This window comes from Oncorhynchus masou, chromosome 16 (genome assembly GCF_036934945.1).
Source record: "Oncorhynchus masou masou isolate Uvic2021 chromosome 16, UVic_Omas_1.1, whole genome shotgun sequence".
NCBI classification, from domain to species: domain Eukaryota; kingdom Metazoa; phylum Chordata; class Actinopteri; order Salmoniformes; family Salmonidae; genus Oncorhynchus; species Oncorhynchus masou.
This window is the reverse complement of record NC_088227.1, coordinates 1,366,011-1,438,099: the sequence shown is the minus strand read 5'-3', so window position 1 is coordinate 1,438,099 and position 72,089 is coordinate 1,366,011. Positions and strand designations below refer to the sequence as shown.

Genomic DNA, 72,089 nt, shown 5'->3' with positions numbered 1-72,089 from the left:
AAAGTTTGAGACCAAAAGGAGCAAGTGCGACACTCACGTGTCAACAATCAGTCCTCTAAGCGCTCAAGTGGACTCTGTAATGCAGCAGAATACTACCCTTAGGTACCATCTGGAGGAAGTCCAGAATGGTCATGCTCTACAGCGTGACTACCCATCCAAGCAACCCGAGCCTAGTACTCAAAGGAGTCAAGACGATACGTTTCGACATTGCCTCCATCATGTGTCCCTCAGTCTTCTCCTCTTGGCCATTCGGCACTGAGTAATATGGCGCCTCTTGGCCAACAAAGCCAAAGCTTGGCTTCTCCTCCAGGCCTTTCGGCCCCACTTACCCCACAGGATGAAACCAACCCTCTAAGCCCGCTTGACGTGGAATACCTTAACAAACATGTCAAGAATTTCCCCACCTTTGACCCCATTCCAGGTCAGCCAAATGATACTGAGACGTTCCTAGCTGACATAGAGGACGCGTTGGATGGCTACCTGAACCCAGCTCTCACTCGAGACCCTATCCAGGGCCCGCTTGATCAAGAAAGAAACCCATGGGCTTTGTCTATAGACTCATACAAAGGTTGCGAAGAAACAGGTCAACCGCTCCTTTAAAACCTCTTGAAACTCTAGGGGCGCTATATCATTTTTGGATAAAAAGACGAGCCCGTTTTAAGCGCAATATTTTGTCACAAAAAGATGCTCGACTATGCATATAATTGGTAGCTTTGGAAAGAAAACACTCTGACGTGTCCAGAACTGCAAATATATTCTCTGTGCGTGCCCTAGAACGTGAGCTACAGGCAAAACCAAGATGAGACGGCATCCAGGAAATAAGCAGGATTTTTGAGGCTCCTTTTTCCATTGTCTCCTTATATGGCTGTGAATGCGAGAGGAATGAGTCTGCCCTTTCTGTCGTTTCCCCAAGGTGTCTGCAGCATTGTGACGTATTTGTAGGCATATCATTGGAAGATTGACCATAAGAGACCACATTTACCAGGTGTCCGCCCGGTGTCCTGCGCCGAAATTGGTGCGCAAAACTCAGCTGCAAGTATTTTTTCATGGAATTCAGAGAAGAAAGCAGGCTTCCACGAACGATATATCAATGAAGAGATATGTGAAAAAACACCTTGAGGATTGATTCCAAACAACGTTTGCCATGTTTCGGTCAATATTATGGAGTTAATTCGGAAAAAGTTAATTCGGAAAAAGTTTGACGTTGTTGGTGACTGAATTTTCGGTTCGTTTCGGTAGCCAAATGTGATGTACAAAACGGAGCGATTTCTCCTACACAAAGATGCTTTCAGGAAAAAATGAACATTTGCTATGTAACAGAGTCTCCTCATTGAAAACATCCAAAGCTCTTCAAAGGTAAATGATTTTATTTATTTGGTTATCTGGTTTTTGTGAAAATGTTGCGTGCTAAATGCTACTCAAAATGCTAAGCTAGCTTAGCATACTCTTACACAAATTAGTGAATAGCGATGGTTCAAAAGCATATTTTGAAAATCTGAGATGACAGTGTTGTTAAGAAAAGGCTAAGCTTTAGAGCAGGCCCATTATTTTCATTTTATTTGCGATTTTCAGAAATCGTTAACGTTACATTATGCTAATGAGCTTGAGGCTATAACTGTATACAGGTTTTTTTCATAGCCAAACGTGAACAAAACGGAGCGATTTGTCCTACACAAATAATATTTTTTGAAAAACTGAACATTTGCTATCTAACTGAGAGTCTCCTCATTGAAAACATCCGAAGCTCTTCAAAGGTAAATGATTTTATTTATTTGGTTATCTGGTTTTTGTGAAAATGTTGCGTGCTAAATGCTACTCAAAATGCTAAGCTAGCTTAGCATACTCTTACACAAATTAGTGAATTGCTATGGTTCAAAAGCATATTTTGAAAATCTGAGATGACAGTGTTGTTAAGAAAAGGCTAAGCTTGAGAGTAGGCGCATTATTTTCATTTTATTTGCGATTTTCAGAAATCGTTAACGTTGCGTTATGCTAATGAGCCTGAGGCTTTATTCACGATCCCGGATCCGGGATGGGGAGTTTTAATTAAAGCCAAGTACACTCAAAATCAGAAAAGTCGATTTGCTTCCACCTTGAACAGAATTGACACATCACGTCGTTGCGAACGACCACTCCATATGTCCACTAAACACGAATCGAAAACGACCATACCTGAATACAGTCCTGGAGGACTGCTTAACTTGTCATGCGCTAATTGATTCGGGTGCGACAATATCACTCATCTCTCAAACATTGTTTGATGATCTTAAAAGGGCTTTGAAGCTAACTAAACGTTGGTTAAAAATGGAACGATGCGACACTCCACTTTGAGGGGTCACTCAGACTACCTCGCCTCTCACATTGAGAGTCATGCTGAAACTACACTTCAAGGACGTATGGCTCGTTCACCCTGTGTATGTTACCAGCCTCGAAACTGTACCCTTGCTACTTGGAGCAGACTTGATGGATCGGTTACTCCCATTGATGGATTGGAAAACCAACCAGGTATGGTCACAGGCTACAGTGCCTTCTCCACTGACCACACTGTCTTCCCCTAACGCTAGCTGCAACGCAGTCATTCACGAGGGGTTTCTGTTGAAAGAACCCCTTGGGAAAAAGACGTTTAGAAAACCCTTGGTGCAGAATCCGATCCAAGGAGATATTACGATATTTCGACACAATCCATCAGCCAATCTGATTGAAAATTATTTTCGTGATTTCGAGCCAGCTGTCTCTATGAATGAGCAACTTCCCTCCTCCTTGCAGTCGTGCAATACGGTAGTCGAGATGAACAAAACATTGATGCGCAGAGTATACTCTGCTTCCGATGACACACCTTCTGCTTTGTGGGGAACTGTCAACCCTTACAATGACACTAATGGTGTCAGTCCAGCAACTGACCCGATGACTCCCATTGGTGAAACACTTTGCGATATCACAGACAGTAATCCTCGTCTCAGTTCGCAGGTACTGAAGAGGTTGCCACACGCTGACACGGTGGTGACTGACAGACCTCGACAGCCACTGAGGGTGTTGAAGCACAAACACCAGGAGATTTGGTTGAAAGGTTACAGCCCCTCTCACAATAATGAGACAACTGACAACTCGTACATAGGGTCCAAACTTTTTGTTTGCTCCTTGGATACCAACACCACCAGCTGGTGGGGGGTCCCGAGACACAAAGGGGGGGAATAGTAGCCCAGACTCATGATGAGCCTTATCGAGGCCAGTGGGGAGGGGTCGAGACTACGGACAACACCGTACGAGGCCGCCAGAGCATAAATCAAATCTAGTTGTAAACTCCCCTTTGAGAACAGTGAGGAGCAGACAGGCCCCTAGGCGGGGATTATCTTAGAACACATCTAAGATAGTACCACACTGGTCGTAAAGGAAGTCCAGTGGACTTGTCCACCTCCAAAACAAATAGCAAAAATAATCATTCCTTGCCATGTGTAGTAGTCACTACAAGACAACTAGTAAAATGCTCTAATCATGTATTCCTGTAGGATAACGGTTCAGAATAAATCGGTAGGACAACTGGACCGCTTGAGTACCAGTACCAATACCACAGTCAGCCCAGCAACACTCAGAAAGAGGATTAGTAACCTTACAAGATAAATTGATATTGATAATAGCGACATAGGAGTCACTCAGAGTGCAACACGGGGTAGGGAATCTCCCATTGCACACATTACTCACGCCACTAATAAATAGAACCCTCCGTTCAGGAGAAAAGTTATTAGAAGTCATGAACCGCGATCACACCACGTACGACTGGTCTAATACTTAAATAGTACTTCTGTCATGAGGTTAGCTCCTCTGTGAATAACATAGCTATGAAGTATACTTCTTCATACCTACCGCCACTACAATAGTGGAAGACAGTGACTGGTAGTAAATCCACTACAGACTCCCTCGACACCAATTCTGACTGACCTCCAGGCATTGACCTGAAAATACCTGACTACGTCAGACTCCTTCTGAACAAGTTGTAATCTGCCAGGATACTGGTTTCCTTCCAATAAATGAAGGAAACATTTTGACATTTGCCATGTGGTTAGTGAGAAAGTCCATATTGCAAATGTACGGTCCCTTACTAGACGTCCGCGAACGTTTCTAAAATTTGCGGACGGCGGCGGGTCGTGCACGGGTGCCGGGGCTTCCGGGAAGTAATCGAACGAGGTCTCTCGGACATTCGGTTTCCATTTCATTCTATTCTTTTAAATAGGCATGCCCCATTAAAAAAAATGTAGAACCAGGAATAGATATAGCCCTTAGTTCACTCCAGACCTGTCTGCCCTTGACCAGCACAAACACATCCTGTGGTGTTCTGCATTAGCATCGAACAGCCCCCGTGATATGTAACTTTTCAGGGAAGTTAGGAAGTAATATACACAGGCAGTTAGGAAAGCTAAGGCGAGCTTTTTTAAACAGAAATTTGCATCCTGCAACACAAACTCAAAACGTTCTGTGACACTGTAAAGTCCATTGAGAATAAGAGCACCTCCTCCCAGCTACCCAGTGCTCTGAGGCTAGGAAACACTGTTACAACCGACAAAAATCCACTATAATTGAGAATTTCAATAAGCATTTCTCTACGGCTGGCCATACTTTCCACCTGGCTAACCCTACCCCGGTCAACTGCCCGGCACCCTCCACAGCAACCCGCCCAAGCCCCCACCATTTCTCCTTCACCCATATCCAGATAGCTGATGTTCTGAAAGAGCTGCAAAATCTGGACCCCTACAAATCAGCCGGGCGAGACAGTCTGGACCCTCTCTTTCTAAAATGATTTGCCAAAATTTTTGCAATCGTACCTTCTCCGCTATGCAATCTGTTTTCCGAGCCGGTCATGGGTGCATCTCAGTCACGCTCAAGGTCCTTAACGATATCATAACCGCCATCGATAAGAGACATTACTGTGCAGCTGCATTCATCAACTTGTCCAAGGCTTTCGACTCTGTCAATCAACACATTCTTATTGGCAGACTCAACAGCCTTGGTTTCTCAAATGATTGCCTTGCCTGGTTCACCAACTACTTCTCTGATAGAGCTCAGTGTGTCAAATTGGAGGGCCTGATGTCCGGACCTCTGACAGTCTCTATGGGGGTGCCACAGGGTTCAATTCTCGGGCCGACTGTGATGTCGCTCTTGCTGCTGGTGATTCTCTGATCCACCTCTACGCAGACGACACCATTCTGTATACTTCTGGCCCTTCTTTGGACACTGTGTTAAAATCTAACTGCACTGTCCAATTACAGTAGCTATTACAGTGAAAAAATACCATGCTATTGTTCGAGGAGAGTGCTGTGACAGAAAAAGTACATATTTACGTAATTTGTTGGATATTTAACAATTATTTACAGTACTTAACATACTGTAAGATATTTCTGTCCTACTAATGATGTGTTTTAGTGTCTCCACTCTAGAACCTTGCAGCTCATTTGGGTGTATGGTTTTACTAGAGATAGCGTGAACTGACAATTCTTTGATATCTTGGTGATAAAAATGAACAGCAGACATGATACAACATTTTGCGCAGCAATGCAATACTTCACTGGATCAGTCTGAAACTTACACATCCAAGTATACCTGACTAAATTATGAAAGACAAGAACTGTAATTTTGAATTCTGTAAAGTGAGTGTGGAAGAGGTGAAAAAATGATTGTCTATCAACAATGACAAGCCTCCCGGATCTGACAACTTGTTTGGAAAATTACTGAGAATTATAGCGGACGATATTGCCACTCCTATTTGTCATATCTTCAATCTAAGTCTACTAGAAAGTATGTGCCCTCAGGCCTGGAGGGAAGCAAAACTCATTCCGCTACCAAATAATAGTAAAGACCCATTTACTGGCTGCAATAGCCGACCAATTACCGTCAGTAAACTTTTGGAAAGAATTGGTGTTTTACCAGATAAATGTAACCTTTATTTAACTAGGCATTTTACAGTAAACAAACTGACAGGCTTTCAGCACGCTAATAGGAAAGGACATTCAACAAGCACAGCAATTACTCAAATGATTGGCCGAGAGAAATTTATGATAAAAAGATTGTGGGGGCTCTGTTAGACTTCAGTGCGGCTTTTGACATTGATCATAGTCTGCTGCTGGAAAAACGTACAGGATGTGTTATGGCTTTACACCCCCTGCTATAGTATGGATAAAGACTTACCTGTCTACCAGAACACAGAGGGTGTTCTTTAATGGTAGCCTCTCCAACATAATCCAGGTAGAAACACCTGTGTAGGCCACTTACTTGTTTCAATCTTTACAAATGACATGGCACTGGCTTTGATTAAAACCAGTATGTCTCTATGTATGCAGATGACAACACTATACAAGTCAGCTACTACAGCGACTGAAATGACTCCAACACTTATCAAAGAGCTGCAGTTAGTTTCAGAATGGGTAGCAAGGAATACATTAGTCCTGAATATTTCAAAACTAAAAGCATTGTATTTGGGACACATCATTCACTAAACCCTAAACCTCAACTAAATATTGTAATAAAATATGTGGAAATTGAGCAAGTTGAGCAAGAGGTGACTAAACCACTTGGAGTAACCCTGGACTGTAAACTGTCATGTTAAAAACATGTTGACACAACAATACCTAAGATAGGAGAATATGTCTGTCCATTATAAAGCGTCAACAAGGCAGGTCCTACAGGCAATAGTTTTGTCACACCTGGACTACTGTTCAGTCGTGTGGTCAGGTGACAGAAAGAGAAACCTCTGAAAATTACAATTGGCTCAGAACAGTTTAACACGGCTGGCCCTAAAATGTACACATAGAGCTAACATTAATAGTATGCGTGTAAATCACTCATGGCTCAAAGTGGAGGAGAGCTTGACTTCATACGAAGTGTTGACATGCTGAATGCTGAATCTGTTTAAACTACTAGCACACAGCTCGGACACCCATGAATACACCACAAGACATGCCACCAAAGGTCTCTTCAAAATCCCCAAGTCAAGAACACACTATGGGAGGCAAACAGTACTACATAGAGCCATGGCTACGTGGTACTCTATTCCACATCAGTTAACTGATGCAAGCAGAAGAATTATATACATATAAAAAATATATGAAAAATACACCTTATGGAACAGCAGGTACTGTGAAGAGACACACACACAGGCACACGCATACACACACGAATGCTAGCACATGCACTCTACACACATGTACATTGTAATATTGTTGTATGGTGGTATTGTAGATATGTAGCGGTGTAATAATGTTATATGATGTACTGTTTTATATTTTGTTTTATGTACAGTATGATGTAAGTGCCTTAATGTGTTTGGATCCCAAGAAGAATGGGGATCCCTAATAAATACAAATACAAACAAAATGTAATTACTGACTTTAAATGAATTAGTGTCCATGCTGCGAAGTGATCGGAAGCCAGACTGGAATTTTTTAAATAAGTTGTTCATACTTAAATGAGCCATCAATTGCTTAAAAAAATGACATTTTCTAAAATCTTGGCTATAAAGGAAGCTTAGATTTGGGTCTTATGGAACAGCGGGGAATGTGAAGAGACAGGCACAGACACACATTCACATGATAAGACAAGCATTCTACATACACGTACACATGGATTTTGTATTGTAGATATGTCGTAGTAGAGTAGTGGCCTGAGGGAACACAATGTGTTGTGAAAAGGGTTATGAAATGTCATGTAATATTTTAAATTGTATATAACTGCCTTAATGTTGCTGGACCCCAGGAAGAGTAACTGGTGCCTTGGCACCAGCTAACGGGGAACCTTAATAAATACAAATACAAACTGGACAGTTTTATTTCCCTCTCTACATTCAAAGACTCAATCATGGATACTCTTACTGACATTTGTGGCTGCTTCGTGTGATATATTGTTGTCTCTAACTTTTTGTCCTTTGTGCTGTTGTCTGTGCCTAACAATGTTGGCAACATATTTGTGCTGCTACCATGTGCTGCTGCTGCCATGTTGTGTTGCTACTATGTTGTTGTCATGATACCATGCTGTGTTGTCATGTGTTGCAGCCATGCTGTCTTAGGTCTCTCTTTATCATCATCATCATCATCATCATGGGCGGTTGTGATACAGCCTGGAATTGAACCAGGGTAGTGACATCTCTAGCACTGAGTTGCAGTGCCTTAGACTGCTGTGCCACTTGGGAGCCCATCTAGATAGCCAATATATCTCTGTTGCTAGGCAGGAATTAAATGGTTCCTCTCACTGGTGTAGTCATAGCCCTGCCTGATACTATAATCTTTGTGGGCATGGATGGGTATGTGTGAGATAGGACTGTAGTAGGAGAGTTGTTGTGGTGGCACTCTCTGGCCCCCCTCACATAGGTTTCTTCTAACTTCATCTGTTGACTTGACCTCGAGACGCATTCCTCGCTCCTCCCTATTTCCGCAGCTGGCCTGCCTTATCAGAGACTAACTATTGCCCTTCGCCTCCCTCGTTAGAAACATGGAACAGAGTATGAACTTTCTGCACTTAGGGACTGGGTGTATGGAAAGTTACTATCTCCCTTTCATTGACCCCATCATGTAAAGTAATCAATAAGTTCTAGTATGGTAACATGACTAAGTATTTTTCAAGCTAGATTCCAACTAAATGTATTCATTTTCCATCCTGTGGCCTCCACAAAGTGAGTTCCTAGGCATATTTTATAATTAAACTCTTTATGATGTTTTTTCTACCTTACATATCTCATCAGGCCTTATTTTGATGCCTAGATTTACACAATTCCAGTGGCCTGAAACTCATGGTTGGCCTGAAACTCATCAGGCCTGCAAGTAGGGCACAATTCCAGTTTTACCTAAATTCATTGGTAAAAAAAAAAAACATTTTTGGAGGATTTCCAGGAATCTTCCATCCGGGATTTCTAGAAAACTTGGAAAATGCACCAGAATTTTACAATACTGCTTGCAAAGTGATATATATATTCCTATTGGAATCCAGCCAGAGTCAGGATATCCAATAATTGGAATTGTTATTCACCCATAACCTGCATCCATAATGCGGCCAGGGTTTGGAACAGCGTGAGGAGACTGCCTAAGACATTTAAACTGGTACAACCATTTCAGTAACTGGTGCAAAATATCTAACTAAATGGTTGGATTCGTTCAGAAAATTATGATTTATCTTTGTGTAGCATAATATCAATCAATCAATCACTCAATGTATATGCAAAAGCACATATATTAAAAACTACCTGCTGTAGAGCATGTTGGGTTAAAAAGTAAATTTGTTATCATAACTTTAAAAAATAGAGTTAATGTGACTTCTCATTTCGTTTTGAGTCAGTACCATAAACATTTTAAGTAATTAATACTTTTCGTTGACTTTGAGTTCAACTAGAAGTATTTCAGTTAAAAATACTTTGGAGTTTACGGTGTAGTTGCCTCAAGTGCCTGCTGACCAGAAATGCTGGTATGGGGCAGGCTACTGTCAATTTGGGATCTAACATTTTTGATATTTTCTGTAAAGAATCGTAAAAACTGTTCACAGAGATCAGGGAATGGCAGCATGTCATTGTAATTTGTCATCAGATCATCAGTTTACATGCCTTCAATTTACATTCAACCTTTCTAAGTTTACTTTTTAAAGCACAAGTGTGGTGATTTAACCAGAGTGATACACTAGCAATCTATTATTGGTTTTAACTGGTGCCACTGAATCTAAAGTAGCCTGACATATGTCATTGGAACTGTTCAACAAATCATTGTTGTGAAGACAAAGAACAGGATCAGTGGTAGGGGATAGAAAAGCATTCATAAATTTACTAGCAGTTGTCAAGTTAATGATGCGAGAGTGAGTGGGGACAGACACATTTTTAGCAGGTAGAGGAAGGAGAAAGCATGTTAAAAACAATACTGAGATGGTCAGAGACACACGCGTCAATGATTTCCAAGTTATCAATATTCAGACTATAGGACAGCATGAGATCAAGAGTATGGCCTTTGTTGTGTGTAAGCCCTGTGGCATGTAGCACAAAGTTAAAGGATTCTAACAGGTTAATAAACTCCCCAGCTGGTAGCATTGTTTGGGCAACACATTGTTTAGATCTCCAAGAATAACAACCCTGTTATATTCAGGAGTAACCAAAGAAATCAGGTCAGAAAATTCTGCAAATAACAAAATATTAGGTTTAGGAGGGTAGAACACAACAATATACAGTGTGGGCTGTTTCTTGTTCAAGCTAATCATAAGGCTCTCAAATTAGGAAAATTCACAACATGACACATGGCCACATATAAACTTGTCTCTATGAATGATGGCTACCCCACCACCATGGCCAGACGGTCTGGATTCCTGTAGATAAGAAAAGGCTGGAGGGATAGTTTAATTTAGAGAACTAAAATCCTCGGTTTTAAGGCAAGTCTCATTTAGCATGAAAATATCAATGTCACTGGAAATAATAAAATCACTGCATATGAACAACTTATTTTTTATAGATCTTACATTCAATAAATCGAACTTGACATGGATAGCTGCTGTATTTACAGAGGTATTCAGGGGAGGTAAAGGAACCTAAATTAACCGCACCACGGAACAAAATATGCATTCCATGTCCTCTGTTGCTAATTATGACAGGGAGGACTGGAACACTACCAGACCCAGGCTGTTTATGTCTTTCATTTCCTCCCAAAAACACCCTGCTTTGCTTTTTACTTTCAGATATTGATGAATGCAAGAACAGCCAAATCTGTGGACCCTTTTCACGTTGCCACAATACAAATGGTTCTTTCTTTTGCAGCTGCCAAATATATTTTTATCTCTACTTGAGGCACTAAGAATGGAATGGAAGAATGGAATAATATGTAAAAGTAAGCATCTGGATGCAAATCTGCATGAAGTATCGGTGAATTGATAGTTTTGAGGGAAATGGGAGGATACAATATGCTAATTATTTGGGGTTACCATATAATATAAAATATTTTCTGAGAGTTAATAAAAAATTGTGAGGAGTGTTATCATAATTATCTTTTAAAACTTAAATATGTAACAATTTTAGTATGTCCTGGTGATATAGTAAAAAAAACTGCAGTTTTGAGGTTACTCTGGTCAACTGTCAAATTAGTATGTTGATTCATATGTTTTCCAGAGCATCCCCAGAAAAATTACCATGACAATATTGTGTGCACAACACAGTGTCAACAAACCTCTTGAATATGTAGGTACTCCAAAACATGAACTAGGGAAGTAGGACCACTCATACAATTATTTATAGGAGGACACTGCCCTCTGTTGGTCACTGTCAAGGCATAGATGTATTTTCTTTATAGATATGGTATTCAATTGGTACATAGGTTTGTCAATCAGGATTTCCAGGCATTGACCTGAGCATTTCATGTGGGAAAATCTTTAATAAGCGTAATGCGCTTATTAAATTGTCAGCTTTGCCTTTAGAACACAATTTTAAATGGACCATCCTATTTCTCCTCTGAGGAGCTTACTAAAACTTGTGTCTTCCAATTGTATATCAGCAACCTTACGGATCCTCAGAGCCTGCTGGTGGAGAATGACAGACAGATGTCAGGGGAGCTTTCCTCAGTTGATGTGATCTCCTATGTGAAGGCCCTCTCTTGATCAGCCTCACTGTTGAGCTGTAGGGAGAATAATCAAACCGCCAAACTGGCCATGATCAAAACAAGTCTCAGAGTAATCTTTATTTCCACTAGCATTGCTATTACTCTTTTTTAAACTTAATTACATTTGTTATTAAAAAAAAGGTCAAAAACGGGGAGCCGAACCTGCGATCCATCAGCCACCGGCCCAAGCTCCCAACCTCCAGGCCACCAGCCCTCCAAGATCCCCCCCACAGTTCCCCAAAAGCTGCCCCTCAACTATCCAAGACACCTCCACAGTGACCCCCCAGAAAAGATAAATAACTAAAATAATAATAATTCTCCACACCCAAAACCCCCCCAACCCAATGCACCAACAACCACCAAAAAACAATAATGCAAAAAACATCAAGGACAACAAAAATCATAACAGCAAGTCAAACTGAGTATGTTTGAGTGCATGTATTGCACTATTTACACGTGTGTGTGTCCGTGTATGTGCACACCAAAATCAAATCAAAATTAATTTTGTCACATGAACCGAATACAACAAGTGTAGACTTTACCGTGAAATGCTTACTTATACAAGCCCTTAACGAACAGTGCAGTTCAAGAAGAAGAAAATATTTACAGAGTAGACTCAAATAAAAAGTAATAATGAAAAGTTACACAATAAGAATAACAATAACGAGACCATATAGGGGGGCACCGGTAGCATGTCAGTGTGCGGGGGTACATGTTAGTTGAGGTCATCTGTACATGTAGGTGCAGCAGTGTACAAAAGGAAGCGGGGAGTCAATGTAAATTGTCCGGTTGCGAATGAATTGTTCAGCCGTCTTATGGCTTGGGGGTAGAAGCTGTTGAGAAGCCTTTTGGTCCTGGATTTGGCACTCCAGTACCGCTTGCAGTGCAGTAGCAGGTCTTTAACTTGGATGACTGGAGAATCTGACAATTTTTTGGGCTTTCCTCTGACACCGCCTATTATATAGGTCCTGCACCGTTCGCACTACACTCTGTAGCGCCTTACGTTCAGATGCCGAGCAGTTGCCATACCAGACGGTGATGCAACCAATGCTCTCGATGGTGCAGCTGTAGAACCTTTTGAGGATCTGGTGACCCAAATCTTTTCAGTCTCCTGAGGGGGGAAAGGTTTTGTCGTGCCCTCTTCACGACTGCCTTGGTGTGTTTGGACCATGATAGTTCATTGGTGATGTGGACACCAAGGAACTTGAAACTCTCTACCCGCTCCACTACATCCCCGTCGATGTTAATGGGGGCCTGTTCGGCCCGCCTTTTCCTGTAGTCCATGATCAGCTCCTTCGTCTTGCTCACATTGAGGAAGAGGTTGTTGTCCTGGCACCACACTGCCAGTGCTCTGACCTCCTCCCTATAGGCCGTCTCATCATTGTCGGTGATCAGGCCTACCACTGTTCTGTTGTCAGCCTAATGTTTACAAACACCTGCATGGCCGCATCAGCCTCAGGCAAACCGGCAGTAGCTGTAACAACAGTGCCCCTTAGTGTCATTCAAACGTAGATTCTATTATGTTTTATTTTTTATACTTGTATCTTTTACCATCTTTCTATCCCCCTCCCACCAACTCTACTCTCCAATTCCACATCCCAACTCTCAGCTTCACTTCCCTCAGCTATGACAATTTTTAGGAGTAGGATACTAAATGTTCTAGGCCTAGGAGTATGTACAGTATATGTCATCATTGTCATCATCACAATATGCATTGTCTTGTTCCCTCATAAATTATGTTGTTCTGCCTTCCTTTAGTTTCCACAGTCATTTTTAAATGTGGCAAACAAGTTGATTGAGAAGGATGAGTTTGTGTCATTAAACATAATAAAAGTGGAGCACTGGGGCTACACCATCACGAAACTCTTATACACATTGGAGGAAAGTAATCTGACCTTTGCCAGGAATTATAAAATGACTGAGATTGAGATCAGATAGAGTGAAATTGGTAAGAAGACCGCAATATTGTCTCTAACATCTGACTCCAATACCCAAAGCTATTCAATTAGCCATTTTGATTGTATACAATATGTACAATACTTCCTGTACACTGAATTGTTAGACAAGGTCAATTATTGATTTTGTAAAGTATGACACTATATAGATGTATATTTTGTATTTTATTCTTCATTATAAAATTGCTCTGTCCACACTCTAAACTGCCCCAGGGACACAAAGGCATCTATGTGTACTGTTTTTTTGGTGATTATTCCAAAGATATGGAGCAGAAAAACAAACATTTGATTTAACTAACTCTGAAGACACCAAAGGAGTTAACAAACCCTGTGAACTGGTTTTGATAACTTGTCATTTCAAATCTTAATAGTGAAGTTAGGTAAGTCGGAAGTTTGTGGAGCAGAGCTTTGTAAAAAAAAGAGTGTAATCATGTGATCTACGTGACTTCAAAGAGGTTCAGCAACCTTTTGGTAAATAATACAGTGATGAGTAATAAAACTCCTGTCATAAAACAGAGGCCACTGTATTCTAAGGGATCTTCAATGCTGCAGAAATCTTTTGATACCCTTCCCCAGATTTGTGCCTCGACACAATCCTGTCTCGGAGCTCTACGGACAATTCCTTCAACTTCATGGCTTGGTTTTTGTTCTGACATGCACTGTCAACTGTGGGACTGGTGTATGTCTTTCCAAATAGTGTTACCACTGAGGTGGTGTGCCCTAGTAGGAAGTCCACTGTGTGCTCACCTTTGCACTAATGAAAATAACCTGAGTATGTCTACCTCTGCTAAACTTTCCAGAAGAGTGTTTTAAAAAAGCCCACGTTAACATATGTAGCTTAAGAAACTAGGTTCATGAAATCAATAACTTGCTAGTATCAGATAACATTCATATTCTGATAATCTCTGAAACTAATTTAGATAATACTTTTTTAATTCAATTTTTTTTTTCAATTTGATTTAAAACCAAGTAGGCCAACTTCGACCTGGCCAATATAAAGCAAAGCAGTGCGACAAAAACAACAACACAGAGTTACACATAAACAAACGGACAGTTAATAAAAAAATAGAAAATAAAAATAGAATCATCTAGTACCTTAACATTATACAATATATTTTGTTGAACAACATTTCACTCACAATACACCTTTGTAACTGTATATACAGTGTGTGCAAATGTAGAAGAGTTGGTGAAGTAGGCAAAAAAATGACCATAGAGGTGAAATATTTGTACAATTTAGCATTAATAATGGAGTGATAGATGTGCAGATGATGATGTGCAAGTAGAGATACTGGGGTGCAAAATAGCAAGAGGGTAAGTAATAGAGGGTAAGTAATAATATGTGGATGAGGTAGTTGGGTGTGCTATTTATAGATTGTCTGTGTACAGGTGCAATGATCTCTAAGCTGCTCTGACAGCTGATGCTTCAAGTTAGAGAGGGAGATATAAGACTCCAGCTTCAGTGATTTTGGCAATTCGTTCCAGTTATTGGCAGCAGAGAACTGGTAGGAAAGGCGGCTAAAGGAAGTGTTGGCTTTGGGGATGACCAGTTCAATATACCTGCTGGAGCACGTGCTACTGGTGGGTGTTGCTATGGTGACCAGTGAGCTGAGATTAAGCAGGGCTTTACCTAGCAAACACTTATAGATTACCTGGAACCAGTGGGTTTGGCGACGGATATGTAGTGAGAGCCAGTATATGTGGTGGGTAGTATATGGGGCTTTGGTGACAAAATGGATGGCACTTTGATAGACTACATCCAGTTTGCTGAGTAGAGTGTTGGTGGCTATTTTGTAAATGACATCGCCGAATTCAAGGATCGGTAGGATAGTCCGTTTTACGAGTGTATGTTTGGCAGCAAGAGTGAAAGAGGCTTTGTTGCGAAATAGGAAGCCGATTCTAGATTTAATTCTGATTGGAGATGCTTAATGTGAGTCTGGAAGGTGAGTTTACAGTCTAATCAGACACCCAGGTATTTGTATTTGTCCACATATTTTAGGTCAGAACCGTCCCGAGTAGTGATGCTAGCCACGGAAGGAGTGTTGTATGGTGTTGAATCTTGTTTGGGGGTTTGTTAGCACAGTGTCCAAAGAAGGGCCAGATATATACAGAATGGTGTCGTCTGAATAGAGGTGGATCAGAGAATCATCAGCAGCAAGAGCGACATCATTGATATATACAGAGAAAAGTTGGCCTGATAATTGAACCCTGCGGCACCCCCATAGAGACTGCCAGAGGTCCGGAAAATAGGCCCTCCGATTTGACACACTGAAATCTATCTGAGAAGTAGTTGGTGAACCAGGCGAGGCAGTCATCTAAGAATCCAATTGAATTTACCACAGGTAGATTCCAATCAAATAATGCTGTAAATTAAATAAAGGTGGAAAAATGCAAGGGGTCTGAATACTTTCCCAAGGCACTGTACATAAAACCTTGCTATCATGGAAAGAACAACCACTTTCTATTAGTCATATCCCAGTTTAACTATTTACCTATGACCCTGCTTAAACCTAACAACATGTTTTTTAAATTTGTATGAACAAAAAAAATCCACTTTATTTGGAATGGCAAGCCAGACAAGCCAGACATTATGGCAAGCCAGACAAGCCAGACATTATGGCAAGCCAGACAAGCCAGACATTATGGCAAGCCAGACAAGCCAGACATTATGGCAAGCCAGACAAGCCAGACATTATGGAAAGCCATAATGAATATGATTTCGGAGTGCAGAAATAATTCAATATTAAAGCGTTGGACGTCTCACTAAAGGCTTTTGTCATACCAAATCTATGCTTAACTTCTTATGGTATATGCTTGCGTCCTACTTGGCCAAAAGCCAGGGAAAATGCAGCATGGCAAATTGAAATTAAATAATATAAAAATCTAACTTTCATTAAATCACACATGTACGATACTAAATTAAAGCTACACTCTTTGTGAATCCAGCCAACATTTCAGATTTAAGCTGAACAATGTCTAATTGTGTTGACATTATAGCTCAACTTAAACGAACGCAGTTTGTTTCCAAAGGTAAGCATGGTACATTGAGGTATGCACCGGGATGATAGACTTGTTCTTACTTTAGTGCATTACCCCTCATATATTAGTAGGAGTCACAATATAGCTCATTATTTACATTGATGGCATGACATTGAAACAATGACGTTGATTCAAACATACAATTGTACTACCAACATTGAAACAAAGTCAAATAAAATATGTCTAATCAAATTTAAAATTTGACATAATTTCAACCACCCAATATTGAATATAGGATTTGTAACGTTTCTATGTGGAATTTTATACTCAATCATCAAAACTATGTATACATTGGAATTATGTTGAAATCAGAATGATGTAACAACCTTTTAGCCAGGGTAAGTCATTGCATGTAAGTTGAAGGTTTACCATAATTTCAATTTTAGCTCAGTCATGGGAAGCACAAATAAAACATCAATCAACCAGAAAAACGGATACATTCCTCGAAAAAAAATCCCCAATCAATGCTTGAACTGACCCGAACGGCACAAGAACATCAAGAGGAAATACGTTTTGAATTTTGTTTGAGCAATACGGTGCATTAAAACTAAAAGTGTCACACCCTGATCTGTTTCACTTGTCCTTGTGGTTGTCTCCACCCTCCCCCACGTGTCACCCATCTTCCCCATTATCCTCTGGGTATTTTTACCTGTGATTCAGTTTCTGTGCCAGTTCGTCTTGTTTGCCAAGTCAACCAATGGTTTTCTCTTAGCTCCAGTTTTTCCCGTCTCTCTTTTTCTCGTCCTCCTGGTTTTCATCCTTGCCTGCCTGATCACTCTGCCTGCCACTGACCTTGAGCGTGTCAGCCACCCTGTACTGTTTTGGACTCTGCCCTGGTTATGAACTCTTGCCTGTCCCTCACCTGCCCTTTGTTTATCCCTTGGATTATAATAAATACCAGAGCTCAAACCATCTGACTCCTGTGTCTGCATCTGGGTCTCGCCTTGTGTCGTTATAAAAAGCAGATTTACCTAGCTCGTTGGAGACCCTAGGAACCTCACGAGTTAACCAATCCTGTGAATGGGTTAGGCAACTCAGGTGTCTATACCTCAACAGCAAAGTTAGATAAGATGGAAGTTTATGAAGTACGGCCTTGTAAACAAAAAGAGAGTAACGTAGAGATCTACAGGTCCTTAGCAAAATCCAACCAACCTTTTGATACAGGATGCAGTGGTGGGTATCAAAAGTGTTATCTTTAACAAAACAAAGTGCACTATGATAGATGACATCCAAAGGTTTAAGAAAAGTAGCAGCTGCGCTTTGATAAATAGTATCACCATAATCAAGAACATATAAAAAAGTTGACTGAATATTCTGCATCCTACTGCTTAGGGAGAGGCACGATCTGTTACTGTAGACAAATACAACTTTAAATCTTAGCTTCTTAACCATGGTTTTTAAATGACAAAGACATACACTGTGTCTACAAAACATTAGGAACACCTTCCTAATATTGAGTTGCACCCCCTTTTGCCATCAGAACAGCCTAAATTTGTCGAGTATGGACTCTAAAAGGTGTCGAAAGCGTTCCACAGCGATACTGGCCCATATTGAGTCCGATGCTTCCCACAGTTGTGTCAAATTGGCTGGTAGTGGGTTTAATGCCTTTAATGTTGACACAAGGCATGATGGATGCATGTACTCATGGGGTTTTCCCCATACCCTAGTCCTCCCATCAGTGTGAAACAGCAGGAACTGGGATTTATCAGACCAGTCAATGTTTTTTGAATTCTCCCATGTCCACTGGTGTCATTCCTTAGCCCATTGTAACTGTTGTTTTTTGCTGAAAGAAGTGGAACTCTGTAAGGTTGAATGCTGCCATACCCTATTCGTGTCAATGTGCGACTAGTTGTGCATTCTTTTATTGGTCTTTGGCCAACAATGTTGTACACAAAATGATGCCGGAGAGGATGGCTGACGTTTTACATGTTCCGAACCAACTGTGCTATTTTGTTAGGTTTTTTTTTGCGTTGTTTGTAACTTATTTTGTACATAATGTTGCTGCTACTGTCTCTTATGACCGAAAGGAACTTCTGGATCAGAACAGCAATTACTCACCTCGAACTGGAAGAAGATTTTTCCTTTAACGAGTTCGACGCGAAGGATATACTGTTTCACGGGAACAGGCCCACATCCTGTCATACTTGAAGAAAATACGGAGAAAAAGAGGGAGGAGGTCGGGCTGCCTTCTGAAAATTTGTGGGAGAGCGAGTAAACTACCACTGCCATCCGTTCTATTGGCCAATAAGCAATCATTGGAAAATAAAAATCGATGACCTACGATGACCTCAAGATTATCCAATTGACGGGACATTATTAAAAACTGTAAGATCTTGTGTTTCACTGAGTCATGACTGGACAACGACATGGATAATATAGTGCTGGCGGGATTTTCCATGCACCGGCTGGACAGAGAAGCTACGTCTGGTAAGACGAGGGGTGGGGGTGTGTTTATTTGTCAAATAACACCTGGTGCGCAATGTCTAATATTAAAGAAGTCTTGAGGTATTGCTTGCCTGAGGTAGAGTACCTTATGATAAGCTGTAGACCACACTGTCTACCAAGAAAGTTCTCATCTATATTATTCATAGCCATCTATATACCAACTCAAACCAATGCTTGCACTAAGACCAACTCTATAAGGCCATAAGCAAACAAAAAAATGCTCATCCGAAAGCGGCGCTCTTAGTGGCCGGGGACTTTAATGCAAGCAAACTTAAAACAGTTTCACCTCACATTTCTACCAGCATGTTAAATATGCAGCCAGAGGAAAGAAAACTCTATACCACCATAACTCCACACACAGAGATGCATACAAAGCTCTCTCCGTTCTCATTTGGCAAATCTGACCATAATTCTATCCTCCTGATTCCTGCTTACAAGCAAAAACTAAAGCAGGAAGTACCAGTGACTCGCTCAATACGGAAATGGTCAGATGACATGGATGCCATGCTACAAGACTGTTTTGCAAGCACAGACTGGAAAATGTTCCAGGATTCATCCAATGTCATAGAGGAGTATACCACCTCAGTCATTAGCTTCATCAATAAGTGCATCGACGACTTTGTCCCCACAGTGACCGTACGTAGATATCCCAACAAGAAGCCATGGATTACAGGCAACGTCCGCATCAAGCGAAATGCTAGAACTGCCACTTTCAAGGAGCTGGACACTAATCCGGACGCATATGAGAAATCCCACTATGCCCTCAGATGAACCATCAAACAAGCAAAGTGTCAATACATGATTAATATTGAATCTTACTACACCGGCTCTGACACTCGTCGGATGTGGCAGGGCTTGAAAACTATTACGGACTACAAAGGGAAACCCGGACGCAAGCTGCCCAATGACGCGAGCCTACCTGCTAAATGCATTTTTTGCTCGCTTCGAGGAAAGCAACACTGAAGCATGCACGAGAGCACCAGCTGTTCTAGACGAGAGTGTGATAATGCTCTCGGTTGCCGATGTGAGCAAGACCTTTAACCTCTCTAGGGTACGTGAGACGGTAGAGTCCCACCTCTTCAACAGCCAGTGAAACTGCAGGGCGCCAAATTCAAAACAACCGAAATCCCATAATTAAAATTCCTCAAACATACATGTATTTCACCCCATTTTAAAGATACACTTGTTGTAAATCCAGCCACAGTTTTTGATTTCAAAAAGGCTTTATGACGAAAGCAAACGAAACTATTATCTTCGGTGAGTCCCTATTCACAGAATAACACAGCCATTTTTTCCAGCCAAAGAGAGGATTCACAAAAAGCTGAAATATAGATAAAATGGATCACTAACCTTTGAGATCTTCATCAGATGACACTCATAAGACTTCATGTTACACAATATATGTATGTTTTGTTCGGTAAAGTTCATATTCATATCCAACAATCTGAGTTTACATTGGCACCTTATGTTCAGAAGTTCCAAAGCATCCTTTGATTTTGCAGAAAGCCACATCAATTTACAGAAATACTCATAATAAACAATGCTAAAAGATACAAGTGTTATGCATGGAATTTTAGATGCCCTTTTCCTTAATGCAACCGCTGTGTCAGATTTCAAAAAAGCTTTACAGAAAACTCAAACCATGCAATAATCTGAGTCGGCGCTCAGAGCCCAATCAAGACACAAATATATCTGCCATATTATGCAGTCAACAAAAGTCATAAATAGCATAATAAATATTCACTTACCTTTGCTGATCTTCGTCGGAATGCACTCCCAGGACTCCCACTTCCACAAGAAATGTTTTGTTCGGTAATGTCCATCATTTATGTCCAAATAGTTACTTTTGTTAGCGCATTTGGTAAACAAATCCAAAGTCACGAAGTGTCAAAAAGTTGTCAAAAAGTTCCGTAACAGTCAGTAGAAACATGTCAAACGATGTATTGAATCAATCTTTAGGATGTTTTTAACGTAAATCTTCAATAATATTCCAACTGGAGAATTCCATTGTCTTCAGAAGTGCGATGGAACAGAGCTCCCTCTCATGTGAACGCGCATGGTCAGAGCATGGTCAGCTCATGGCAGACCTTACTCATTCCCTTCTTCTTCGGCCCCACTTCACAATAGAAGCATCAGACAAGGTTCTAAAGACTGTTGACATCTAGTGGAAGCCTTAGGATGTGCAAATGTAATATATCCGACTATATCTTTTATTGGAGCTCAGTTGAAAATCGACCAACCTCAGATTTCCCAGATTTCCTGGTTGGATTTTTTTCTCAGGTTTTTGCCTGCTGCATGAGTTCTGTTATACTCACAGACATCATTCAAACCGTTTTAGAAACTTCAGAGTGTTTTCTATCCAAATCTACTTATAATATGCTTTATAGCAGGCCGTTTACTCTGGGCATGCTTTTCATCCGGATGTGAAAATACTGCCCCCTACCACAAAGATAAACAGGTCAACATCACAAAGCCGCGAGGCCAGACAGATTACCAGGACGTGTACTCAAAGCATGTGCTGACCAACTGGCATGCGTATTCACTGAGATTTTTAACCTCTCACTGACCGAGTCTGCAATATGTACAGGTTTAAGCAGACCACCATAGTCCCTGTGGCTAAGGAAGCGAAGGTAACCTACCAAAATAATTACCGAGCCATAGCACTCACGTATGTAGCCATGAAGTGCTTTGAAAGGCTAATCATGGATCTTATCAATAACATTATCCCAGAAACCCCAGACCCAGCGTTCAACACCATAGGGCCCACAAAGCTAGTCACTAAGCTAAGTACCATGGAATTAAACACCTCCCTCTGCAACTGGATCCTGGACTTCCCGACAGGCCACCCCCAGGTGGTAAGGGTAGGCAACAACACGTCTGCCACGCTGATCCTCAACTGTGGGGACCTCAGGGGTGTGTACTTAGTCCCCTCCTGTACTCCCTGATCACCCATGAGTGCGTGGCCAAACACGACTCCAACACCATCATTAAGTTGGTAAACCTGATCACCGACAATGATGAGACAGCTTATAGGGAGCATGTCAGAGACCTGGCAGTGTGGTGCCAGGACAACAACCTCTTCCTCAATGTGAGCAAGACAAAGGAGCTTATTGTGGACTACAGGAACAGGCGGGCTGAACATGCCCCCATTAACATCGACGGGGATGTAGTTTCAAGTTCATTGGTGTCCACATCTCCAACAAACGATCACAGTTGAAACACACCAAGACAGTCGTGAAGAGAGCACGACACCACCACCTCAGGAGACTGAAAAGATTTGACATAGGTTCCCAGATCCTCAAAACCTTCTACAGCTGCAACATCGAGAGCATTCTGACCGGTTGCATCACTGCCTGGTATGGCAACTGCTCGGCATCGGACCATAAGGCGTTACAGAGGGTAGTGCGTACGGCTCTGCTACCACACAGCAAGTGGTACCAGAGCGCCAAGTCTTGGACCAAAAGGCTCCTTAACAGCTTCTACCCCCAAGCCATAAGACTGCTGAACAGTTAAACAAATGGCCACTGGTCTATTTACATTGACCCCCCTCCATTTGTTTTGTACACTGCTGCTACTCGATGTTTATTATCTACGCATAGTCACTTCACCCCCACCTACATGTATAAATTACCTCGACTAACCTGTACCCCCGCACATTGACTCGATACCGGTACCCCTTGTATATAGCCTCATTATTGTTATTTAATTTTGTTACTTTTTAATTATTTTTTACTTTAGTTTATTTGGTAAATATTTTCTTAACTCTTCTTGAACTTCACTGTTGGTTAAGGGCTTGTGAGTAAGCATGTAAGGTCTACTCTTGTTGTATTTGGTGCATGTGACAAATAGAGTTTGATTTGATGTGATTTTGACTGTCAGTTGAGTAACTGTAGCCCGTCTGTTGCTCTGCAAAATTTGTGTCAGTCCTTTATCCTCTTTCATCAATGACACGTTTTCGACAACTGGCCTGAAATTGTCTGGATGTCCTTTGGATGGTGGACCATTCTTGATACAAAGAGGAAACTGTTGAGCGTGAAAAAAACGCTGCACCTGGCATCTACTAGCATACCCTGTTCAAATGCACTTAAATATTTAGCAGTACCACCCTCTGAATTGCACACAAGCACAATCCATGTCTCAATTTTTTCAAGGATTAAAAAGCCTTCTTTAACCTGTCTCCTCCCCTTCATTACACTGATTGAAGTGGAATTAATATCAATAAGGGATCATAGCTTTCACCTGGTTAGTCTATGTCATGGAAAGCACAGGTGTTCCTAATGTTGTGTACATCCTGTGAATATATTATTTGTGCAAGCAGCCCACTTTGTGCATTCAAATAAGGTCAAAGATGTTGAATTTTAAAAATTTCTTTGTAATATACAATATGTGAGTTTCACAAAGCACTGATTATTAGTGTCCATTTTAGATCACTGTTTATTTTTCCTGAAATGTCCTCCTTTTCCATGTCATACTGACCACTGTCAACGTCACTGGTTACACTCGTCTGACATACCTTTGCCCCCTTGTTACTTTATGCCCCTCATTGATGCCAAAGATGTGCTGTGCAGACACTGGGTCATGTCCTCGTTTAGTCATTGAGAACACAGCATTGCATATAAAAGGAAACGTTGAGCTGTAGGATCCCACTTCTGGATTTCACCATGTGGGGGTTCCTTCTTTGTCACCTTGTGGCCTTGGCCGGTAAGTGTGCAGAGAAACAAATATATGGAAATTATTTTTAATTAGCTACTTATGACAATGTTTGATTATTTTTTAATTTTTTCATTTCAGCATGTGCCCATATCAGTTATGGTGAGTTCTTTATCAAGTGATTTGAAATGTATCATTTAAAACTAACCCTACATTCAAATGAGCATGTTTTCATGAATAATATAATATGATGTATTGTAGAGCCTGGCTTGAACCCTAAGAAAACCTATGAGTACAGATATGAGGGAATGGTGAATATTGGGCGTGGCATGCCAAACCTTGCAGAGTCAGGTGTGAGACTTGTGTGCAAAGTCAAGATCATTGGTGTGTCTGCACAAACATTCCTTCTCAGGGTATGCATTCAATTAAAATTACCAATGCAATGTACATCATAGACCTTTACCTAATTTTTCAGAAGAGAAATATACTGCATGTGTTATTTTAAGGATCTACGTTTCTTTCGATGAACATAAAATGTGTCAATATCCTGGGAATTTAAACAAACTCCTTTGAAAAAGGTTTTTTATCGTAAATAAGCAATTAATTCTACCTGGTGATCCAATATATTTTCTTGTTTTAAGGTTTCAAACTTGAACTTCGAGGAGTTCAATGGCATCCCAGGGAAGAATGCATTTGATGCCTCACCAAAGCTTACCAAACGGATTGCTGCCGAGCTCAGCAAACCCTTCATGTTCGAGTACGCCAAGGGACGGGTTGGTGACATTCGCAGCTCTGCTGAAATATCTGACACCATCGTCAATATTGTGAGAGGCATACTTGGGTTCTTCCAAGTCACAGTCAAGACCACCCAAAGAGTGTATGAGCTTGAGGAGGTAAATAAAACAGGTTTTACATAAACAATGCTTATGTTATATTGCATTTTCATCTGTAAAGAAATTGCAGAGAGCACTGTTAATGTGAGGTTTATTCTATGTATTTGTTATCAGTTCGGGATCCATGGATTGTGCCAGAGTACGTATGCCAATGAGGAGGATGCCAACTCCCAAGAATTGTCAGTCACCCAAATTGTTGACATTAATAACTGCAAAAAAAAGGCAGCCATTTACAGAGGAATGGCACTTGCTGTCGACAACAAACTTTCCAAAGAGGTTTGTCTTTCCAATCCATAGACCTATATGTGAACATGCACAATTCTATTTAAATGAGTATACAGTGCCAATGCTACAGAGACCAAGGTAAATAGTATACTTTAACAGTCACTCACTTTCAATCATTGTTGTATTCTTTTACGTCATCTAGAGAGGTGACTCCGTCATTTCAACAGTGAGATATGTCTACACAGTGAAACCAACAGTTGTCGGAGGCCTGATCAAGAAGGCTCATGCATTGGAGCGCCAGCATTTCTCCCCATTCAACGTGAAAGGGGGGAACTCCAAACTGCAAGCCACGTATGACAAATCTCATTGTTTTCTTTCATTTCACTATATAAAATTGGGTGTCTGAAAATGAGAACCACCTTGTAGTTGGAGGACTTGAAAGAGATGCCACGGTTAGAGGCGTAATGGCTAAACACCAACATACAGAATAATAGGTGAATGTGGTTTATTTGCCATGTACACTCTAAGGATGCATTTACACAGGCAGCCCAACTCTGATAATTGATGAAATCCACTAATTGTTTTTTGACCAATAAGATCTTTTGCCAATAATTGAGCAAACAATAACAATTGGGCTTCGTAGTGAAAACACAGCCTAACACTAAATTATGTGAAGGAATGTCCAGGAGGAGATGTCCAGACATGAGTTATAGGGCTGCGATTACACAGGCAGCCCAATTCAGATTTCTTGCCCGATTATTGGCAAAACAGCTGATCTAATTGGTCAAAAGAAAAAATCAGTGATAAAAAAGATAAGAATTTGGCTCCCTGTAAACGCAGCCTAAGATGAAGTGCAGCGAAGAGGTTCACTGAGAGGTTCTCAGTCTTCGGGATACAGTGAGACATACTCACCAGGATGCCAAAGTTTGTATGTGTTAGGTGCTATTGTTGTTGACTCTCCTTTAGGAAAGAGCTTGTGCTGCTCAGTGTAACGGACACAGTGGTGACCCCTGCTGTTGGTCCCATGATTAGCCGAGGGAATCTAGTTTACAAGTTTGTGAAAGTGTTGGCCCAAATCCCCATTTTGATGAAGAAGTTGGATGATCCAGTGCCCAAGGTAAAGAACAGGGTATCAATAATATTCAAAACTTGCTCTAAAAATGTTTTTTTCCTCACCCTGTCATGAAGATGTTTATGGCTCATGATTATTTACTGCTTTACTGTGTGATATGCCACAAACAAATGCAACCACATTGTTGTTCACAGATTGCAGACATGATCAAACGTTTGGCCCAAGCGAACATCTACCAGACGGACAGTGCAACAAGTGAGGATGTTGTTGTTCTTTTCCAACTCCTGCGTGTGACATCGCTAGAAAACCACGAGATTCTGTGGAAACAGCTCTCAGGGAATGATGAACACAGGTGCATATTCATGTTTATTTAATTTATAATCAAATGTATATGTTTTACTGTATGTACACTATCGTTCAAAAGTTTGGGGTCACCGAGAAATGTCCTTGTTTTTTGTCCATTAAAATTACATCAAATTGATCAGAATTACAGTGTAGACATTGTTAATGTTGTAAATGACTATTGTAGCTGTAACGCTGGGATGCTGGCCTTCGAGGAAGAGTTCCTCTGTCCAGTGTGTGTTCTTTTGCCTATCTTAATCTTTTATTTTTATTGGCCAGTCTGAGATATGGCTTTTTCTTTGCAACTCTGCCTCTTCACTGTTGACGTTGAGACTGGTGTTTTGTGGGTACTATTTAATGACGCTGCCAGTTGAGGACTTGTGAGGTCTCTGTTTCTCAAACTAGACACCGTAATATACTTGTCCTCCCGCTCAGTTGTGCACCGGGGTCTCCCACTGCTATTTCTGTTCTAGTTAGAGCCAGTTTGCTTTGTTCTGTGAAGGGAGTAGTACACAGCGTTGTACGAGATCTTCAATTTCTTGGCAATTTCTCGCATGCAATAGCCTGATAAGTTTCAGAAGAAAGGTCTTTGTTTCTGGCCATTTTGAGCCTGTAATCAAACCCACAAATGCTGATGCTCCAGATACTCAACTCGTCTAAATGTGACCCGTTTAATTGCTTCTTTAATCGGAACAACAGTTTTTAGCTATGCTAACATAATAGCACACGGGTTCTCTAATGATCAACTAGCCTTCTAAAATGATAATGGGCCTCTGTATGCCTATGTAGATATTCCATTAAAAATCTACCGTTCCCAGCTACAATAGTCATTTACAACATTATCAATGTCTACACTGTATTTCTGATCAATTTTATGTTATTTTAATGGACAAAAAAAATGTGTTTTTCAAACTAGGACATTTCTAAGTGGCCTCAAACTTTTGAACGGTAGTGTGTGTATATATAAGCATATTTTTATATTAATTAAAACATTCTATGGTTTCCATGGTAAACATTTCTATGTTAAGTGTAATATATCAAAGGATTGCCTATGTTTGCTACAAAGTTTTTTTTTATTGTCATCCTTCTCTCTTGTCAGACGGTGGCTTTTGGACACGATTGTTGAAGTTGCAGATGCAAGAGTCCTCAAATTCCTGAAGAACAGATTCAAAGCCGGTGATGTATCAGCCAACGAGGCTGGACAAACACTTCTGATCGCATTTAATCATTTAGCAGCAGAGACTGACTTGATGGAGATGGCCAAGGTGATTGTCTTGGTTGGAGGTGTAACATACAGTTATTTAAATTGCATATGTTTTTAAGAACTGCGGTTGGGGCGTTTGTATAATTTAGTTGAACTTTACTCAGAAGTATGCTGGTATTACATAGTACACATGGCATATCACTCCCACTGTCTGGCTACTGTAAAACATGGAACTGGAATCCCACCGTACTAATACACAGACTGGATTTTGGCATAATGTTCACTACATGAGAGGAGGTATTATTGTTATACAGTAGAAAGACAAAGAGTACATTGTCCCTACATGGGCTTATGGGCCATTTAATTTGTTTTTATACACTGGATGACAAAATCATGTGGTCGATGTGATGTGTTCAGAGTGATTCATAATCAATCGTCCCTCTGTAGGAGTTTCTGTCCATGCCCTTCAGTAAGTCCCACCCAATGCTGTGGAACACTGTGGTGTTGTCCTATGGATCACTGGTCTACAGGTACTGTACCTATGAGTATGGTCCGTCTTGCCCGGTGGCAGTTGTTCAGGTAATTGGCTCAATTACCATTGCATTACTTACTGGTAAAGAAACCAAATGCATAATCTATGTTCCAGTTTATTCTGGTTATATGGCAGAAGATGGTATTGTGAATGTTATGACTACTGCTATGTTAATCTTGTGTAGTTTTGCTGTTGTTCAGACTCTTTCTGAATAGATATTAGCTGCAAATCACTGCAGATTACAAAATTCAAGATGTGACACGTCCGTCTCAAACAGCCCCTGTTGGACCTGGTGATCGATGGCCTGAGGAGAAACAATGAATTGGACATGGTGCTAGCCCTGAAGGCCATTGGGAATGCAGGCCACCCCTCCAGCATTAAGACCATCAGGCGCTTCCTCCCCGGAGTGTCTGCCGCTCCTGTGACCCTCCCAGCCCGTGTGCTAAGTGCAGCCGTGCAGTCTCTGAGACACCTGGCAGTCAGAGACCCCCACAGCGTTAGTAGTAGTAGTAGTACTAGCAGTAGCAGTTTGGTTTATTTACTTGTGTACACATTCACAACTGAAATCTGAATTCCAGAATACAAACCAAAAAATTAAAAAGATGATAATATTTAGGAAGTCGGTCATAGATATTGTGGTTCTGGTGTCACAGTTAAATTGGTGTCAATAACATTTCGACCCATTGATTCACTAAATTGATTTATATCAGACGAAATGATGACCAGTTGACATACAGTCGGATTTTGTATTAGACCCAGTCTAATCTCTTTGATAATATGACTTTAGCTACTGTATGTCTTACGTATGTGTTTTCAGGTCCAGGACATCACAGTGAGCCTGTTTGTGCAGAGGCACCTTCCCACTGAGATCCGTATGCTGGCATGTATGATTCTGTTTGAAACTAAGCCACCTTTGGCTTTGGTGTCTACAGTGACTGCATTCCTATTGGAAGAGGCTGACATGCATGTGGCTAGCTTTTCTTACTCTCTCATTGGGAGCATTGCCAAATCACGCACTCCGGACAACCACATCCTGTGAGTGTTTCTGTCAGGGCAGAGTGACATTTGTTGTGTCAATGCTTCTGATTTTGCATTTAAACTGTGGCTGTATTGTTATCTTTGTTAAAGCTCAACAGCCTGCAATGTCGCTGTGAAAATCCTGGCCCCTAAATTTGGCCGTGTCAGTTACCACTACAGCAAAGCTATGCACCTAGATTGGTTTAATGGTAAGTTCAAAGCACCTGTAAGCGGCATGGGTTTAGTTTGAGAACATACAGTATATGAAAGGCTGAGGACACTGTTTTCTTCGCAAAAACATTGACTGACCACATATCTCTTGAATATCCAGACGACTTCTTGATTGGTACAGCCATTGAGATCGTCATGCTGAAAAATGCTGCAAGCTACATCCCAACAGAAATAATGACTAAAGGGAAATTCCATTTCATTGGCAAAATATTACAACTTGTGGAGGTAATCGATAATGTTCATATTAATTGTTTTGTACTTGTTCTGTTTCATGCTGAAGTAAAACATTATTTGACTATTGTTTGTGTCATAAAGCTTGGTTTCCGTGCTGACGGAATTAAGGAACTGTTTAAACAGAACATTCAAGTTTTTAACGGCCATCTCAGCTACGCTGACTTCGAGGCCTTATTCAAAGTGGTGAGTTCATGACTTTTCAAAACGCATACTGCACAGTTGAGGGCACTATGAAAGTGTCCTCAAATGTACTGTACCATCCCTTCAAACTCAACTTTGTTCTATTGAATCATCTTCTTTCAGCTGCAAGATTGGAAGAAATTGCCCGGGGATAAGCCTTTTTTGTCTGCCTATACACGAATCTTTGGTCAAGAGTTCTTCTTGGCGGATTTGAACAATGACTTCATTCAGAGTGTAGTCAAGGTGAGATTTCTAGTCAATCAAGTATTGCATGTTACTCAGTATAACATCATGTCCCTCTCTATCCACACTGGGCATTAACAAAACCTCATGATACACATTTCCTGTGGTCGCAATAAGCTGTTACACACTGTGCTCTTCTGCCACGGTATCTCCATGCAGACCGTCAGTCCATCTGCAGGCAAAGAGAGCCCAGTCTGGAGAATGATTGAACATCTTCAGGAGGGGATGTCATGGCACTGGACCAAGCCCTTCCTTATGTTTGAGACCCGTTATATCCAAGCCACCTCCCTTGGTCTCCCACTGGAAATCAGCAAATATTATAACACAGTAACAACCATTACCGTCAATGGTAAACATTGAATACCAAGGGCATTTGAATTACAAAGCAGAATACTTTTAATATTTTAATAAATATATATATATACACAATCAATAAAACATTTTCTCTTATGTAGCTAAGGCTGCAATCAGCCCACCACTGACTGATCGCCTGGGACAACTGTTGACCTCAGATGTTTCACTAGTGACTGATGGATTTGCTGGGTAATATATGTATTTATGTTTTGGTAGCTGGGGCAGTCAAACTCCTTGCATATTTGTATGTTTCTTGTAAAGGATAGTGAGAAAGAGAGGTAGTGCTGGAGCAATGGGTTGCTTGCAACACTACCAAGTAAGTGTGATCTGGAGGCACTGAGGGCAGCGGCTTACACAGCTGGACCCCTCCAGGCCTCGGCAAGTATTTATTCAATATGTTGCATCATATTATGAGAAGAACAATACTATGAGGAACCCTCCCATATCAGTGGCTTCATTTTACAGTGTTTTCATGGCTCAATTATTGTTCAATGCTAATCTAACTGATTGTGTTCTATATGTAATTTTGCTGCAGTTTCTCAAAGGACCAATTTGTCTTCCATGGGATAAACACTGACATTTTCCAGTGTGGTGCGGAACTGAAGAGTAAAACAGTAGTTTCCATGCCATGGGAATTCAGCATGAAAATTAACGTCGAACAAAAAACATTTGAAATTGACCTTCCTGCTTGCAAAAAGGAGAATAAACTTTTCTCAGTCAAGTATGTTTCTCACATTTCATTAGACCTGTCAAAAACAATATTTTAAATGTCGCAATGGATAGTAACTTAACAGATGCTAGTTTTCTTTTTGTTACAATAGGTTTGACGTATATGCGGTCTCAAGGAATATTGAGGAGCCATCACGTGCTAAAATGACCCCAATGATGCCTGACTCTGTTGAGGCTAATAAGGACATAGAGCCACCTAAGCAAATATATTTGACCTCTGGACAAAAGGTACAATCACTCTCCAAGGCAAAGAATATTACACGCAAAGTAAGAGAGATATGTGTGCACTCCTAATATGCTTTCTTTTTTGCCAAATAGATTGTAAAATTGGACATTTACCATCCACAAGTAAAGGTGTGTGCAGAGGCTAACATCTATGGGGCAGTTTTCTGTGTTGAGTTTGAGGCAATGAGATCACACTACATTGATGAATACCCCCTTTACTACTTCTTGGGATACACCAACTTTGCATGTACAATTCAACCAGGTAACAGCATATACAAGTATAAAGTATGACGTAATAGGCTTTTTCTTGTACATTGTTTTGGACCGTCATTTATTGAGCCTTATTGGATGTGCCAGGAACTGGTCCACCGTTTGTGCTGCCGACCCCAGACTGTACATCAGCCCTGTGGCAGGTTTCAGTCCTTGCTTACACCTTACTTAACTGGACCTATTATATACATTCCTCTAATCTATCTTCGCCTTTCATTCTTTCACAATAAAGCACCAACATGTGAAAGGGAAATGGAATTCCATTAAACAAAAACAAGCCTCATTAGATTTCATGAGTGTGACTATTAAAATCGAAATTCCTCTCTTTCATTATCAGTCCAGTCCAACAAACCTGTTGACAAGATTCACATTGAGATGAACGCCAGCCCAACCAAGTACCCGGTTAGTGTCCGCCACCTGCTTGACACCCTGCAGAAGCTTTCCAAGGTACTTGGTCATGGTTGTACTGTCATGATCTGCACACATGCATTGCTAAGTTCATACAGTATGTGACCATTTCAACTCTATTTTTGTGTTTGCAGTACGCAACCAAGAGTTTCCATCACTCCTCTAGTTCCTCAAGCAGCAGAACGTCTCATCAAGCAAGCTTCAAAGCCAAAGAAGCTTCTGCTTCTGAGGTAGGGCTATGGCTGAAGTGCACCACTGACTACTGTAACTTTTTGTTGTCGTTGTTGTTTTAAGGGGGGTATATTCATATCAATCAATATTCAAAGACAGTGTCATCACTGTCTGCATTATTTCAGACATGACGAAAGTATTATGTATTTCACTCTGAAACCTAGTTGTGTTTACAAAACAGTGATGGCAGTATAAGGACCTTTGTGCCTTCTTGTACTCCTCCTCAGGCTTGGAATGCCAATTCTGAACCAGTGTTCACCATCAAGGTTCTGGCCATGAGTGGCAACACAAAGCCAGAGGGTTACGAAGCAGCTGCTTTCTACACCCCTGCTGCCCAGATGGACAACACCCAGCTGATCGTGTCTCAGATTGGGGAGGAGGCCAACTGGAAGATGTGCACAGATGCAAATGTGGATAAGGTCCGGCAGGAGCAGCTAAAGGTAATCAGGGTTGGGTAGGTTACCTTCTAAATGTAGTCTGTTAATAGTTAACAGTCCAAAATTGTGATCAGTAATTTAACTTTTGGATTTGCCAAACTCAGTAACGTAATCTGATTACATTGAGTTAATTTGAGATTACTTTCCCCTTAACCTCTTACATCTATGGGGGCGCTATTTCATTTTTGGATGAAAAACGTTCCCGTTTTAAACAAGATATTTTGTCACAAAAAGATGCTCCACTATGCATATAATTGATAGCTTTCGAAAGAAAACATTCCGGAACAAAAAACAACAGTACTGCCATCAACGTCTACCTTATGGGACAGCTTAAAAACAATGCTGCCCCATCCACAGCTCAATCCAAACTGCCTTTCCATGACTGAAAGAGAGGCTCCTTTTGTAGGGCTAGCCCCTCCCCTCAGAACAATTAACCCTAATTAATTAATCAATTAACAATACAAACCTACATTTTCCATGAACTAAACATACTAAAGGATATACATTGCAACACGGTTTTAAATAATATCACAACATATCATTTACAACATTACATCACTACTGACAATATCTTTCAATATGCCCATATGCATTAATGAGCCATTTGGGACAGGCACTATAAAGCCAACCCAATTCCCTTAGCTCGGGTCCTTTTCCAGCATACCCGGAAGCTACAGAGATGGAGAGAGAGGAACAGAACAAACAAACAATGCGCTCATCCACAACATTGATAACTATAATAATTATTGTATCTCTCAAATATGAACATTGACAAGTGTGAAATGCATGAACCAAGACAGAAGTTAATTTGTGTGTCGACCCACATTGTTAACTTATTTTATAATGGCGCAGGGAGGAGTGATGAATATGTGTGTGCGTTAAAGAACCAAATGCTGCCCGCGGCCAGTGACGGACTTCTACGTCACACTACCGATCCTTGACTTCGGCGATGTCATTTACAAAATAGCCTCCAACACTCAGCAAATTGGATGCAGTCCATCACAGTGCCATCCGTTTTGTCACCAAAGCCCCATACACTACCCAGCACTGCAATCTCTATGCTCTCGTTGGCTGGCCCTCGCTTCATAGTCATCGCCAAACCCACTGGCTCCAGGTCATCTATAAGTCTTTGCTAGGTAAAACCCCATCTTATCTCAGCTCACTGGTCACCATAGCAGCACCCACCCTTAGTACGCGATCCAGCATGTATATTTCACTGTAGACCCCCAAAGCCAATTCCTCTTTGGCCGCCTTTCCTTCCAGTTCTCTGCTGCCAATGACTGGAACGAACTGCAAAAATCACTGAAGCTGGAGACCCATATCTCCCTCACTAGCTTTAAGCACCAGCTGTCAGAGCAGCTCACAGATCACTGCACCTGTACATAGCCCATCTGTAAATAGCCCATCCAATTACCTCATCCCCATACTGTTTTTTTGTTTTTGTTTTTTTTGCTCCTTTGCACCCCAGTATCTCTACATGCTCATTCATCTTCTGCACATCTATCACTCCAGTGTTTAATTGCTAAATTGTAATTATTTCAACGCTATGGCCTATTTATTGCTGTACCTTCCTTATCTTACCTCATTTGCACACACTGTTTATATAAAAAAAAATCTATTGTGTTATTGACTGCATGTTTTATTCCATGTGTAACTCTGTGTTGTTGTTTGTGTCGCACTTCTTTGCTTTATCTTGGCCAGGTCGCAGTTGTAAATGAGAACTTGTTCTCAACTAGCCAACCTGGTTAAAAAAAGGTGAAATAACAATATATACAGTGGGAGGGAGTTAAATCTCCACTGTATATACACCTTGTTTGTTTACATTTACAATGTTTACAAACAATGGAGAAAACAAGCTTATATTTTGGTTTCTTATGGAGTGTGACAGTTAAACTAAGCTCAAGAGGCATTTACAAGTTTTATTCGTCAAGAATCAATCGATTTATTAGTCCAAAAATGGATGTAGCAAATACATATTGCCCCTTTAAGTCTATCAAAGGTGTGCAAATTTGAGCATGTGTCCATTAGGCCTTTGTATTTTCTTTTCTTATCAGCATGAATTAGATTGAGCAATAAAATGCCCACCTTTATTCTATAGGCTGGGATCCGCACTATGCAGCTGTTGCAAGAGCGCATATTTCACTGGCTGTCCACTGGTTCAAAAACAGTGATTGTTGTGCAACTTAAATTTCTTGAATTCAACTTATTTTTGGTTCAAATGTATATTTCTAATTGTGAACAGCAATCCACAACAACCACAATCCATAAGGCTCAGATTATATGGATTGAGAGAGAGCAGCAGTGTGATTCACCTCAATGCGCTATGTAGATATCAATAATAATTGATATCCGTTTCGCCATAGACTACAAGACTGTTGTTATCCTTACCCTCAAGCGTTTGTTCAAGTTGGATAATCTTTGTATGCCGGCAGTAGTCACACCATTGGAGACATATCTTGGACTGTAGACTATATAAGCCTATTCCTGCTCTTTTCCTGTGATCCATTCCCACATCCAACACATTTGGTGTGTCATCATAGTGGTCTCTGGCTTGTGGTCAGACACTCAGGTGGAACAGGTGGAGCATTTTTTTCAATGCTGATTTGAATGTCATTTAAAAAACAGAGAAGTGCCAAATATGTTTTTGCAAACATCGTTTCTGAATTTAAAAGTAATCCTTGAAGTAATCTAGTTTTTCAAAAGTGTCTGTAATCTGATTACAACATTTTGATGTTAACGTAACAGATCAAAGTTACCAATTTTGTAATCCATTACATGTTACTGTTTACATATCTGTTTACCCCCCCAACCCTGAAGGTAATAGGCAGTACACTAAGAAAAGAAGGTACTAACTAGAACCTAAAAAGGTTCTTCGGCTGTCCCCATATGAGAACCCTTTGAAGAACCATTTTTTTGGTTCCAGGTAGAACTCTTTTGGTTTCCATGTAGAAATATTTCCCCAGAAGGTTCTACATGGAACCCAAAACAGTTCGACCTGGATCCAAAAAGTGTTCTCGTATCAGGAGAGGAGCAGAACACCTTTCAAACCTTTTTTTCTAAATAGTGTAGATACAAGGTGGGAAGAGATATATCTCAATAGGGATTGGAGAAACATGACATGTTATTCAAAGTGATGGCTTCATAAGTGTTTTCCTTTTCATGTTAGATGCACCTAAAATGGGGAGCTGAGTGTCAGTCATATGAGATGTCAATGAAAACTGCCACTGCACATCTGCCTGGGTCCAGACCCACTCTGAAGGCCAAGATTCACTGGAAGACTGTTCCAGGATACATGTTAGAGGTTGGAAAATGGTGAGACAAGCACACATTCAGTACACTGAACATTATATTCAGTTTCCCAAACCTACTGCAATCAGAGTAATGTATTAGCAGGTCGTGTGACTATTCACATTGTATATAAATGCTATTGTTTCTTTTATGCTGATGACACTGATGTACTGACTCCTCTGTGAACCAGCTATAGCCGATCCACAGACTGCATGTAATGTCATACAAAAAGCACCTGTTGACCTGAAACGTACTGAATTTGGAAAAAAGTTGTTTTTCTAGCGAGACTCTGCTGATTTAACCCTTTGGACCCCAATAGAATTCTAGAATGCTGCTGTAGATTACTGAGAATTTTCATGATTAAGCAAATTTTCTCACAAATTTCAAATAAACAGACATAGCTCAAGAACAAAAAACAAATGACAATTACAAGTCAACTTAGTTTAAATATGACACCACATTCATGTCAATCGGAATAACACCAATTTTGTCTCCCATCGTGTAAAGACACTCACTATAAAAAAACAATTAACACTCACAACATAAAACTCTAGAGTATTTAAATTGTACAAAATGTCACCAAATTACTCATTCAAACAGTACCAAATATGGTATATTATTTATATATACAGGAACAGTCAAACGTTTGGACACACCTACTCATTCAAGGGTTTTTTCGTTATTTGTACTATTTTCTACATTGTAGAATACAAATTGTTAAAAAAATCAAAATACATTTTATATTTGAGATTCTTCAAATAGAAACACTTTGCCTTGATGACAGCTTTGCATTTTGGCCTTGGTCTGGAAGGTGACCAAGAATGTGATGGTGACACTGACAAAGCTCTAAAGTTCCTCTGTGGAGATGGGATAACTTTCCAGAAGAACAACCATCTCTGCAGCACTCCGCCAATCAGGCCTTTATGGTAGTGTGGCCAGACGGAAGCCACTCCTCAGTAAAAGTCATGACAGCCCGCTTCGTTTGCCAAAAAGGCACCTAAAGGACTCTCAGACCATGAGAAACAAGATTCTCTGGTCTGATGAAAACAAGATTGAACTCTTTGGCCTGAAAGCCAAGCATCACATCTGGAGGAAACCTGGCACCATCCCTACAGTGAAGCAAGGTGGTGGCAGCATCATGCTGTATGGATGTTTTTCAGCAACAGTGACTGGGAGACTAGTCAGGAGCCAGGCAAAGATGAACGGAGCAAAGTACAAAGTGATGCTTGATGAAAACATGCTCCAGAGTGCACAGGACCTCAGACTGGACCCTGAAAGGTTCAGAGCAAAGGTTCACCTAGCAACAGGACAACGACCCAAAGCTGCAGGGTAGCCTAGTGGTTAGAGTGTTGGACTAGTAACCGAAAGGTTGCAAGTTCAAACCCCCGAGCTGACAAGGTACAAATCTGTCGTTCTGCCACTGAACAGGCAGTTAACCCACTGTTCCTAGGCCGTCATTGAAATTAAGAAATTGTTCTTAACTGACTTGCCTAGTAAAATAAAGGTAAAAAAAAAATACAGCCAAGACAACGCAGGAGTGGCTTTGGGACAAGTCTCTCAATGTCCTTGAGTGGCCCAGCCAGAGCCCAGCCAAAATGCAAGGTTTATGAATACTTTCAGAATGCACTGTATATGTAAGGGAACACCCCCCTGAAATGGACAAAGATGAATGGGAAGTCATTGGCACTAGACAAACCATATACACGGTGTCCAATACCACTCAATTCGGCGTCATTTCGTTCAAAGTTGATTTGCAAATGCCACATGACAAATGCCAGGTGTATCACTTTAAAAATCCAACAGGCGGCGAGCGCGCTCCACTGTGGTTTTTCATATTGCAAATGAAACACAACATCCAAATGCAAAATATTGAAAAAGTGAAAAAAAATCAACCTAGCAACCCCTGAAAAAAGTGCTTTCTGGACCATTTTTCGAAATTCTTTCAGTTTTTGTCAATTAGTCATGTGTAAGAACTGTAGAATATACTTTTGTCAACTTTTATTATCATTTTGTTTTACTTGTGCATAAGGCATATGTTTCGTCCATTTGCAATATAATTTCATAGGAAGTCAAAAGTCACTTTTTTGGGGGCCAAATGCCATAAGAAATATCCAAATGCAATATGGAAGATTTGAAAATGCCAAATCAGGATGTTATGTCCATTTGCCATGTACCATCACGAATTTGACATGCTCAAAAATCCTGCAGAAATGCAAAATTGACTGGCCTGAAGAACTCGGGATGGCTGGGCAGTGATTCTGGTTCCTCTCCATCGCTCGTTAGGTTTGATTTCAGATTTCATTTTGGTGATGTTCCCTCTCCGTTTAAACATATTGCAAATGTACAAAAGTCAACAAGCAAGTCAGTGTCCATCAGTCAATTAGCTGTCATTCTGACACCAAACTGATACCAATTGACACCAAACCCACTTTTTCCAACTCATTTAGAAGCCAACTATCACATATTTCCGAGCAGGCCCATAATTCACAGCGCCTTTAGTTTAAAACGTAATAAAAACGTAAAAGACATAGTTATGTTCTAGCTGCGGGTCCAGATTACACATTATGTGTAGGCCTATGTGAGGCAACCCCAAATCCCGAGTTTCGGCTTGATAGGTCATTTGGTGCTCGAGCAAGACCCTACTTGGTGCTGAAAATCCACTTTTTTCCATGCCTTGCTACGGGGTCCTTGAATCAGCTATCGGACAGAAACATTGGGGTCCGTCTCTATGGGCCAAGCCGGTTTCAATGCACCTAGTCTTACGTCTCAGACTTTTTGAAATGTCGTCATTTTCGTAATGGTCAAAATGAATTGAAGTCATTGCAAATGTACGAGGCTGTTTCTCGGTCCGAGAACCTTCTAGAGCCAAGTAACTCACCATGCACTATTGACCTGAGGTCTAGAACAGGTTTCTAAAGTTTCATAAGACTAGGTACGACGGTTCTTTTTTAGCTCGAACAAAGCTAACTCTTGTAGGCACTGTGTCTCTACGCACCACAATTACGTCCCTCCTTCCAAGCTGTGTGTGTGTGTGACTTAGTTTTTCTTTGAAATTTTATGGGAAAGATGACTGATTTACAGTTCATGGGGGTTGCTTAATCACACATATGAAGTTTTGGAAAGATCTGACTTTTTTAACCCTTCGAAACAGTCCCTTTGACACCAATTATGGCACTTTCGATTGGCACAGAAAGCCATAAGTAAACACATATCCTCATTGGGGTATGCCTTTACAGAATCCCGAGTTTTAAGTGGTTACGTTAAGAACTGACCGTTTTACACAGGGTTGAAAGCACTATTTATCACATACTGCTGGTTGGGTATGGCAAAACACGTTTAGGGTGATTTTAACCACTTCCGGTTGCTTCAGGAAGCTTAGAATCGACACAGGTAGACCTCATAGTGTCCTGATGGGCTGTCATTGAGGACAGGTTCATCAGGCATTCGTAACCCACATAGGCTTCAGGTTGACTTTAGAGGAGCAGGCAATGTATTCCTATGGGGAGATGTCATTGTAATCTGTGAGATCAAAAACCCCTGTTTTACTGTTAAGGGTTAATACCACATGGTCAAGGTTAGGCTTGCACAGATCGGGAGGACCTCAGGATCGTACCTGAGGTCGAATTGTGCTTCTCACCCTAACGGTTCTCTAACTGTCACCCAAAATCAAATTACATTTAGGGCCAGGCTTCATTTTAGGCCTACTTTTTTTCATGGTCGCTGCACTCAGAGCGAGCTACGGTCAAGCGGGGCATCTCGTTGAACTCGGCACGGCCTAGAGAATATGGAAATGCCATTGCAGGCTCTGTGTGTCTTTAAGCACCGCACTTTGTCACTCCATCCTTGCTGTGTGTGTGTGTGTGTGTGTGTGTGTGTGTGTGTGTGTGTGTGTGTGTGTGTGTGTGTGTGTGTGTGTGTGTGTGTGTGTGTGTGTGTGTGTGTGTGTGTGTGTGTGTGTGTGTGTGTGAGAGAGAGCTTTTATTTGACATTTGTTGGGAGAAATGACTGACTTACAGTTCATGGGGGTTGCCTAATCACACGTATGAAGTTTTGAAAAGATCTGACCTTTTTAACACTTGGAAACAGCACCTATGACAATTATAAGGCACTTCCGGTTTACACAGGAAGTTGAAGGTGAACACATATCCTCCTTGGGGTAGGCAATTATAGAATTTGGAGTTTTAAGTCTTTATGTTAAGAACTGACTTATTTACGGAGTGTTTAGTGAGTGTGTGTTATTTCAGAAAATCACAGAAAATCACAGAAATCTCGCAGAGCTCCGAAGCACACTTTAAAAAGATTTGTATGAACACGCTGCAACTGGATCTGTAACTGTTTAAAAATATATTTTTTGAACATCACCAATTTGACATTGTACGATTTCTCTTAAATGACGATAGATAAATGGCAGGTTCTTTTTTTATTGACACCGGAGGCTCCTTGACTTTGACGTGAAGCGGAAAAATTATTGCTCTATTTTCATTTTGGACCTTTAATCCCAGAAAAATCGCCATAACTCAAAAACCGTTCAGGCCTAGACGCCATCTTGTTCGGGGCCAACTGCCCATTATGTCAAATCTATGCTCACCAAGTTTCGTCTTCAAAGTCTTTTCCGTTTTGGAGATAAGGCCACGTCGTGATTCGTAATGTTTTGTACATTTACAATATGATTCCATTCGCCCTCTTGTGAGATTTATCGGGACAGCGGAAAAATGTCCAAAATTTGATTATTTTATAAAACGGAAACCGAATGTCCGAGAGAGTTCGTATGACTTCCCGGTATATCCGGCCGAGTTCGTATGACTTCCCGGTATATCCGGCCCTGCCGCATGGCCCGAAGCCGTCCGCGGATTTTACAAACATTTTCGGACGTCTGGTAAGGGACCGTACATTTGCAATATGGACTTTCTCACTAACCATATGGCAAATGTCAAAATGTTCCCTTAGTGTATGTTATGGACAAATTATATATTACTTCAGTTATCTTCTTTTTTTTCTCCTCAGCTACCCATATCCCCTTCCATCTATCACTGAACACCTTCCAGTTTTGATTTATATTTGCCATACATTTTTCAACTGTGTTGTGATGTTTCACTGAAGATCTGAACCTTTCTGTTCTTATAGTTTTAATAATGAAATCTTTTATTTTGCTATTTTTTGCTATTATATTGTTGATTGTGTTGTGACTTTACTTTCATTAATCTGAAGACAGTTATTTATCTAATCAACCTAAATATGTTTTATTGTTACTGATTAAGTGAATGACGTAACAATTAACTCATTAGGATCTGGGGAACCATGAGAGTGGTTCTTCATAGAGTTATCATCTCACAAATTAAACTCTAAAGGTCGTTACCTATTACATTCATAAACAGTCAACTTATTAAATCATAACCTTGTATCATATCATAATTCAGAACAGTGGTAACCACCTTGCATCTGCAAAAACCCGAGTCTTACTTATGATTTAGTACAACACAATTTGGAATAATTATTTCTTTACTGGCTAACTAGTGAACAGAGAGAGACACTTCATGTTGTTACATTTAGAAACTACTCTCAATTATAGTATTCCTGTACTTTGCACACAAACCGCCGCGCACTTGGAGTAAGAAATCATTAATTTATTTACGTGAAATTACATATCTGTTGGAACCGGGACACATTGGAAAGGAGATTGGGCCTTTTCGTGACATGCATGTAAGGCTCTGATTGTCCAAAATGGTTCCGACAAGTCTCATACGGTTGGCCCTCTTTGTAGTTGTCATGTAGTCCTGAACAGAACTACAGAGTTTATTGTACTCCCATTTGCTCTGGAAGATGCTTCTTTGAAGATATGCTTGCCGGTCATGTCAATGGTTCCCAGTGGGGTGATGAGAGTAGCGTACTACGATGGTTTAACCTCTTGAATCTCCCCATCCCGGATCCGGGATCGTGACTAAAGTTTCAGGCTCATTAGCATAACGCAACGTTAACGATTTCTGAAAATCGCAAATAAAATGAAAATAATGCGCCTGCTGTCAAACTTAGCCTTTTCTTAACAACACTGTCATCTCAGATTTTCAAAATATGCTTTTGAACCATAGCAATTGACTAATTTGTGTAAGAGTATGCTAAGCTAACTTAGCATTTTGAGTAGCATTTAGCACGCAATATTTTCACAAAAACCAGATAACCAAATAAATAAAATCATTTACCTTTGAAGAGCTTCTGATGTTTTCAATGAGGAGACTCTCAGTTACATACCAAATGCGCAGTTTTTCCTGAAAGCGTCTGTGTGTAGGAGAAATCGTTCCGTTTTGTACATCACATTTGGCTACCGAAATGAACCGAAAATTCAGTCACCTACAACGTCAAACTTTTTCCGAATTAACTCCATAATATCGACCGAAACATGGCAAACGTTGTTTGGAATCAATCCTCAAGGTGTTTTTTCACATATCTCTTCATTGATATATCGTTCGTGGAAGCCTGCATTCTCCTCTGAATTCTGTGGAAAAATACTTGCAGCTGACTTTTGCGCACCAATTTCGGCGCAGGACACCGGGCGGACACCTGGTAAATGTGGTCTCTTATGGTCAATCTTCCAATGATATGCCTACAAATACGTCACAATGCTGCACACACCTTGGGGAAACGACAGAAAGGGCAGACTTACTCCTCTCGCATTCACAGCCATATAAGGAGACGATGGAAAACAGAGCCTCAAAAATCCTGCTCATTTCCTGGATGCCGTCTCATCTTGGTTTTGCCTGAAGCTCACGTTCTAGGGCACGCACAGAAAATATCTTTGCAGTTCTGGACACGTCAGAGTGTTTTCTTTCGAAAGCTATCAATTATATGCATAGTCGAGCATCTTTTTGTGACAAAATATCATGTTTAAAACGGGAACGTTTTTCATCCAAAAATGAAATTGCGCCCCTAGAGTTTCAACAGGTTAAAAAGAATAGTAGAATAGTCCCACTTAAGTTCACTTTTCCAGATACTTTACTTAGGACAGCTAATCAGCCGTACCAGTGATTATCCGAGAGGTGACATGATCGTCTCTACCTCGTGTTGAGATTCAGAGTTCAAACCACCACATGAGCTGCAGCTCTACGTCTCTCTGGTCTGATATGGTAATTTCGTTACCCATCATTTATGCAGTTTGTTCGAGATGGGCGGTTCAGTCAGGATGACACGCTCTCTGACCTCACTCAGGGGCTTGACTTGTCTCTTGTACAGAGTTATGTACAACTATTATCTGTTATGGATCCTAAATTCATGTCCCACTCTTAACAAAAACACTTTCATAATTTTTCATGTTTAATGCTCAACACATGGGATGGACAATTTCCAAGTTATTGTATTTCCTGTACAATATTTTTTTTTACAACACAAAATAACAACCAAAATGTCATTAGTGTTCTTTAGATCGCCTCTGACCATTCCCCATGTTCAATGTTGGAAATATTTAGTCTGGAAAAGTATGTGAAACAAAGTCACTGGTGAACATTGGAGAGAGATGCTAACTGTTAATTTACAACAGGGTGTGAGGTGTTAACCCCTACCAGTTCCCTCCTCCACCCCTCTGCGGGTGATAGGGGGTTTGGTTGAAGTTATTTATTGAAAAGCTAATCTGACCTACAGTGGGGCAAAAAAGTATTTAGTCAGCCACCAATTGTGCACGTTCTCCCACTTAAAGACGAGAGAAGACTGTAATTTTCATCATAGGTACACTCCAACTATGACAGACAAAATGAAAAAAAGAAATCCAGAAAATCACATTGTAGGATTTTTAATGAATTTATTTGCAAATTATGGTGGAAAATAAGTATTTGGTCACCTACAAACAAGCAAGATTTCTGGCTCTCACAGACCTGTAACTTCTTCTTTAAGAGGCTACTCTGTCCTCTGAATCTGCAATAGGTAAGCAGCTTGGTTTGAAGACATCAACTGTGGGAGCAATTACTAGGAAATGGAAGACATACAAGACCACTGATAATCTCCCTCGATCTGGGGCTCCACGCAAGATCTCACCCCGTGGGGTGAAAATGATCACAAAAATGGTGAGCAAAAATACCAGAACCACACGGGGGACCTAGTGAATGACCTGCAGAGAGCTGGGACCAAAGTAACAAAACCTACCATCAGAAACACACTACGCCACCAGGGACTCAAATCCTGCAGTGCCAGACGGGTCCCCCTGCTTAAGCCAGTACATGTCCAGGCCCGTCTGAAGTTTGCTAGAGAACATTTGGATGATCCAGATGAAGATTGGGTGAATGTCATATGGTCAGATGAAACCAAAATAGACCTTTTTGGTAAAAATTCAACTTGTCGTGTTTGGAGGACAAAGAATGCTGAGTTGCATCCAAAGAACACCATACAATCTGTGAAGCATGGGGGTGGAAACATCATGTTTTGGGGCTGTTTTTCTGCAAAGGGACCAGGACGACTGATCCGTGTAAAGGAAAGAATGAATGGGGCCATGTATCGTGAGATTTTGATTGAAACCCTCCTTCCATCAGCAAGGGCATTGAAGATGAAATGTGGCTGTGTCTTTCATCATGACAATGATCCCAAAAACTCCACCCGGGCAACGAAGGAGTGGCTTCGTAAGAAGCATTTCAAGGTCCTGGAGTGGCCTAGCCAGTCTCCAGATCTCAACCCCATAAATCTTTTGAGGGAGTTGAAAGTCCTTGTTGCCCAGCAACAGCCCCCAAACATCACTGCTCTAGAGGAGATCTGCATGGAGGTATGGGCCAAAATACCAGCAACAGTGTGTGAAAACCTTGTGAAGACTTACATAAAACGTTTGACCTCTGTCATTGCCAACAACGGGTATATAACAAAATATTGAGATAAACTTTTGTTATTGACCAAATACTTATTTCCCACCATCATTTGCAAATAAATTCATAAAAAATCCTACAATGTGATTTTCATGATGTTTTTTTCTCATTTTGTCTGTCATAGTTGAAGTGTACCTACGGTGATTCTACTTATTGGTGTTTTTCTTACGGCGCTATCCTAAGTTGATAACTACATGATAAAGAATTACCAGCATGTGTGTTAAGCATCAGAAGAGTGTTTTGGAGATTCCCTTCCACTGAGTGACTACTAACTGCTCTGTCGCTGTTATCAAGGGCAATTCTAATTGTTAGGTCTCAAACCTTCTTACTGACTGTGGCTGGACTGACCGTTGCTGACATTGATACTAGTATCCAAGGGGACCAGCTAAGCTACCAATTTATTCCATAATGTTATCCTACACATGATTAGAGGTCCCTTTGTGTCTCGGGACCTCCCCACCAGCAGTTGGTGTTGGTGTCTGTGGCACAAACGAAAAGATTGTGCCCTTTGTATGAGTTGTCAGCAGCTGCATTTTTAGTAGATTGGCTATAACGTTTCAACCAAATCTCCTAGTGTTTGTGCTTCAAAACGCCCAGTGGCTGTCGTGGCCTGCCATTCACCACAACATCTGCATGTGACAACCGTTCCAGTACCTGTGAACTGAGACAAGGATATCTTTCAGCAATATTGCAGTGTTTCACCAGCTGGAGTCACCAGGTCAGTGGTGGGACCTACACCGTTAGTATTATTGTAAAGGGTTTCAGTCCCCCTCCTAGCAGAAAGCGTATCATCGGAAGCAGAGTCCACTCTGAAAGTTCATGCTTTGTTTCCTGATACGCTTGTGGAAGTGTCTGAAGGACAAGATAAGTTAATCTTAGCTATGGTATCGCATGACTCCAAGGAGTAGTGAAGTTGCTCACTCACATAGAATGTTGGCTCACAATCTTGAAAACAATAGTCTATCAGATTCTGCACCAAGCGGTTGCGAAATGTATTTTTCCCAAGGGGTTCTGTCAACAGATGCTCCCTGTGGATGACTGTGTTGCAGCCAGCATTAGGAGAAGACAGTGTGGTCAGTGGAGACAGCACGGTTAACCGTGACCACAATTGGTTGTTTTTCCAATCCATCAGAGAAACCAAACGATCCATCAAGTCTGCTTCGAGAAGCATGTGTTCAGTGTTGAGGCTGGTAACATACACAGGGTGAATAAGCGAAACATCTTGGAAGTATAGTTTTAGCATTAATCGGATTGTGAGATGCGAGGTAGTCTGAGTTAACCCCCAATGTTTGTCTTATCGTTCTGTCCTTAACCAACGTTTAGCTGGGTTCACAGCACTTTTGAGATCATTATCTAGCCCGAATCAATTAGCGCATCATGGGTTAAGCAGTCTTTGAGTTGCATTATGTGGTCATATTCCCCACAAAGTGGAGTGATTTTTCGCAATGGCGTAATGTATCATTTTTCTTCATGGTGAAAACAGATTGACTTATCAGAGTTTGAGTGGAGTTGGCTATTGCGATGTTGTTTACATTGTGCGTAGCAACATTTGTATCTGAGTCTATAATCAAAGCCTGTGGGCTTGTTTCTTTATCGAGCGGGCCCTGGATAGTGTGTTGAGTGAGAGCGGGGGTATTTGAATAGTTTTGGTCCTCGCTAGTCATGGTGACTTATGTTTTTCGTCTTTCTCAAATGTTGCTGCTTCTGTATTTTTCTTAGCAGAACGTCTTGAGAGCATCGGTCTACAATTTGATCGTCATTGAAGCCTTTTGACCCCTGTGCCCTGACACCTTGTGTGGGTTGGGTGCAGGAAAGTAGCTGTTTTGTCATCTGACTTGGTCATTGTGTTCATTAACTGATCGTCTTTGGTCTGCAGCATTTGGACTGGAACATTATTGTTTTGAGTGTTGTTCATCAAAACAGCATACATGTTATCAATTTGCCCGCCCCTGTTTGTAGCAAACTCGCACAATTTACATAGATTTGCTTGTCATATTTATTTTTGGCTAAATCGAGTTGTTCCTGTAAAATACAATTTTGTTCCTGTAGAAGATGATTTTGTTCAAGATTTTGTGCTTGTTCGTCATCATGTTTTTGCCATTTCTTTTAATTTCTCAAATGCAGTTCCTCGTCCAGCAGTATCTTTTCCTTTTCTGCTTTTGGCATTAGTTTCCTGGTTCTCTCCACCTGTCCCTTCATCTCAACCGTTTCCTGCTCGTGCTTCTGCTGTGCACTGCAAAACTTGACCGATGTCAGTCTCTGATGGTGGCCATACCTCAGGGCTAAATTCGAGAGAACCTTACAAGGCCTGCGCCTGTTGGTTTATTTTGGTGTCTGTTTTTGGCTTTTCTGCAGTTTTTTCACTTATTGCATTGTGATCTAACATTCTCAGCTCTTTGGCAAAATTTGGGATAATATCGCTACTGATTTCAGCAACCATCCTTTCCATGGGTGAGGGTTCACTAATTAGCAGGGGAATGGGGGCCAACGCCTCTGATAGCGTGCTCATCATTATTATTATTCTTAGTGATTTGATTAGCTGTTCAGGATTCTTATAGCTTGGGGACATTTTGGTCCTAGATATGGCACTCTGGTACCGCTTGCCATGCGGTAGCAGAGAGAACAGTCTATGACTGGGGTGGCTGAAGTCTGATAATTTTTAGGGCCTTTCTCTGACACAGCCTGGTATAGAGGTCCTGGATGGCAGACAGCTTAGCCCCAGTGATGTACTGGGCCATATGCACTTCCCTCCGTAGTGTCTTGCGGTCGGAGGCTGAGCAGTTGCCGTACTAGGCAGTGTTGCAACCCGTCAGGATCTTTTTAGTTTCCTGTGGGGGAATAGGCTTTGTCGTGCCCTCTTCTTGACTGTGTTGGTGTGTTTGGACCATTCTAGTTTGTTGGTGACGTGGACAACAAGGAACGTGAAGCTCTCAATCAGCTCCACTGAGAATGGGGGCATGCTTGGTCCTCCTTTTCCTGTAGTCCAAAATCATCTCCTTTGTCTTGATTACGTTGAGGGATAGGTTGTTGACTATATCTCTCTCAGTATTACTCAATGCCAAGGTTTACCTCCAATGTACTCACATCCTACCTTACCTTTGTCTGTACACTATGCCATTAATCTATGCTATCGTGACCAGAAACCTGCTCCTTTTACTCTCTGTTCTGAACGTGCTAGACGGCCAGTTCGTATAGCATTTAGCCGTACCCTTATCCTACTTCTCCTCTATTCTTCTGGTGATGTAGAGGTTAATCCAGGTCCTGCAGTGCCTAGCTCCACTCCCACTCACCAGGTGCTCTCATTTGTCCCTTGGTTTCATGCATGTTAAAATTAGAAGCCTCCTCGCTAAGTTTGTTTTACTCACTGCTTTAGCACACTCTGCCAACCCGGATGTCGTAGTCGTGTCTGAATCCTGGTTTAGGAAAACCACAAAAAACCTTAATCTCCATTGCTAACGATAGCATTTTCCATCAAGATAGAACTGCTAAAGGGGACGGTGTTGCAATCTACTGCAAAGACAGCCTGCAGAGTTCTGTATTACTATCCAAGTCTGTATCCAAACAATTCAAGCTTCTACTTCTAAAAATGCACTTTCCAGAAACAAGTCTCTCACTCCAAATCCGTATACACTGGCACCCTCATAGATGTCATCCTAACTAACTACCCCTCCAAATACAACTCTGCTGTTTTCAATCAAGATCTCAGCGATCACTGCCTCACAGCCTGCATCCGTAAGGGGTCAGCGGTCAAACGGCCTCCTCTCATCACTGTCAAACGCTCCTTAAAACACTTCTGTGAGCAAGTCTTTCTAATTGACCTGGCCGGTGTATCCTGGAATGACATTGACTTCATCCCGTCAGCAGATGATGCCTGGCTATTCTTTAAATGTGCCTTCCTCACCATCTTAAATAAGCACGCCCCATCCAGACGTGTCTGCCCTTGAGTAGCACAAAAACATCCTGTGGCGTTCTGCATTAGCATCAAATAGCCCCCATGATATGCAACTTTTCAGGGAAGTTAGGAACAAATATACACAGGCAGTTGGGAAAGCTAAGGCTAGCTTTTTCAAACAGAAATTTGCATCCTGTTGTACTGACTCAAAAAGTTCTGGGACACTGTAAAGTCCATGGAGAATAAGAGCACCTCCTCCCAGCTGCCCACTGCTCTGAGGCTAGGAAACACTGTCACCGACGATAAATCCACTATAATTGAGAATTTCAATAAGCATTTCTCTACGGCTGGCCATGCTTTCCACCTGGCTACCCCTACCCCGGTCAATTGCCCGGTACCCTCCACAGCAACTCGCCAAAGCCCCCACCATTTCTCCTTTACCCAAATCCAGATTGATGATGTTCTGAAAGAGCAGCAAAATCTGGACCCCTACAAATCAGCCGGGCTAGACAATCTGGAAATTGTTGCAACTCCTATTACTAGCCTGTTCAACCTCTCTTTCGTATCGTCTGAGATTCCCAAAGATTGGAAAGCTACCGCGGTCATCCACCTCTTCAAAGGGTGTGACACTCTAGACCCTAACTACTACAGACCTATATCTATCCTACCCTGTCTTTCTAAGGTCTTCAAAAGCCAAGTTAACAAACAGATTACTGAGAATATCGAATCCCACCATACCTTCTCCGCTATGCAATCTGGTTTCAGAGCTGGTCATGGGTGCACCTCAGTCACGCTCAAGGTCCTAAACAACATCATAACCACCATCGATAAGAGACATTACTGTGCAGCCGTATGCAGCTGTCAATCACCACATTCTTATCGGCAGAATCACCAGCCTTAGTTTCTCAAATGATTGCCTCGCCTGGTTTACCAACTACTTATCTGATAGAGTCCAGCGTGTCAAATCAGAGGGCCTGTTGACCGGACCTCTGGCTGTCTCTATGGGGGTGCCACAGATTTCAATCCTCGGGCCGACTCTCTTCTCTGTATACATCAATGATGTTGCTCTTGCTGCTGGTGGTTCTCTGGTACACCTCTACGCAGACTCCACCATTCTGTATACTTCTGGCCCCTCTTTGAACACTGTGTTAACAAACCTCCAGACGAGCTTCAATGCCGTACAACTCTCCTTCCTTGGCCTCCAGCTGCTCTTAAACGCAGGGAAAACTAAATGCGTGCTATTCAACCGATCACTGCCCGCACCTGCTCGTCTGTCCAGCATCACTACTCTGGACAACTCTGACATAGAATACGTGGACAACTACAAATACCTTGGTGTCTGGTTAGACTGTAAACTCTCCTTCCAGACTCACATTAAGCATCTCCAATCCAAAATTCAATCTAGAATTGGCTTCCTATATCGCAACAAAGCATCCTTCACTCATGCTGCCAAACATACCCTCGTAAAACTGACTTCGGTGATGTCATCTATAAAATAGCCTCCAACACTCTACTCAACAAACTGGATGCAGTCTATCACAGTGCCATCCGTTTTGTCACCAAAGCCCTATACACTACCCACCATTACGACCTGTGCGCTCTCGTTGGTTGGCCCTCGTTTCATACGCATCGCCAAACTCACTGGCTACAGGTTATCTACACGTCTCTGCTAGGTAAAGCCCCACCTTATCTCAGCTCACTGGTCACCATAGCAGCACACACTCGTAGCATGCGCTCCAGCAGGTATACCTCACTGGTCACCCCCAAAGCCAATTCCTCCTTTGGTTGTCTTTCCTTCCAGTTCTCTGCTGCCAATGACTGGAACGAACTGCAAAAATCACTAAAGCTGGAGACTCATATCTCCCTCACTAGGTATAAGTTGAAGTTGAGGGAGAGGTTGTTGTTCTGGCACCAGACTGCCAAGTCTCTGACCTCCTCCCTAGACACTGTCTTATCGTTGCTAATGATTAGGCCTACCACTGTTGCGTTATCATCAAACTTAATGATGGTGTTGGAATCTAAATGTTGCTGGCCTCCGTTCTGGGCTCCGTTCTGCGATCTTAAAAAGATTTTTTAATAATGTTTCCCCATCATTCTCTATGACCAAAAATGTATTCTGGACATCAGAACAACGATCACTCACCTCAATTTGGATGAAGAATTCTACTTCAATGACAGGACATACTGCTCACCTGGGACCAGGCCATTATCCCCGACACTCGGAAGCGGAAAATATGGTAATATAAGGCCGACGTGGGGGCAGCCTGATAAAAACTATGGAGGTGTTCTATTGGCAAATGTACACTTACTGGAGAACGAACTAGACAAGCCCCTTTCCAGACTATCCTATCAACTGGACCTGAAGAACTGTAATATCCTATGCGTCAAGGACAGCAGTTGCGCAATCTCTAATTTTAACCTGTTAAATCTATGGGGGCGGTATTTCATTTTTGGATAAAAAGACGTGCCCGTTTTAAGGGCAATATTTTGTCACAAAAAGATGCTTGACTATGCATATAATTGATAGCTTTGGAAAGAAAACACTCTGACGTTTCCAGAACTGCAAAGATATTTTCTGTGAGTGCCCCAGAACAGAAGATACAGGCAAAACCAAGATGAAACTGCAACCAGGAAATGAGCAGGATTTTTGAGGCTCTGTTTTTCATTGTCTCCTTATATGGCTGTGAATGCGACAGGAATGAGCCTAGCCTATCTATCATTTCCCCAAGATGTCTGCAGCATTGTGACGTATTTGTAGGCATATCATTGGAAGATTGACCATAAGAGACTACATTTGCCAGGTGTCCGCCCGGTGTCCTCCGTCGAAATTGGTGCGTCAGCTTCAACTGCACGTCTTTTTCCAAGCGATTCACCGGAGAAAGGAGACTACCACGAACATATCAATGAAGCGATATGTGAAAAACACATTGAGGATTGATTCTAAACAGCGTTTGCCGTGTTTCAGTCGATATTATGGAGTTAATTTGGAAAACAGTTCGACGTTTTGATGACTGAATTTTCGTTTTTTTTTGGTACCCAAACGTGATGTACAAAATGGAGCGATTTCTCCTACACAAAGAATCTTTCAGGAAAGACTGAACATTTGCTATGTAACTGAGAGTCTCCTCATTGAAAACATCCGAAGTTCTTCAAAGGTAAATTATTTTATTTGAATACTTTTCTGGTTTTTGTGCAAATGTTGCCCGCTAAATGCTATGCTAAATGCTACGCTAAATGCTATGCTAGCTATCACAAATGCTTGTTTTGCTATGGTTCAAAAGCATATTTTGAAAATCTGAGATGACAGTGCTGTTAAGAAAAGGCTAAGCTTGAGAGCTAGCACTTTCATTTCATTTGCGATTTTCATAAATAGTTAACGTTGCTTTATAACTGGATACAGGTTTTTTTCATAGCCAAACGTGAACAAAACGGAGTGATTTGTCCTACACAAATAATATTTTTTTGAAAAACTGAACATTTGCTATCTAACTGAGAGTCTCCTCATTGAAAACATCTGAAGTTCTTCAAAGGTAAATTATTTTATTTGAATGATTTTCTTGTTTTTGTGAAAATGTTGCTGGCTGAATTCTAGGCTTATAGCTATGCTAGCTATCAACACTCTTACACAAATGCTTCTTTAGCTATGGTTGAAAAGTATATTTTGAAAATCTGAGATGACAGTGTTGTTAACAAAAGTCTAAGCTTGAGAGCAAATATATTTATTTCATTTCATTTGCGATTTTCATGAATAGTTGACGTTGCGTTATGCTAATGAGCTTGAGGCTATAAATAGAATCCCGGATCCGGGATTGCTCACATTTACATTTACATTTAAGTCATTTAGCAGACGCTCTTATCCAGAGCGACTTACAAATTGGTGAATTCACCTTCTGACATCCAGTGGAACAGCCACTTTACAATAGTGCATCTAAATCATTAAGGGGAGGGGGGGTGAGAAGGATTACTTATCCTATCCTAGGTATTCCTTGAAGAGGTGGGGTTTCAGGTGTCTCCGGAAGGTGGTGATTGACTCTGCTGTCCTGGCGTCGTGAGGGAGTTTGTTCCACCATTGGGGGCCAGAGCAGCGAACAGTTTTGACTGGGCTGAGCGGGAACTGTACTTCCTCAGTGGTAGGGAGGCGAGCAGGCCAGAGGTGGATGAACGCAGTGCCCTTGTTTGGGTGTAGGGCCTGATCAGAGTCTGGAGGTACTGCGGTGCCGTTCCCCTCACAGCTCCGTAGGCAAGCACCATGGTCTTGTAGCGGATGCGAGCTTCAACTGGAAGCCAGTGGAGAGAGCGGAGGAGCGGGGTGACGTGAGAGAACTTGGGAAGGTTGAACACCAGACGGGCTGCGGCGTTCTGGATGATTTGTAGGGGTTTAATGGCACAGGCAGGGAGCCCAGCCAACAGCGAGTTGCAGTAATCCAGACGGGAGATGACAAGTGCCTGGATTAGGACCTGCGCCGCTTCCTGTGTGAGGCAGGGTCGTACTCTGCGGATGTTGTAGAGCATGAACCTACAGGAACGGGCCACCGCCATGATGTTGGTTGAGAACGACAGGGTGTTGTCCAGGATCACGCCAAGGTTCTTAGCGCTCTGGGAGGAGGACACAATGGAGTTGTCAACCGTGATGGCGAGATCATGGAACGGGCAGTCCTTCCCCGGGAGGAAGAGCAGCTCCGTCTTGCCGAGGTTCAGCTTGAGGTGGTGATCCGTCATCCACACTGATATGTCTGCCAGACATGCAGAGATGCGATTCGCCACCTGGTCATCAGAAGGGGGAAAGGAGAAGATTAATTGTGTGTCGTCTGCATAGCAATGATAGGAGAGACCATGTGAGGTTATGACAGAGCCAAGTGACTTGGTGTATAGCGAGAATAGGAGAGGGCCTAGAACAGAGCCCTGGGGGACACCAGTGGTGAGAGCGCGTGGTGAGGAGACAGATTATCGCCACGCCACCTGGTAGGAGCGACCTGTCAGGTAGGACGCAATCCAAGCGTGGGCCGCGCCGGAGATGCCCAACTCGGAGAGGGTGGAGAGGAGGAACTGATGGTTCACAGTATCGAAGGCAGCCGATAGGTCTAGAAGGATGAGAGCAGAGGAGAGAGAGTTAGCTTTAGCAGTGCGGAGCGCCTCCGTGATACAGAGAAGAGCAGTCTCAGTTAAATGACTAGTCTTGAAACCTGACTGATTTGGATCAAGAAGGTCATTCTGAGAGAGATAGCGGGAGAGCTGGCCAAGGACGGCACGTTCAAGAGTTTTGGAGAGAAAAGAAAGAAGGGATACTGGTCTGTAGTTGTTGACATCGGAGGGATCGAGTGTAGGTTTTTTCAGAAGGGGTGCAACTCTCGCTCTCTTGAAGACGGAAGGGACGTAGCCAGCGGTCAGGGATGAGTTGATGAGCGAGGTGAGGTAAGGGAGAAGGTCTCCGGAAATGGTCTGGAGAAGAGAGGAGGGGATAGGGTCAAGTGGGCAGGTTGTTGGGCGGCCGGCCGTCACAAGAAGCGATGCAAGAAGTTAAGTAAGTATCGAGATTCTGCTTGCCTGTGTTAGAATACCTCCTGATAAGCTGTAGAACATACTATTTTCCAATAAAGTTTATATCTATATTTTTCATAGCTGTATACTGACCACCACAAACCGATGCTGGCAGTGAGACCAGACTCCTAGTGGCTGGTGATTTTAATACAGGAAAACTGAAATTTCAATTCCATTTATCATAATATATGTATTGTGCATGTCTTCTTGTTTTTGTATTTTCGTGCTCCCGCCTTGATTGATGTATCGTGTCACTAACGCCTTCTGCTTTTGTAATGTAGGGCTCCCTCTTATAAGAGACATTTCCCCCTGCTTAAATAATGTAGTTATTTTAGATATTTAACTGTTATCTCTTTCTCCTTTAGTTTTGAGAAGTACATTCCAGGCATGGCATTCCTTTTGGGGTTTTACCAGAAACATGCCACAAATGCCAAACATGAAATTTCTGCATTAGTTGTTGCAGAAACAGCAGGCAGCGTTGCTACGACGATCAAGCTCCCTGATGTGGGTAATACATTAACATTGGTCATAAATCTGTTTTTTATCAATAGTAATCATTTCTAAGACTCACTTTATAAAATGTTATAATGGCTTCTAGAAAAAGATAAGTTTATAAATGCTTTATGAATTGTTATAAATGTTAACCATTTAAATGTAATTGTAATTGTTATCCATTGTAATAAGGGCTACACGATTAATACAATTGTTGCATGCTCAATATCCATATAGTAAGAGTCTGCGATATTTTGAAACACCCCTTCTGTACAAAAAAATAATATTTTGATTTATTTGTTTGTCTTTTGGCCGCTTCCCAGTCCCAATCCCACACAACACAAACCCTACTCGAGCAGATAGTTCCTCGTGCTCGAGATTCACTTTGCATGCATGGACTAAAAAACAGCACACACTCAACACATTTTTCCAAACAAGCTTACAACTTTGCTTCTTAATATAAAATCCACATGTTTTTTTATATTATTACAGTGGCTTGCGAAAGTATTCACCCCCTTGGCCTTTATCCTATTTTGTTACAACCTAGAAAAAAAATGGATTCTTGGGAGAGATTTGTATCATTTGCTTTACACAACAAGCCTACAACTTTGAAGATGCTAAATATTTTTTATTGTGAAACAATTACGATAAAAACAGAACTTGAGCGTGCATAACTATTCACCCCCCCAAAGTCAATACTTTGTAGAGCCACCTTTTGCAGCATTTACAGCTGCAAATCTCTTGGGGTATGTCTAAGCTTGGCACATCTAGCCACTGGGATTTTTGCCCATTCTTCTAGGCAAAACTGCTCCAGCTCCTTCAAGTTGGATGGGTTGCACTGGTGTACAGCAGTCATAAAGTCATACCACAGATTCTCAATTGGATTGAGGTCGGGCTTTGACATGGCCATTCCAAGACATTTAATTTTTATGGCTTGGGGGCAGTATTTCGACATCTGGATGAGAAGCATGCCCAAAGTAAACTAACTGTAACTCAGGCACAGAAGCTATGATATGCATATAATTGGTATATTTGGATAGAAAACAGTCTAAGGTTTCTGTTAAAGTAATGTCTGTGAGTATAAAATAACTGATATGGCAGGCGAAAACCTGAGGTAAATCCATCCAGGAAGTGGGATTTTTTATCTAATGGGATGTGACCCAGATTGCAGTTCCTATGGCTTCCACTAATGTCTTTAGACATTGTTTCAGGGTTGTTGTGTTTTTAAATGAAGAAGAATGAGAGCTGGTTAGTGAACTGAGTCAGTGGACTGAGGAAGAATGCAGAGTTGGTTTGTGCAGGTGACTGAGTAAGCACCCTTCGTTGTTTTTCCTTTCTATTGAATACACTATTGCCCGGTTGAAATATTATCGATTATTTAGACAATTGACAACCTGAGGATTAATTATAAACATCGTTTGACATGTGTCGACGAACTTTACCGGTACTATTAGGATGTATTTGTCTGCATGTTTTGACTGGCTTTGAGCCAGTGGATTACTGAATAAAACGTGCAACAAAACTGAATTTTTGGGACATAAAGATGGACTTTATTGAACAAAACAAACATTTGTGTAGCTGGGACTCTTGTGACTGCAACCATGTGAAGAACTTCAAAGGTAAGTGATTAATTTTTTTGCCATTTCTGACTTTTGTAATTCCTTAACGTGGTTGTAAAATGTTTGTATGCTTTTGTATGCGGTGCGCTGTCCTCAGATAATCACATGGTATGCTTTCGCATTAATGCCTTTTTGAAATCTGATAAAGCGGCTGGATTAACAAGAAGTTCATCTTTAAGCCGGTGTATAACACTTGTGTTTTTTTTATGAATGTTTATGACTAGTTCTGTATTTTGAATTTGGAGCTCTGCAATTTCACCGGATGTTGTTGAGGTGGGTCGGATGTTGTTGAGTGTTGCTTTAGCAGTATGCTTAGGATCATTGTATTGCTGGAAGGTGAACCTCCCTCGCCGTTTCAAATCTCTTGAAGACTGAAACATGGTTCCCTCAAGAATTTCCCTGAATTTAGCTCCATCCATCATTCCTTCAATTCTGACTAGTGTCCCTGCCGATGAAAATCATCCCCACAGCATGATGCTGCCACAACCATGGGATGGTTTTTGTGGGGTGATGAGATGTTGGGTGTGCGCCGGACATAGCCAGCAGAATACCAGACATTTACACGCAGCATACCACCCTGCATAGCACTGCTGGTTTGCTTTTGAAGCTAAGCAGGGTTGGTCTTGGTCAGTCCCTGGATGGGAGACCAGAAGCTGCTGGAAGTGGTGTTGGAGGGCCAGGAGGAGGCACTCTTTCCTCTGGTTTAAAAACAAATATCCCAATCCCACAGGGCAGTGATTGGGGACACTACCTGTGTAGGGTGCCGTCTTTTGGATAGGATGTTAAACGGGTGTCCTGACTTTCTGAGGTCATTAAAGATTCCATGGCACTTATCGTAAGAGTAGGGTGTTAACCCTGGTGTCCTGGCTAAATTCCCAATCTGGCCTTCAAACCATCACAGTCACCTAATAATTCCCCTGTCACACCCTGTCCTTAATATTTTGTGTTTTCTTTATTATTTTGGTCAGGCCAGGGTGTGACATGGGTGATTTATGTGTCTTGTCTTGTCTAGGGGTTTATTAGATTTATGGGGTTGTGTTTAGTAGAGTTGTCTAGGAAAGTATATGGTTGCCTAGAGTGGTTCTCAGTCAGAGGCAGGTGTTTATCGCTGTCTCTGATTGGGAACCATATTTAGGCAGCCATATTCTTTGGGCTTTTCGTGGGTGATTGTTCCCTGTGTTTGTTGCACCAGATAGGGCTGTTTCGGTTTTTTCATGTTTCTTGTTTTGTATATTGTTCTATTTTCATCTCTCATTAAAGATATCTGTATAAAGATAACCACGCTGCGTTTTGGTCCTCCTCTCTTTCACCAGAAGAAAACCATAACACCCCCGTTTACAATTGGCTCATTCATCCCCCCGCCTCTCCCCTGTAACTATTCCCCAGGTTGTTGCTGCAAATGAGAACGTGTTCTCAGTCAACTTACCTGGTAAAATAAAGGATATAAAAATTGCATTTTTCCTTGATGGCCAAAAAGCTAAATTTGAGTCTCATCTGACCAGAGTACCTTCTTTCATATGTTTTTGAAGTCTCCCACATGCCTTTAGGTGAACACCAAACATGTTTGCTTATTTTTTTCTTTAATAACCTGTTTGGGCTAGGGGGCAGTATTTTGGGTTATACATCAGTTAAAAGCTTAAATTTTTTTTCATCCAACTGCTTTGTCCAATTTACAATAGGCTTTACAGCAAAAGCATGCCATGCAATTGTTTGAGGACGGCGCCCCACATCAAAATATTTTTCAACCAGCACAGGCTTCATAAAATCAGGGAGGAGCATTTTCACTTTTGGATAAATAACGTGCCCAATTTCAACTTCCTGCTACTCATGCCAAGAATATAAGATATGCATATTATTAGTAGATTTGGATAGAACACACTCTGAAGTTTCTAAAACTGTTTGAATCATGTCTGTGAGTATAACAAAACTTATGTAGCAGGCAAAACCAAAAGAACTAACCATTCAGAATAAAAAGAAATTGAGGTCTTTGTCTGTTCAGTGAATTCTCATTGGGAAAAGATATTTCTTAGGCACTTCCTACCGCTTCCACTGGATGTCACCAGTCTTTCGAATTTGGATGAGGTTATTCATTTGTGCAATGAAGAAGTACGGCCGTCTACGAAATGGGTAACACTGTTGAGAGTTGCGAAAGACTTGAAAAGTAGCGTTGGTTTGATGTGTTCCTGTATTGAACACAGATAGTCCCGTCTTCAATTTGATCGATTATTAACGTTTAAAAATATCTAAGGTTGTATTACAAAAGCAGTTTGAAATGTTTTGGCAAAGTTTACAGGTAACTTTTGAGATATTTTGTAGAACGTTGCGTAAATTGGAAGCTGTTTTTTTTGGATCAAACGCGCCAAATAAACTGACATTTTGGATATATATATGGACGGAATTAATCGAACAAAGGGACAAATTGTGATGTTTATGGGACATATTGGAGTGCCAACAAAAGAAGCTCGTCAAAAGGCATGATTTATATTTTATTTCTGCGTTTTGTGTAGCGCCTGCAGGGTTGAAATATGCTACACTCTTTGTTCACTGTTGTGCTATCATCAGATAATGGCTTCTTATGCTTTCGCCGAAAAGCCTTTTTACAATCTGACATGTTGCCTGGATTCACAACAAGTGTAGCTTTAACCTCTTGAACCTCTGGGGGCAGTATTTCATTTGTGGATGAAAAACGTTCCCGTTTTAAACAAGATATTTTGTCACAAAAAGATGCTCGACTATGCATATAATTGACAGCTTTGGAAAGAAAACACTCTGACGTTTCCAAAACTGCAAAGATATCATCTGTGAGTGCCACAGAACTGATGCTACAGGCGAAACCAAGATGAAATTTCAAACAGGAAATGCCCCAGATTTTGAATGCGCTGTGTTCCAATGTCTCCTTATATGGCTGTGAATGCGCAAGGAATGAGCCTACACTTTCTGTTGTTTCCCCAAGGTGTCTGCAGCATTGTGACGTATTTGTAGGCATATCATTGGAAGATTGACCATAAAGACTACATTTACCAGGTGTCCGCCTGGTGTCCTCCGTCAAAATTATTGCGTAATCTCCAGCTGCATGCACGTTTCCAGTTGGTTCAGAAGAGAAAGGCAACTGCCACGAATGATTTATCATCGAATAGATATGTGAAAATCACCTTGAGGATTGATTCTAAATAACGTTTGCCATGTTTCTGTCGATATTATGGAGTTCATTTTGAAAAAAGTTTGCCGTTGTAATGACTGAGTTTTCGGGGTTTTTTCTTAGCCAAACGTGATGAACAAAACGGAGCGATTTCTCCTACACAAATAATATTTTTGGAAAAACTGAACATTTGCTATCTAACTGAGTCTCCTCATTGAACACATCCAAAGTTCTTCAAAGGTAAATGATTTTATTTGAATGCTTTTCTTGTTTTTGTGAAAATGTTGCCTGCTGAATGCTAGGCTTAATGCTATGCTAGCTATCAATACTCTTACACAAATGCTTGTGTAGCTATGGTTGAAAAGCATATTTTGAAAATCTAAGATGGCAGTGTTGTTAACAAAAGGCTAAGCATGTGAGCCAATATATTTGTTTCATTTCATTTGCCATTTTCAAAAATAGTTAACGTTGCGTTATGGTAATGAGCTTGAGGCTATAATTACGCTACCAGATACAGGATTGCTCGTCGCAAGAGGTTAATTTAGTATCTTACATGTGTGATTTAATGAAAGTTAAGATTTTTTATATAATTTCATTTGAATTAGCCGCGCTGCATTTTCCCTGGCTTTGGCCAAGTGGGACGCTAGCGTCCCCTATCCTAGAGAGGTTATTAACCAACTCTGAGTCCCAGTACCAAAACTCAATGTGTCTTTGTTTGGGAAGAAACAGGCCTGAAACCTTGAACAAAGACTGTTGACATCTAGTGGATGCCATAGGAATTGCATTCTGGGAGCTGGAATTGCATATGCCCCATAGCCTTCCATTGTAAAAGCATGGGCTATCAAAAAGAGAATTTTCCGGTTGGTTTTTCTTTGGATTTTCTCCTACCATATCAATTGTGTTATATACAGGCCAGTACCAGCGGTGGAGTATATCAGCATTGTTAGTTCAACAGCTTGTTTTTAACCAGAGAGAAAAAGGCTATATTCTACAATAATTGGTGAATGTACCATTTCAATTTGTTCCTACTCTGTCCCAACCATCTCCTCCCTTACTTCGGCTGTCATGCCAAAGAAAACGGAATTCCAAGTGCTCGCTGTATTGCAACAATGCAAGTAGAATGATCAATCAATCAAATATATTAATAAAGCAATTCTTACATCAGTTTGTCACAAAGTGCTGTACTGAAACCAAGCCTAAAACCCCAAACAGCAAGCAATGCAGGTGGAGAATCACGGTGCCTTGGAAAAACTCCCAAGAAAGGCCGGAACCTAGGAAGAAACTTAGAGAGGAACGAGGCTATGAAGGGTGACCAGTCCTCTTCTGGCTGTGCCGGGTGGAGATTATAGCAGAACATGGCAAAGATGTTCAAATGTTCATAGATGACCAGCAGGGTCAAATAATAATAATAACAGTGGTTGTAGAGGGTACAACAGGTCAGCACCTCAGGAGTAAATTTCAGTTGGCTTTTCATATCCTATCATTCAGAGTATCTTTACTGACGTCTTTAGAGAGTTGAAAACAGCAGGTCTAGGACAAGGTAGCACGTCCGGTGAAAAGGTCAGGGTTCCATAGCAGCAGGCAGAACAGTTAAAACTGGAGCAGCAGCACGACCAGGTGGACTGGGGACAGCAAGGAGTCATCAAGCCAGGTAGTCCTGAGGCATGATCCTAGGGCGCAGGTCCTCCGAGAGTGAGGTGAGAGAGAGAGAGAGAAAGAAAGAGAAAAAAAGAGAGTATACTTAAATTCACACAGGACACTGGATAAGACAGGATAAATACTCCAGATATAACAGACTGTCCCTAGCCCCCGAGACAAACTATTGCAGCACAAATATTGGAGGCTGAGACAGGAAGGGTTGGGAGACACTGTGGCCCTGTCCGACGATACCCCCGGACAGGACCAAACAGGCAGATAGAACCCCACCCACTTTGCCAAAGCACAGCCCCCACACCACTAGAGGGATAATTTCAACCACCAACTTACTATCCTGAGACAAGGCTGAGTATAGCCCACGAAGATCTCCCACACGGCCCGACCCCAAGGGGGGACGGCAACCCATACAGGAAGATCACGTCAGTGACTCAACCCACTCAAGTGACGCATCCCTCCTTGGGATGGCATGGGAAGAGCACCAGTAAGCCAGTGACTCAGCCCCTGTAACAGTGTTTGAGGCAGAGAATCCCAATGGAGAGATGGGAACAGGTCAGGCAGAGACAGCAAAGGATCTCTACAGGAGATAGCCCTGCCTCCAGCTGTTTGTTTATAAATTCTAGGGACAGTAAGGAGGCCTGCGTCTTGTGACTGTAGTGTACATGTAGGTATGTACAGCAGGACCAAAATCATAAAGATAGGTAGGAGCAAGCCCATGTAATGCTTGTGGGTTAGCAGTAAAACCTTGAAATCAGCCCTAACCTGAAGTTAATTTAGTTCTTTATCCGGGTAGCTGGAAAGTAGAGCATTGCAGTAGTCTAACCTAGAATTGACAAAACCTTGGATTAATTTTTCAGCATAATTTTTGGACAAAAATATTTTTATTTTTGCAATGTTACATAGATGGAAAAAGCTGTCCTTGAAACAGTCTTGATATGTTAGTCAAAAGAGAGATTAGGGTCCAGAGAAACGCTGAGGTCCTTCACAGCTTTATTTGAGAGAACTGTAGAACCATCAAGATTAATTGTCAGATTCAACAGAAGATCTTTGTTTCTTGGGACCTAGAATTAGCATCTCTGTTTTGTCCGAGTTTCAAAGTAGAAGATTTGCCGCCATCCACTTCCTTATGTCTGAAACACAGGCTTCCAGGGAGGTCAATTTTTGGGCTTCACCATGATCATTACAATGATCATCCATTTCTATGATTCCAAAAGTTTACTGAAGTGTTTTGATCTACACTGAACAAAAATATAGACACAACATGTAAAGTAAAATAAAAGATCCAAGATTGTTCTATATGCACAAAAAGCATATTTCTCTCAAATTTGTTTACATCCCTGTTAGTGAGCATTTCTCCTTGGCCAAGATAATAAATCCACCTGACAAGTGTGGCATGTCAAGAAGCTAATTAAACAGCATGATCATTACACAGATTAACATTGTGCTGGGTACAAATAAAGGCCACTCTAAAATGTGAAGTTATACCACACAACAAAATGCCACAGATATTTCAAGTTTTGGTCACAGATACCTTAAAAAATTGCCCTCACAATGGGCCTCAGGATCTAGTCACGGTATTTTGGTGGATTCAAATTGCTATCGATAAAATCCAATTGTGTTTGTTGTCCGTAGTTTATGGAGCGTGCAATTGGCATGCTGACTGCAGGAATGTCCCCAGAGCTGTTGCTAGAGAATTTAATGTTAAATTCTCTACCATATACCGCCTCCAACGTTGTTTTAGAGAATTTGGCAGTACATCCAACCGGCCTCACAACCGCAGATAATGTGTATGACATCGTGTGGGTGGGCGGTTTGCTGATGTCTGCCAAATTTTCATTGTGAACAGAGTGCCCCATGGTGGCGGTGGGATTATGGTGTGGGCAGGCATAAACTACAGAAACTATCTGTGATCAACAGATGCATATCTCTATTCCCAGGCAGGCGAAATCAATAGATTCATTAGACGCTAATCTATTTCAATTGACTGATTTCCTCATTTAACCTGTAACTCAGTAAAGTCTTCGGAATTGTTGCGTTAATATTTTTGTTCTGTATATAATCCCAAGTAAAATTGCAATTCGATTTGTTGCCAATATTGTGCTGCCCTAATTGTAAAAAATACATGCTTACTATTTATTAGTATTCTTTATGCATGCTCATGGCCTTTATTATAATGTACTTCAAGCTGTTTTTGGTGCTTTTCTAACAGTATGATTTTGTCATTACATCAGTTGACAGTATATCATCAGGCAATCGCCATTCCAATACAAGTGACCGATTTTGATGACGATCAACAGTTCATGGGAAACTCAACATTGGAGATGCATAAAGAGCTATGAGGTAAATTACAATAATTGTTTTTGGGTTGAAAAAAATGTGTACTGAGCTCAATTTATAAATGTACAGGTGACATTTATATACTTGATATGGATTGTTCTTAATGCCCCATTATTCCCCCGTCTTACTTCATTGGTGTTGTGCTCAAAACATCAGGGGCCTTTGTTTTTAGCATAAAGGTTATGAATCATGTTGATTGTTTTACTAGTCTTACCATTGCCATTGTGGACTGCAGAAGGACAACTAAAGGAACAGAAATCCATGACCATGCAGTGAATCTTTTCATCAGCAATGAGGCAAATGGCATACATTTCTAAAAAGTGAAGATCAGGAGAAGGCAGACCATAAGTCTTATTTGTACAATAAGTGTTTTTGTGTTAAACTTTAATTTGGATATCATATCTGAAATCAATATTTTCAAAAGTCTACCTTTCACTTGAAAGTTTGCCTATTGATGTGAAATAAAATGGTAATCTGCATCATTCAAATTCTTTGAACATTCATTATTTGAAAGAATGTCGGTTTCATGAATATGTAAACATTATATTATATTATTAACAGATATTGTGAATTTGAATCAAAATGAGATCCCAAAATATAACTAGAATATTTGATTCCATTTTATGAAATGACACATATAGAATCGTGTAGTAACCAAAGAAGTGTTAAATAAATCTAAATAGATTTTAGATTTTAGATTCTTCAAAGTAGCCACCCTTTGCCTTGATGACAGCTTTGCACACTCTTGGCATACTCTCAACTAGCTTCATCTGGAGTGCTTTTCCAAAAGTCTTGAAGGAGTTCCCACATATGCTGAACACCTGTTGGCTGCTTTTCCTTCACTCTGCGGGCCAACTCATCCCAAACCATCTCAGGCGCAAACCAGATGGGATGGCGTATCGCCGCAGAATGCTCTTGTAGCCATGCTGGTTAAGTGTGCCCTAAATTCTAAATAAATCACAGACAGTGTCACCAACAAGGCACCCCCACACCATTACACTTCCTCCTCCATGCCTCACGGTGGGAACCACACATGCGGAGAACATCCGTTCACCTACGCTGCATCTCACAAAGACACGGCGGTTCGAATCAAAAATCTCAAATTTGGACACGTCAGACCAAAGAACAGATTTCCACCGGTGTAATGTCCATTGCTCGTGTTTCTTGGCCCAAGCAAGTCTCTTATTTTTATTGGTTTCCTTTAGTAGGGGTTTCTTTGAAGCAATTTAACCATGAAAACCTGAGTCTCCTCCGAATAGTTGATTTTGAGATGTGTCTGTTACTTGAACGCTGTGAATAATTTATTTGGGCTGCCATTTCTGAGGCTGGTAGCTCTAATGAACTTATCCTCTGCAGCAGAGGCAACTCCGGGTCTTCCTTTCCTGTGGCAGTCCTCATGAGAACCAGTTCATCACAGCACATGATGGTTTTTGCGACTGCACTTGAAACTTTCAAAGTTAATGACATTTTCCGAATTGACTGACCTTCATGTCTTAAAATGTCTTAAAATAGTACTGTCATTTCTCTTTGCTTATTTGAGCTGTTCTTGCCATAATATCAACTTGGTATTTTACCAAATAAGGCTATCTTCTGTATACTACCCCTATCTTGTCACAACACAACTGACTGACAAACGCATTAAGATGGAAAGAAATTCCACAAATGAACTTTTAGCAAGGCCACCTGTTATTTGAAATGCCTTCCAGGTGACTAATTCATGATTAATTTGGTTGAGAGAATGTCAGGAGTGTGCAAAGCTGTCATCAAGGCAAAGTGTTGATACTTTGAAGAATTTCAAATATAAATACATTTATATTTGTTCAACACTTTATTTGGTTACTACATGATTAGTCCGGGTATCCATTTGATTAGCTGTTAGGCAGTTTTATGGCTTGAGGGTAGAAGCTGTTCAGAAGCCTTTTGGACCTAGACTTGCTGCTCTGGTACCGGTTGCCGTGCTGTAGCAGAGAGAACATTATATGACGAGGGTGGCTGGAATCTTTGGCAATTTTCAAATCAAATCAAATTTCATTAGTCACATGTGCCGAATAACACAGGTGTAGACCTGACAGTGAAATGCCTACTTACGAGCCCCTAACCAACAATGCAGTTAAAAAAATATGGATGAGAATAAGAAATTAAAGTAACAAGTAAATTAAAGAGCAGCAGAACAATAACAATAGTGAGAATATATATAAGGGGGAACCGGTTCAATGTCAATGTGCAGGGGCACCGGTTAGTTGAAGTAATGTGTACATGCAGGTACAGTTATTAAAGTGACTATGCATAGATGATAATAACAGAAAGCAGCAGCGGTGTGAAGAGGGGGAGAGGGTGGCAATGCAAATAATCTGGGTAGCTCAGAAGTTTAATGGCTTGGGGGTAGAAGCTGTTTAGTCCCAGGGTCATTAGCTGATTGATGAGCTTTGAGGGCACTATGCTGTTGAACGCTGAGCTTTAGTCAATGAATAGCATTCTCACATAGATGTTTCTTTTGTCCAGATGAGAAAGGGCAGTGTGGAATGCAATAGAGATTTCATCATCTGTGGATCTGTTTGACCGGTGTGCAAATTGGAGTGGGTCCAGCCTTTCAAAGCACTTCATGGCTAAAGATGGGAGTGCTGCGGGTCGGTATTCATTTAGGCAGGTTACCTTAGTTTTCTTGGGCACAGGCACTGTGGTGGTCTGCTGAACCTCTTTTTTAAATCTTTTTTTTAATTACATTTTATTTAACCAGGCAAGTCAGTTAAGAACAAATTCTTATTTTCAATGACGGCCTAGGAACAGTGGGTTAACTGCCTGTTCAGGGGCAGACGACAGATTTGTACCTTGTCAGCTCGGGGCATTTGAACTTGCAACCTAATAGTCCAACGCTCTAACCACTAGGCTACTCTGCCGCCCCGGAAGCTAGGGGGCACTATTTATATGTTTGGAAAAATAACGGTCCCAAAGTAAACGGCCTTTCTCAGGACCAGATGCTAGAATATGCATATAATTGACAGATTAGGATAGAAAACACTCTAAAGTTTCCAAAACTGTCAAAATATTGTCTGTGAGTATAACAGAACTGATATTGCAGGCGAAACCCAGAGAAAAATCAAACCAGGAAGTGGCTTCTGTTTTGAAAACTCCATGTTCCATAGCCTCCCATTGCTCCATTTTTAAAGGGATATCAACAAGATTATTTTTCCTATCGCTTCCTCAAGGTGTCAGTCTTCAGTCATAGTTCCAGGCTTTTATTTTGAAAAATGAGCCAGAACGATAACATTGCGTCAAGTGGTCACATGAGTTTTGCTCGCGCAACAGAGTTTGGATAGGTATTGCTTTTCCATCTCCTACTGTGAAAGACATTTACCGTTGATATATTATCGATTATATATATTTTTTTTAAACCTGAGGATTGATTATAGAAAACGTGGACATTACCGATATTATTTGGAATTTGTCTGCGTTGTCGTGACTGCTCTTTCCTGTGGATTTCTGTACAGAATGCGCCAAACAAACAGGTATTTCGGATATAAAAATAATCTTTATGGAACAAAAGGAACATTTTGTTGTGTAACTAGGAGTCTCGTGAGTGAAAAGATCCGAAGATCATCAAAGGTAAACGATTCATTTGATTGCTTTTCTGATTTTTGTGACCAAGCTACCTGATGATAAGTGTACTTAATGTTTTGTCATGCGGTCGATAAACTTATACAAATGCTTGGATTGCTTTCGCTCTAAAGCATCATTTCCAAATCTGAGACGACAGGTGGATTAAAGAAGCAATACAACTGTCCTTCTTTAGATTAGTTGAGTATCTGGAGCATCAGCATTTGTGGGTTTCGATAATGGGCTCAAAATGACCAGAAACAAAGATCTTTCTTCTTAAACTTGTCAGTCTATTCTTGTTCTGAGAAATTAAGGCTATTCCATGCGAGAAGTTGCCAAGAAACTGAAGAGCTCGTATAACGCCCTTCACAGAACAGTGCAAACGGTCTCTAACCAGAATAGAAAGAGTGGGAGGTCCCGGTGCACAACTGAGCAAGAGGACAAGTACATTAGTGTCTAGTTTGAGAAACAGACGCCTCACAAGTCCTCAACTGGCAGCTTCATTTAAATAGTACCCGCAAAACACCAGTCTCAATGTCAAAAGTGAAGAGGCGACTCCGGGATGCTGGCCTTCTAGGCAGAGTTCCTCTGTCCAGTGTCTGTGTTCTTTTGTAAATCTTAATCTTTTATTTTTATTGGCCCGTCTGGGATATGGCTTTTTATTTGCAGCTCTGCCTAGAAGGCCAGCATCAGGGAGTCTCTTCACTGTTGGCGTTGAGACTGGAGGTCTTCAGTGCTGATGAAATCCCTGGCAATTCTCTCATTCTAGTGAGGGGACATTCTGGGATTTAAATAACAACATAAGGCTGAGGTACACAGCTGAGGGATGGTGCAAGGGAAATGTAACCCTGTTTACAGAACATTTGAAGCTATGAATTGTTTGTTTACATTCTTGTTGTTTATAATCCGCTGATTACTAAAACCTTACCTTCTGAGTTATGATAGAGAAAGACGCTTGCTAAAGCCTGTTGCGACTCTAGGGACAGTATTTTCATTTTTGGGAAAAAAACGTTCCCGTTTTAAACGGGACATTTTGTCAGGACAAGATGCTAGAAAATGCATATAATTGACAGCTTTGGATAGAAAACACTAACGTTTCCAAAACTGTAAAGATATTGTCTGTGAGTATAACAGAACTGATGTTCCAGGCGAAAGCCTGAGAAAAATCCAATCCAGATGTGCCCCATATTTTGAAAGCAATGCGTTCCAATGAGTCCCTATTGAGCTGTGAATGTGCTATCAACCAGCTTACACTTTCTACGTATTCCCCAAGGTGTCTACAGCATTGTGATGTAGTTTTACGTATTTGTGTTGAAGAATAGCTGTAGGTGGCTACATTGCGTGGTCACCTGATGGCTCCCAGGGTGACTCTTGCGTAAAATACAGAGGTAGCCATTACTCCAATCGGTCCTACTAAAAAACAAATTGTCCCGACGGATATATTATCGAATAGATATTTGAAAAACACATTGAGGATTGATTATAAACAACGTTTGTCATGTTTCTGTCAATATTATGGAGCTAATTTGGAATATTTTTCACTGTTTTCGTGACTGCAATTTCCGGGGGATTTCTCAGCTAAACGTGAAGATCAAACGGAGCTATTTCGCCTACAAAAATAATATTTTGGGAAAAATAAACTTTGGCTATCGACCTGGGAGTCTCGTGAGTGAAAACATCTGAAGTTCATCAAAGGTAAACGATTTAAGTTGATTGCTTTTCTGATTTGTGACAAGGTTGCCTGCTGCTAGCAAGGCATAATGCTATGCTAGGCTATCGATAAACTTACACAAATGCTTGTCTAGCTTTGTCTGTAAAGCATAATTTGAAAATCTGAGATGACAGGGTGATTAACAAAAGGCTAAGCCGTGTCTCAATATATTTCATTTGTGATTTTCATGAATAGGAATATTTTCTAGGGATATTTATGCCCGTTGCGTTATGCTAATTAGTGTCAGGCGATGATTACGCTCCCGCATGCAGGATGGGGAGTCAGTAGTCAGCTCATGAGACATTTATAACTTCTATTCTTCAAGAATCAATGAGTAAATATCAATAATTCAAATGACCATTGAACAGATTCCCAGATCCCAGACTGTGTCTTTAATGCTGGGACTCCAGACTGTAAGATATGAAAGATGAGAGGTTTGGCTAATAGACTGGGAATTGTTCTGACTGTGACACTTAGCGTTATCAAATTGAAATTAGAGGAAAAAAATACTTTAAAACATAATCACCTTACCACTTGACCTGATCCATGTGTCACGCTCGTCGTATGGAGTAGACCAAAGCAGTCACATACGGCTCTGGCAGCTCTGGAAGCTCCTGAATGGCTGACGGATCTGGCAGCTCCTGGCTGGCTGACGGCTCTGGCAGCTCCTGGCTGGCTGACGGCTCTGGCAGCTCCTGGCTGGCTGACGGCTCTGGCAGCTCCTGGCTGGCTGACGGCTCTGGCAGCTCCTGGCTGGCTGACGGCTCTGGCAGCTCCTGGCTGGCTGACGGCTCTGGCAGCTCCTGGCTGACTGACGGCTCTGGCGGCTCCTGGCTGATTGACGGATCTGGCGGCTCCTGGCTGACTGACGGATCTGGCGGCTCCTGGCTGACTGACGGATCTGGCGGCTCCTGGCTGACTGACGGCTCAGGACAGTCTGGCGGCTCCTGGCTGACTGACGGCTCAGGACAGTCTGGCGGCTCAGGACAGACGGGAGACTCGTGGAGGTGGCACTGGATAGACCGGACCGTGCAGGCGCACTGAAGCACTTGAGCACCGAGACTGCCCAACCTTACCTGGTTGAATGCTCCCGGTTGCCAGGCCACTGCGGCAAGGTGGAATAGCCCGCACTGGGCTGTGGTGGCGAACTGGGGACTCCATGCGTAAGGCTGGTGCCATGTATGCCGGCCCAAGAAGATGCACTAGAGACCAGATGCGTAAAGCCGGCTTCATGGCACCTGGCTCGATGACCACTCTAGCCCGGCCGATACGAGGAGCTGGAAATACCGCACCGGGCTATGCACACGCACTGGGAAGACTTTGCGCTCCACTGCATAACACGGTTCCTGCCCGGTCCCTCTCCGGTAAGCAAGAGAAGTTGGCGCAGGTCTCCTACCTGGCTTCACCACACTCCCCGTGTGCACCTCACAATACATTTTTGGTGCTGCCTCTCGGGCTTCCAGCAATGCTGCCATGCTGCCTCCTCATACCGGCGCCTCTCTGCTTTCGCTGCCTCCAGCTCTGCTTTGGGGCGGCAATATTCCCCTGGTTGTGCCCAGGGTTCTTCGCCGTCCAGAATCTCCTCCCAAGTCCATGAGTCCTGCGTTCTTTGCCGCTGCTGCGGCTGGCCGTTACCACGCTGCTTGGACCATTGTTGGTGGGTTATTCTGTCACGATCATCGTATGGAGTAGACCAAAGCGCAGTGTGGTGTGAATCCATTCTTTTATGGAATGACGAAAAAACATGAAGAACACTTTAAACAAAAACAACAAAACGAACGTGACACTATGACAATGAGTGCAGACACAGGCAACTACACATAGACAATAACCCACGAACCACAATACAAAACTGGCTTCCTAAATATGGTTCCCAATCAGAGACAACGACAAACACCTGCCACTGATTGAGAACCATATCAGGCCAAAACACATAAACAGACTAACTAGACATGCAACATAGAATGCCCACTCATATCACACCCTGACCAAACAACTCAAATAATGGTCAGTGTGACAGAATGAGTTTCTTTCAACTTCCTACACATTGACACACAAATAATCAAACCCAGAGAGGAAATGTCCTTAAATATGAATTACATTTGTTAAAACTTTTAAATAAATTCACACCAGAGAATTTACATACATATATATACATATACATATATATATATATATATATATGTAAATTCTCTGGTGTGGAAAATTATTAATTCTTCAATAATGTTCCTCACCAGAGAATGAACTTATCTTTCAAATTCTTTGCACTTTATTTTATAGTTCTTTTGACCAATGTCATTTGTATTTAGGAGATCTCCTCACTGTATGACAATGCACTAGAAGTTGAAAGACAATTGCAACAAATGTACCCAAATGTCATGTACCGCATTGTTCAAAGGGTACATGAAGTGTATCATTTGCTGCACATTTTTTTAGCAACAATGGTGTTATAAGGAGGCACTTTCTTAATTTCTTAACCAGAATTTTGTGATGCATGCAATGTGAACACAAGATGCAGTCTTTGGAACTTGCCTTGAATATTGTGCCTTCCCGTAGAGTGATGCATTCCCGCAAGATAAATACACATGGTGAGGTGTAGTTTAATGTGACCACCCCCCCCCCCCCCAAGTATACGTATTCTGCCAATCTGTGTTAGCCGACCTTCTAACACTGACAGTTAAGCTAGAAAACTGTCAAATTATTATTATGTCACTGTTTGTTTACCCCTAGCTTTTTTGCCGGTTAACTGATGTTAGCTGGCTGGCTAGGAAGATAAATTAATCTTGATCTAATTCAATAGTCTTAGATATGCCGCATAACTACTTCCGGTCTTTACCTGCCCTTGAACAGTCTAGGTATTTAGAAAAGTTTATTATTTTTGGCTTGCCTATATGTCCTTTCAACTCGCCAGAGATCAGCTGTGCAGACAATTCCACCAAATGTCCCAAAGTAGACTATGGCGATATTTACACCAACATAGTGGAATCTCCATTTTTACACAGGCAATACACATACAGTAGCTACTAGATTACAAACAAGTGTTAGCTAGCGATTTACCGTGAATTAAGTGCATTAAACACACAATGTATTGAGTAACTGGAGCCCACAGATTTCCATCATCAACCTGGCGTACAGCCTGAAACCATGAAGTTCATCTTACCTGATCCTGAGCAGTTGATTAAACTTGATTTGGTAGTGTTTTCTCCGACTTTAGCTTTTCAGCACCTTAGCTAACTATAACCCTGCTTTTATAGCTAACGTTAGCTAGCTGAAGAAAGTCCATTAGAATTGTCTCTTTGGCTGATAATGGTGACGTACATTCCATGCAACAGTCTCTGTTCATGCTAAAAAAAAATATATATAGAATCAAAGGGTTTTTAGGTATGATGTAGTTTGTTGAGTACATGGAAGTATGTTAAAAACAACCAACCAAGGATATCCAAAATGTTTATAAGATTGTATTTAAAAAAGGATCC

The 72,089-nt window shown here is 41.4% G+C and overlaps 1 protein-coding gene across 1 annotated transcript; it reads left to right on the top strand.

Annotated features, from left to right (window-relative positions):
* Nucleotides 1–19,701: 19,701 nt before the first annotated feature.
* Nucleotides 19,702–63,310, top strand: vtg3 (vitellogenin 3, phosvitinless). The gene is made up of 28 exons (XM_064990365.1): nt 19,702–19,728; nt 23,662–23,740; nt 23,831–23,851; nt 23,951–24,102; nt 24,331–24,582; nt 24,697–24,858; nt 25,010–25,158; nt 25,774–25,924; nt 26,074–26,231; nt 27,321–27,486; nt 27,873–28,004; nt 28,235–28,453; nt 28,775–28,992; nt 29,086–29,183; nt 29,306–29,430; nt 29,521–29,622; nt 29,743–29,862; nt 30,022–30,211; nt 30,318–30,405; nt 30,752–30,937; nt 31,038–31,173; nt 31,264–31,432; nt 31,778–31,887; nt 31,983–32,078; nt 32,307–32,519; nt 35,683–35,828; nt 54,434–54,572; nt 63,203–63,310. The coding sequence occupies exons 1-28, from the start codon at nt 19,702–19,704 to the stop codon at nt 63,308–63,310; spliced, it is 3,912 nt and encodes a 1,303-aa protein (XP_064846437.1).
* The last annotated feature ends 8,779 nt before the right edge of the window (nt 63,311–72,089 follow it).

Excerpts from the sequence above, each read along its gene's own strand:
- vtg3 (XM_064990365.1), top strand. The coding sequence starts at position 19,702 with ATGGATTACAGGCAACGTCCGCATCAA. Across the intron at positions 30,406-30,751 it reads GTGACTGATGGATTTGCTGG|TTTCTCAAAGGACCAATTTG; the intron begins GTAATATATGTA and ends ATTTTGCTGCAG. Across the intron at positions 31,174-31,263 it reads ATTTGACCTCTGGACAAAAG|ATTGTAAAATTGGACATTTA; the intron begins GTACAATCACTC and ends TTTGCCAAATAG.